Source organism: Triturus cristatus, chromosome 1_2 (genome assembly GCF_964204655.1).
Source record: "Triturus cristatus chromosome 1_2, aTriCri1.1, whole genome shotgun sequence".
Taxonomy (NCBI): domain Eukaryota; kingdom Metazoa; phylum Chordata; class Amphibia; order Caudata; family Salamandridae; genus Triturus; species Triturus cristatus.
This window is the reverse complement of record NC_140580.1, coordinates 1,041,800,419-1,041,872,507: the sequence shown is the minus strand read 5'-3', so window position 1 is coordinate 1,041,872,507 and position 72,089 is coordinate 1,041,800,419.

Genomic DNA, 72,089 nt, shown 5'->3' with positions numbered 1-72,089 from the left:
TTCAAATGTTTCCATGGCATGCAACCATTTCGCCAAGTCTCCTCAATAGCATGATGGACCGAAGCTGTGTTTGTCCATGTTGTAAAAGGGACAGGTTACTCTGTATGATGTCAATAGCTGATGATACAATGTTACTCAGAGAATAAATTCTAGTGGATAATGTAGTCAGCCCATTGTCAACCACTGCTAGAGCCTTTTCTAAATTTACTCTGTCAATTTCACGTATGTGTTCCACAACTTCCTGCTGTGAAACACCTCACAATTCGATGTATATTGCACACAAAAAGCATTTTTGATGTGGCTTTCTAGGACCTAACAAAAAATCATGTAAATTCAGTGTTCTCTCACCTCATCTAACGTGGAATGTTTTAGCCATTCAAGGTACAATTCTCCCACGCTAGATGTTGTTACTACTCCTGGGTGTTGTGTCTGGATGTAACGTGGGTAGGTCTATTTATTCTAATCCCCTTTGTGTTGTTGAAACAATGTACCATAAACCATTAGTATCTAAAGGCCACACTAGCCACATTTCTGGACTTGAATGTGAAGAATTATATGTGCTATTCTTTTGCATATTGCTGAATGTTTCCTCTGGGTAATTTTGTGAATTGCTGCCAATTCTCAAAATGTGCACATGTGGGAATGTTTGATGTGTTTATATCCTTTATCTTGTGAAGGCTGAGGCAGGATGTTTGCTGCACAGTTTTGTTTAGAGAAATACTTTGTCTTGGTATTAGACACTCTCTAAACAAAGCCTTATCACCCTGAACTTGCCAGTCTTTAGTTCCCCAAGCAGATTTTAACTCGATTATCCTTCCAAAAGTCATACCCTAGTATCGAAAACTGGGAAATGAAGGGGGCGGAATAGATTAGCTTTGTATCTGTTAGCATATATTTCCTCGTCCGGGAAGAGAGAAGTTTATAATAATAAGACTCTGGGTCTAAGGGGTTATTTCCTGAAAAATATGTAGACATCTTTGTGAATATTGTGGAGCTGCCCAATGGTGGGGTAGGGCAATGTTCCCATTGGGTGTAATTAAACACTGCATGTGGAGTACTTGCTCTATGCAAGAAATGTGAGGAAGAATGAGGTTTCAATACCTGAAATGAAATTTTGTACTTGTATAGCGCACTGCTGCCCCAGCGACGGGGCATCCTGGCGCTGTACTCATACCGCTGTGGAACCCTTCCTGGCTTTCCTTGTGAAATGTCCACTCCTGGGAACCCCCAAGGTGAAGCCAGGCATCCCCAGCGCTGTCGGGGCTGTTGTAGAGATTAAGCATGCTATTGCCCAGAGTTGCAGAGTGGGACCCATGATTAGAGTAGGCACGAGGCGAGCAATATCAGGTCCGAGGAAATTGAGCCCAAGACCCGCCGAGGCGGGAATTGAACCATGGTCCCAGGCCAGATCTCTGCATCAGGGTCTGCCGCTCTAACCATTGAGCCACACTTCTCCACAAATATCTCTGTTACCAGTTCAACATGCAGAGCGTTCTGGGAGATAGTGTCCATTCAGAAACAAAAATAATACTGTCACAAAACCAATCCAAAGGAAAAGCAATGAAATGGAAATCCAAATGTTAATCCAAGGTGGAACATAATATGTCTTTTTGAGCCAAATTCGAAATGGGTCTGGCGAACCTGAAGAATAATACTAAAAGTCAGCAAAATAGCCAGAGGCTGTCTGTGAAAAAACAGAAACCTCATGTGGTGGTGTATAACGAGTAGTTAACCCCAAAGGTGACTCATAATAAACAACCTTGTTTTTGGTACGTGGTGTTGAAACCTGTGAGCTTGCATACTGTGATTTTATGGTGTTGGTAGATGCTCGTAGTTGCCAAAGATCAGTACTTCTGTCTTGCCCGTGTTTAGCTGCAGGCAGTTGTTCTTCATCCAGTCAGCGATGTTTGTCATGCATCTGTTGAAGATGGTTCTGGTGGTGTTGGGGTTGTCGATGACAGAGAGGGAATGAGTTGGTTGTCGTCTGCGTAGGAATTTATTTTGAGACCGTGAGATTTGACAATGTTGGCCAGCGGGGTCATATATGCATTGATGAGTGTGGGCCTGCGGGTGAGCCCTGAGGGACACCACAGGTGATTACCTTAGGTTCAGAGGTGAAAGGTGGGAGGTGGATCCTCTGGGTTCTTCCGGTGAGGAAAGAGATGATCCATCTCAGGGCGTCCCCTTGGATGCCAATGTGGTGGAGTCTTTCGATCAGCATGTAGTGGGATACAGTGTGGAAGGCTGTGTGAGGTCAAGGAGGATTTAAGCTGCTGTTTCTCCTCGGTTGAGGAGGGTTTGGATGTCATCGATGCGTGCGATCAGGGTGGTTTCGGTGCTGTGATTGCTGCAGAAGCCAGATTGGGAGGCTGGTTCTGCTCCAGGCTTGTCATGAGTTGATTGTTGATGATCTTTCCAGTACTTTTGCTGGGAATGGGAGCAGGGAGATTGGCCAGTAGTTTTAAGTTTGCTGGGGTCTGCAGAGGGTTTTTTGAGTAGTGGTCTGACTTCGGCGTGTGTCTAGGTGTCAGGAAATGTTGCGGTGGTGACATGGGGACTGAGTAGGGTGGTGTGTTCCTGCCGATCTTTTAGTTTCTGAGGTTGAAGATGTGGTGCAGGCATGAGTCTGTGGCAGCTCACATGTGGATGAAATTGGTAGTGGAGGTGGTGCTCGGGGTGGAGAGGATGTTCCAGATGGTCAATGTGGGATTCATTTCAGTTATGGTGGCGATGTATCTGTCGAGGAAGTCGGTAGGTGTGGGTTGGGGTTCAAAGTTTCTGTATATGGTTGTGATCTTGTTGTGGAAGATGTGGGTGAGGTTGTTGCACAGCTCCTGTAAGGGTATGATGTTTTTTTCTCTGGAAGCAGGGTTGGAGAATTCCTTGACAATGTTAAAAAGTTACTTGGTGTTGTTGGTTTTCAATGTGTGCAGCAAGGGCTGTCTTCTTTGGTGCCCTCAACAGGGGGTGGTAGAGGTTGAGGGAGATCTTGAAGGCTGTCCTGTCAGAGGTGCCCTTGCTGGTGCTCCATCTCCTCTCCAACTTTTTGCTGGCCCGTGTTGCTGTTCTGAGTTCTTTGGTGTACCAGCTGGCCTTTTTGAAGGATTTTCTCTGGATGTTACTCTTGATGGGTATGATGCTGTCTCAGGGCCGGCTTTAGACATGGTGGTGCCTTGTGCAACAATGTTTGTTGGCGCCCCGTCCGAATGGTCACCTCCGCCATGGATTTCCTCACTACCACTATGTTGGACCTATGTCCCAGGGGTAGCTTGGCTCAGGTCAACAGGCTTACATCTCTACTTGGCCTCTCATGCTTGCATCCTGCCCAGCTCGCAATCTTGCGCAGCATCACAAAAAGGACACTACACTGATTGAATTTTACGGTTTACTAGAATCCTTCAACTTTCTTTTCTTTAACGGAGGTACTCAGTTTCCCAAGACAGAGTAAAACATTACATTTGCACTTAAAATGACAATACCATTCCAACGTTACATCTATAAAGCGATTACAGAAACACCCCCTGAGCTTCTCCTCCCGCCCCGAATCAGAAGATCTAGGTTAAATTCCTACAGGGAGTGCTCCGCACCACATCTATAATTTCTACAACTTCAATAGAGAATTTGGTCCTATCTCAACCTCCTCCTTTTAAGTGCTACGCTGGATATTCCCTGTTGCTTGCAATTAAGTGGTGACCTCTAACAGTCTACTTACTATCTAGCCAATAAATCATTACATTTCAACATTGTACATGAACTCAGGCGGTTACCAGTGTGGAGATCGCTTCTCTCAACCCTTATGATGGGTATCTGTATCTTCGCCTCCCCCCTCCCCTCTCAGTGGTCAGTCTCTTGTACAATCAAGTCAGTTTACCCACATTACCAGTCTCGAACCAGGGTCTCTCAGAGACTGTCACTAGGGTTCCTCAAGGCAACACCTGGCCGCAATTGCCCACTCTCTGGTGCCCTCCGGGGTTCTCTTTTCCCCCCACCGCCTCCTTCTTGTGCCCCTCTTACTTTGATCACGAGGGTCCGGTTACAGGGGAATCCGGACTCCCAGCGCCAGCCGAGGAAACCTTGTCATCGGGTGGAGGGCTGTTAATAGACACCCCCCGCTGAAGCGTTGCTCCCTAGGCTTTCCCTCCGGGAGGATCCCCTCCGTTGCTATCTGCCTTCCGTTACGCTCCTCACGGCTGCGGACTCGGCCAGCCAGCCGGGCTCCCCGGGTTGCTTGGGTTCCCAATGCCTGCTGCCTCAGTGCGACGTGTCTCCTGGGGGTGCGGCCACGCTACCGGCATCAGAGAGGGGCGGCGCTGCGGCCCCTCTCACGTGACATGAGTACGCTGGCCTCTTTGCCTTCCGCGTCCCTCTCTTTCCTCAGACGACCTTCCTCACCTGAGCAACGGCGCCGCTCGCTCACCCGCACCTCACAGGGAATCCCTCCACAAACTTCTGTCAGCAGCGAACCACCTCCAGAGGACGACAGGAGCCTCCCGCCTGATTTCTGAGTGAAGATGGTGAACTGTCCTGGTAGGGTCTCGGTGAGAGAATTAGGGGGGGGGCAAATTAAGGGTGCCAATAGTCCTTTTGTGCAGCTAGATTGGAGTTCAGAACCCTTCTATTTCCTGGGAGTGGGCATCGCCCCCTTCAGCTGGAGTTTCAGGGAGGGGGGGGTCGATCACCAGCTGATCCTGGGCCACTTCCAAGGAGTGTGGCCACCGGTAAATCTCCAGATAGCACTGTCCACCGGTTCTCCGACTGTGTCCAGGGCCCGGTCACAAGGTTAGGGGTGATGTCACCTGGTTTGGAAGTTTGTGCAGGTCCGCAAACCTGTCTGTTCCCTTTCAGGCACAACCACCTCCTCGCACAGGTGCCTTCCTCCTGATTGCCACGCAGTCCACTCTAACCTAAAATGGCTGCCCTCCTGCCACCTCTATTTATCACCTTGGGCCTGACTTGCCAGAAGGGCCCAGAAGGTTCCGGAACCTCTCATGGCAAGTCATGGCCCAGGTGTCAAAGTGACAGTTGGAGCCACCATTTTGCGCATCTCACCTTCCCCATCTATTCTCCTCAGAGGAGCACCTTGCGTCTTTCCCTCAAGTGATGAGGAAGAGGCGCCCAGAACCTCTACATCAGCACCTAAAAAAGTTTGGTAGACAGAAAAAATGAGAAGGTGAAAAGGGACAGAAAATAATAAAATGAGGAGGGAACTGCCAAAGGGCTGACAGGTCTAACACGCGTCCCCCCCAGCTGAAAGTGGGGAGAGCTACCCAACCCCTTGGGAGTCCTCTTCACTAAGGCGGAAATACCTGGAGAGACCGTCAGCATTGGCGTGGTCCACTCCTGGGCGATGTTCCATCCTAAAGTCCATCCCCTGTAGGGAAATGGACCACCTCAACAGCTTGGGATTCTCGCCCCTCATTTGCATCAGCCACCTGAGGGGCCGGTGGTCGGTCTGAACCAGGAAGTGCGAGCCAAACAGATATGGCCGCAGCTTCTTCAGAGCCCACACCACCGCAAAAGCTTCCCTCTCAATTGCACTCCACCTCTGTTCCCGGGGGAGTAGTCTCCTAGATAGGAAAACCACCGGTTGGTCTAGACCCTCATCATTAAGTTGCGACAGCACTGCTCCAATACCGTGCTCCGACGCGTCCGTCTGGACAATGAACTCCTTGGCAAAGTCAGGGGCCCTGAGAACAGGTGCCGCACACATGGCCTTTTTCAAGGTGTCAAAAGCTTGTTGACATCCCTCGGTCCAGATCACTTGTCGAGGGTGCTTTTTGGAAGTGAGCTCAGTCAAGGGGGCCACGATGGTTCCGTATCCCTTGACAAAGCGTCGGTAGTAACCAGTGAGGCCCAAGAAGGCCAGGACCTCCGTCTGTGTCTTGGGGGGCTCCCAGGCCATGATGGTTTCGATCTTGGCCTGGAGGGGTTGCACCTTACCCCGACCCACCAAGTGACCGAGGTACACTACCGACCCCTGCCCGATCTGGCACTTACTGGCTTTGATCGTCAGACCTGCCTGCTGCAAAGCCTGAAGAACAGCCTGAAGGTGACACAAATGGTCCTCCCAGCTGCGGCTGAAGACAGCGATGTCATCCAGGTACGCAACTGAAAAGGTTTCCATTCCAGAGAGGACCTGGTTCACCAATCGCTGGAACGTAGCAGGGGCGTTCTTGAGCCCGAAGGGCATCACACAGAACTGGTAGTGACCCTCGGGTGTGGAGAAGGTTGACCTTTCCTTGGCTCCATCCGTCAGGGAAATCTGCCAGTACCCGGAGGTGAGGTCAAAGGTACTGAGATATTGGGCAGCTCCCAACCGGTCAATGAGCTCATCCGCCCTCGGGATTGGATGAGCGTCTGTCTTTGTCACAGAATTCAGTCCCCTATAATCCACACAGAACCAGAGTTCTGGGGTAGTGCCCGGTGGGGCAGCTTTGGGTACCAGTACCACCGGACTGGACCAGGGACTACTCGAAGGCTCAATCACTCCTAGCTCTAGCATCTTGGTAACTTCCTCATGGATGCTAGCCTTCACCTTATCCGACAGTCGGTAGGACTTGGACTTCACAGGTGGGCTGTCCCCTGTGTCCACGTCATGGGTACACAGATGAGTCCTTCCCGGGATAAGGGAGAACAAGGAAGCAAACTGCTCCAGTACCTGGCGACAGTCCTTCCGTTGTTCAGGAGTTAGTGACGGTGAAAGGATCACTCCCTCCACCGATCCATCCTTCTCTTGGGACGCAAACAGATCAGGAAGAGGTTCACTTTCCTCTTCCTCTGACCCATCAGTCACCATCATTAACGTGACCTCGGGTCTCTCTTGGTGAGGCTTGAGGCGATTGACATGGAGCACCCGATGGGGCTGCCTGGGGGTCTTAAGATCTACCACGTAGGTAACCTTGCCCTTTTTCTCAACCACCTCAAAGGGACCTGACCAGCGATCCTGGAGGGCGCTAAGCTTTCCAGGTTCCATCACCCACACCTTATGGCCAGGCTCCAGCTCCACCGGGTGAGCGTTTCGGTCATACCATTCCTTCATGACCGTTTGGCTGGCTTCTAGGTTTTCAGAAGCTTGCTTCCACAACCTAGCCATTTGGCTACGAAAGGCCAGCATGTAGCTCACCACATCCGGGGGAAGTTTTCTGGGAGTCTTTTCCCATCCATCCTTCACCAGGCTGAGGGGTCCACGCACAGGGTGCCCGTACAACAACTCGAAGGGGCTGAAGCCCACTCCCTTCTGTGGTACCTCCCTGTACGAAAACAGCAAACAAGGTAGGAGGACGTCTCATTTCCTCCGCAGGCTCTCGGGCAGACTCTGGATCATGCCCTTTAAGGTTTTGTTAAACCTTTCCATCAGACCATTAGTCTGGGGGTGATAAGGAGTGGAGAACCGGTAGGTAACTCCACACTCTTTCCACATGGCCCGCATGTAGGCCGACATGAAGTTGGTACCTCTGTCCGACACCACTTCCTTGGGGAATCCCATCCGGGTAAAAATTCCCATAAGGGCCCGTGCCACCGCAGGTGCAGTAATGGTCCTCAGAGGGATAGCCTCTGGGTACCGTGTGGCATGATCCACCAGAACCAGGATAAACCTGTGACCGGCCGACGTTGGTGGATCCAATGGCCCACAATGTTGATGCCCACCCTTTCAAAGGGGGTACCAACGACAGGCAGTGGTTCCAGGGGAGCTTCAGCTTCACCCCTGTTTTCCCACTAGCTTGGCAGGTTACACACGTCCTACAAAAAGTATCGGACGCAATCCTCATCTGAGGCCAGTAAAAATGAGGGACAAGTCGAGCAAAGGTCTTGTCTTGTCCCAAGTGTCCTGCCAAGGGTATTTCGTGAGCCAGTCCTAATAGGAAGGCTCGGTAACGCTGGGGAACTACCAAGGCCCGGGATGAACCATGCACCGGAGCCTTGGGTTCGCTATACAGGAGTCCATCTTCCCAGTATATGTGGAAGTTCCCCGAATCGTTACCCGCTGCCTGGGCTTCGGCCTGCCGCCGTAAACCCTCAAGGGTAGGGCACTCCTTCTGGGCCCGACAAAACTCTTCCCTAGTAGGTCTTCCCTCCACCTGCCAGTCTGCAGGGGTAGGCAAGCCCTCCACGGGCGTTACATCCCCCTCCGTAGACTCCGGGACCACCTTAGTTGCCCCATCCACCTTTGGAGGGTCAGATGCCGGGGCAGGCTTTCCCCGTCCCCGTCTACCCTTTCCGGCAGCTGGTTGGGCCTTTGTCCCAGGCTCCAACCTCTGTGAATCCCCTCTTCGGATGGTCACGGACCGAGTGTGGGCACACGTCCACTCAGGGGTCCCCAACATTTCCATGTGGGCCCTGAACTCAACCTCCTTCCATGCCGAGTGTTCAAGGTCGATTCCCAACAGGCAGTCGACCGGCATGGCAGGGCTGATCGCAACTCGTAGAGGACCCGCCACCCCTCCCCACTCAAAGGGAACCTGGGCCACCGGATAGTGACCCTCTCGGTTGTCAGCCATCACAACCGGGTGGACTACATTGGGGACCACTTGCTCTGGGGACACCAGCTGACTCCTTACCATAGTCATGCTGGCTCCTGTGTCCCTCAGAGCCTCCACCCTCTGGGCATTGATGGTGACCCATTGCCTGTACTTAGTAGTATTCGAGGGCATCTGGGTCTTAGGAACCATCTCACAATCCCCTAAGGACACTAAGGTTAGCCCTGCCCACTCACCTCCCTTATCTAGGGGCAACTCCTCCCCGAGCACTACACTCGCCACCCCAGGGGTCTTTCCTCCAAATGGGAGGGTGTGGTCTCTTGGGACACTTGGCATCCCCCTTATAGTGCCTAACCTCACCACACTCCTAACATCGGACAACCCTAGGTTGCTGACCACGGTCAGGATAATGGCGTTTGTGGGGATCAACCTTAGGAGGGAATCCTACTCCCTTCCCTGGTGAACTCTTTTGGGGGCCTTTAGAGAACTCCCTCTTTTTGTCTCCCCCCTCTTTCTTCTGGGGGGCGCCCTGTCCAGCCCCTTGGAAATTCCCTCCAGTCCCTTTTGAGGATACCCGGGTACTCGCCCAGATATCCGCCTCCTCTGCAAGCTTCCTGGGATTAGTTAGCTTGCTGTCTACCAGGTGCTGACGCAGCTCTGGAAAACATTTCTCTAGGAGGTGCTCCTTTAAAATTAAATTGTACAGTCCCTCATAGTCCTTGACATCACTGCCCTGCACCCAGCCCTCTAAGGCCTTCCTGGCATAGTCCAAGAAGTCCACCCAATTCTGAGTGGACAACTTCTGACTGCCCCGAAACCTCTGCCTGAATTTTTCAGGGGTCAGTCCAAATTTCCTTACTAGGGCTACCTTCATGACGGGGTACCTGGTCTGGTCTGGCTGTTCTAGCGCTAACAAGGCATCCCTCCCCACCGGAGGCATATACCTATACAGGCCACCCCCCCACTGGGCTTCGGGGACCCCATGGGCTCTTAGAGAAACCTCATAGGCAGCCAGCCATTTTACAATGTCATCCCCTATACCATAGCTAGCAACTACATCTTTGGGCAGGTAGGGCCTGGACTCTCTCGGGACGTCTCTCGGTATGCTGCCACCATTAGGACTGCTGGGGGTTCCAAGTTGAAGGGCTTTGAGCTCTAACTCTTTTAAGTGAAGCTCATGGAGGAACCTCCTCTCCTCCCTCTCCTTTTCCAACCGGGCCAGATCCATTCTAAGCTGTCTCTCTTCCCTTCGATCAACTAGGTCAGCAGAGGACAGGCTCCCCCCTGAGGCGCTACTTCCCACTCTTGATGGGGCCCTGGACCCAACGTCCATATTACCGCTCCCAGGGGGAAGAAGGACTTCCGGTTCTTCTAGGAGATCTAGTCCTGGTTCTTCTACCCGTTTCCCGCTAGGGTGGGCCATAACCCAGGCTCTTAAGCTTGCCTGGAGCTCTGTCTTCTTTGCCCCCTGCTTAAAGAATACCCCCCGTTCCTGGCAGAACTCCTTCAATTGGGCCACTGTATACTCCTCCAGCCTACCCAATTCGAATTCCATCCTACCAGATGGGGCCCCAACACAGTTAACAAGAACTTTACTCAAGAAAGGGAATCCACAGGACAATTTTAAAAACCTCCAATTAGGAAAACAATCTGGAGAAAACTCCAGTCAAAACAATCCAGTGTAGGTGGTGATGCGCGCAAAACTGCCACTAAGCGGATGCAAGCACTGAATAAGAAATCCCACCGCTGAGCACCAATTTGTTGGACCTATGTCCCAGGGGTAGCTTGGCTCAGGTCAACAGGCTTACATCTCTACTTGGCCTCTCATGCTTGCATCCTGCCCAGCTCGCAATCTTGCGCAGCCTCACACAAAAAGGACACTACACTGATTGAATTTTACGGTTTACTAGAATCCTTCAACTTTCTTTTCTTTAACGGAGGTACTCAGTTTCCCAAGACAGAGTAAAACATTACATTTGCACTTAAAATGACAATACCATTCCATCGTTACATCTATAAAGCGATTACAGAAACACCCCCTGAGCTTCTCCTCCCGCCCCGAATCAGAAGATCTAGGTTAAATTCCTACAGGGAGTGCTCCGCACCACATCTATAATTTCTACAACTTCAATAAAGAATTTGGTCCTATCTCAACCTCCTACTTTTAAGTGCTACGCTGGATATTCCCTGTTGCTTGCAATTAAGTGGTGACCTCTAACAGTCTACTTACTATCTAGCCAATAAATCATTACATTTCAACATTGTACATGAACTCAGGCGGTTACCAGTGTGGAGATCGCTTCTCTCAACCCTTATGATGGGTATCTGTATCTTCGCCTCCCCCCTCCCCTCTCAGTGGTCAGTCTCTTGTACAATCAAGTCAGTCTACCCACATTACCAGTCTCGAACCAGGGTCTCTCAGAGACTGTCACTAGGGTTCCTCAAGGCAACACCTGGCCGCAATTGCCCACTCTCTGGTGCCCTCCGGGGTTCTCTTTTCCCCCCACCGCCTCCTTCTTGTGCCCCTCTTACTTTGATCACGAGGGTCCGGTTACAGGGGAATCCGGACTCCCAGCGCCAGCCGAGGAAACCTTGTCATCGGGTGGAGGGCCGTTAATAGACACCCCCCGTTGAAGCGTTGCTCCCTAGGCTTTCCCTCCGGGAGGATCCCCTCCGTTGCTATCTGCCTTCCGTTACGCTCCTCACGGCTGCGGACTCGGCCAGCCAGCCGGGCTCCCCGGGTTGCTTGGGTTCCCAATGCCTGCTGCCTCAGTGCGACGTGTCTCCTGGGGGTGCGGCCACGCTACCGGCATCAGAGAGGGGCGGCGCTGCGGCCCCTCTCACGTGACATGAGTACGCTGGCCTCTTTGCCTTCCGCGTCCCTCTCTTTCCTCAGACGACCTTCCTCACCTGAGCAACGGCGCCGCTCGCTCACCCGCACCTCACAGGGAATCCCTCCACAAACTTCTGTCAGCAGCGAACCACCTCCAGAGGACGACAGGAGCCTCCCGCCTGATTTCTGAGTGAAGATGGTGAACTGTCCTGGTAGGGTCTCGGTGAGAGAATTAGGGGGGGGGCAAATTAAGGGTGCCAATAGTCCTTTTGTGCAGCTAGATTGGAGTTCAGAACCCTTCTATTTCCTGGGAGTGGGCATCGCCCCCTTCAGCTGGAGTTTCAGGGAGGGGGGGGTCGATCACCAGCTGATCCTGGGCCACTTCCAAGGAGTGTGGCCACCGGTAAATCTCCAGATAGCACTGTCCACCGGTTCTCCGACTGTGTCCAGGGCCCGGTCACAAGGTTAGGGGTGATGTCACCTGGTTTGGAAGTTTGTGCAGGTCCGCAAACCTGTCTGTTCCCTTTCAGGCACAACCACCTCCTCGCACAGGTGCCTTCCTCCTGATTGCCACGCAGTCCACTCTAACCTAAAATGGCTGCCCTCCTGCCACCTCTATTTATCACCTTGGGCCTGACTTGCCAGAAGGGCCCAGAAGGTTCCGGAACCTCTCATGGCAAGTCATGGCCCAGGTGTCAAAGTGACAGTTGGAGCCACCATTTTGCGCATCTCACCTTCCCCATCTATTCTCCTCAGAGGAGCACCTTGCGTCTTTCCCTCAAGTGATGAGGAAGAGGCGCCCAGAACCTCTACATCAGCACCTAAAAAAGTTTGGTAGACAGAAAAAATGAGAAGGTGAAAAGGGACAGAAAATAATAAAATGAGGAGGGAACTGCCAAAGGGCTGACAGGTCTAACACACTATTTAGCAGTGCCCCTCTAGATCCCATAACCGCTGTCTCCCACATTAATTTAGTTTTATAGCACCATTCATACCAGTGTAAGCTGTCACAGCACTTTACATCACACAGACATTGTACAGAGACAATCATACGTGTGTAAATCAGTGTATAAGAAATGTTAAATAAGTCAGGGGACTACAAGGGGTAGGAGTCACATGTTATCCATACTGGTAGGCAGTATAGTTTAAGAGTCCTTGGTTTGGAAAAGTGCAAATTCTGAATTTAAAACACAATGCCATTGTTAGGGGTTCTATTTAATAATAAGAATTGATTTCTGCCCAAATGAATCCTTTTTTCAAGATTAGGATAATGAAAGGCTGGACAAAAAAACATATAGCTCTAATTTATCCCTAGCAGTTTGCATGCAGCTCTTTATTGACAGTTAATTGCTCAATGTTCTACATTAGGATTTTAACTTATAAACTGCAAGTAACAAAAGGATCTCTCTGAGCAGTAATGCACTGACCTATTTGTATTATATGCACTTTGTGAACTGCATGGTTCACGTTCTTTGTAGCATGCATATTAACCCTCTGTGTTACCTTAGAAAGATCCACAACCTCCACTAGACAAAGCTCTGGTCTCTTTCCAGGAAGAACATTACTCGCCGGAGATATCTTGACATTTTTAATTGATGCCTGAAAATTGCTGGAGGCCAGGAACGCAGCAGCAGGTGCATTTGAAATGATAATATACTTGCAAACATGACGCCCCCACCGCAAGTTAGCGCCTGGTGTGGTGGCACCGGTCGCACCGCCCTAGAGCCGGCCCTGTTCTGTCTGCACAATTGATGAGGCATTGACGTTTTTCAGTCCCTGTTCAAAGTTGGTGGTGGGACTAGGTTTGGAGATGTTGAGGGCGTACACCAGCTGTTCTCTGAGATTTTGATCGAACTCCAGTGGGGGGTGTTGATCCTCTTGGGGGTGGCGGTCTGGGGCTGGAAATGCTGAAGTGGACAATGGAGTGATCAGTCCATGTGAGTTCTGTAATATGGCTGTATTTGACGTTGCTGGAGGTGAAAATTAAGTCCAGCATGTGTCTTGCGGTGTGTGTGGGGTTGTGGATAATCTGGGTAAATCCGAGGCTTCTCATCCTGTCGGGAATGTGTGCAGTGTTTTCTTTATTGGGGTCGTCAATGTGGAAATTTTGTTTGCCGAGGAAGATGTAGTCCTTGGAGTCTAAGGCTAGGGGCGCAATGAAGTCTGCAATGGTGTTGCAGAAATTGGAGCACGGGCCTGGGGGTTGGTATGTGAGGGTACCTCTGATGGTTGTCTTGTCATTCGTGTGGAGCTTGAAGTTGAGATGTTCTATGGGGGTGGTGATATTGCCAGTGGTAATTGTACACTGTATGGTCTCTTTGTGGATGATTGCTGTTCCTCCTCCTGGCTTGTTGATGTGGTCCTGGTGAGTTATTCTATATCTGTCGGGGTTCATTGTGGCAATTTCTGGGTTGGATGTGGGATTGAGCCAGGTCTCAGTGAGGGAGGTGATGTCGGGTGTGAGGGTGGCGATGAAGTCCAGGTGCGGATGGATGCAGTCTGGCTTTCCTTTGGTGTGCCAGCAATGCGCCAGTGGCATGCCCACTGCCCACGTCTGCTATGTGGTTGCATTGCGGCTTGCAAGTAGGTCCTGGGGTGGGCGGGGTTTCTGTTGGCAGGAAGAAGGATGAGGGGGAAAACCTGGTCAGGAAAACCCCAGCAGGAAAACCGGGCAGCTGCGGTGTCCCTGGATCAGTTTGGAACGAGCAGGAACTGGAGACTACAGGCAAGTGGCAAGTTTAGTGTCCAGGTGCCTACCCACACACCATATGTGTGAGGTATTTTGGACCCATAATCTCTTCGTGCCAGAATTAGACCTTTCCGTTCAGCCAGCTGTCCAGTGCAATCACCTAGTGACTGTGTGAATGTCTTTAGAGCAGACTTCTTCAATAAGTAACTCGCGAGCAACTGGTAGCTCTCCAGCTACCTGGGCAGTCCAGTCTACAAAACTTGAAGCTTTTGCTTGGGTGAATTATTATATATGTACCACAATTGAGAGTGTATATTTAAGACATAAATGTGTTTATTTTCAGGACTCATAAGCCGATAGAAAGATGGCTGCATTTCCAAGCTATATCTAAAGCTGATATTTGAGTGATACATCATGTGGCATTGGAGATATTTTTACAAATGATATTACCTTGGTGCAAGGGGCACTGTAGCCATGGTAGTTAAGGATTACACATGTAGAAGCATTCTATATTGACAAAGCCTTTTTAACATTACTGCTGGCAACAATACATGATGCACTGAAGTGATCAATCCTTGTAATGTTGCATATAAAGGCCACTAATGTAATCTTGTCGGATGTGGTTACTATTACAGATGTAATATTAGTGGTTCTTGATGTGTTTCATTGAATATAAGTATCTATTGTTATTAAAAAAAAGGTTGGAGACCCCTGCTTTAGAGGTTGGAAGTTTCCATCCCTCATTTTACCCTTTACAGTTGCGCAAGAAGCCGAGAATTGGTGTTTTGTTCCGACTGCAGGCTGGGCTGGACCATCAGTGTAAACTATAAGTCCGAGTGATCTAGAGGTGCTATTTCACTGGGCACAGTGTTGTAAATTGAAACAACGATGTGATTAAGCATTTACTAAAGACATTAATTCCCCTTTTATAGATCGTGTTTTCTCTGTTATGTTGGCCGAAGCTTGGACTCCATTTTGTATTGTCATGCTTCCACGTGTTCCCCACGAGAAGAGTCCAACCTCTGTGTTAGTTGCTCTTGTAATCTGCCTAGTAACAGTCTATAAATAGCTCCTTTGTCCATTTGGCACATGCCCAGACTTGACCACATCTGTTATCAGTTAGCCTTGCTTGACCATGTTTTCGCGGGCTCAAGGAGTGTGTTAGCTCCGCCCACATATTGATTCAGTATCGAAAATGACCATAAATGGTAATGTTCTTCGGCCTCATGTTGTATCCACCCACTTATGAGCCCCTCTACTGTGTATAAAAGGGGACCATGTACGTAAGTTCTTTGTGCTACTCTATGCAATACTGAAGAGTGTTGTGTGGATTGTAGGACCACCCTTAAGGGTTAATAAATGCTGTCTTTGTACTTTGCAGTTTCCGTGCCAACTTCCTTATAGATTCCATTACAGGAGAGCGAACCCTTGTGTCCTGCGGGCCTAGCTGGGGCCTGTATTCATCAATTGGCGCCCGTCACGTGGGGCTCATCGGCGACTCGGATGCTCGAAGGACTGGTCGCGACGAAGGTGAGGAATTTGGCCGGGGACGTGATCACTGCCAGCGGCGTCTTAGCCCTGGCATCCCGAGGTTTCTTCCTTCCCTTCCGAGCTGACCGTCTGGGTGGCGCCGGTCCTCGACTGAGACCTCTTCTGTCGGTCTTGCCGTGAAAGCCGTTTGGGCGATTGTGGAGCTTGGCAGTTGGAATCTGGACTCTTGATTGGTAAGAACCGGTGTACGGTACTTGCTCTGAGTTTTTGAAGCCTGATCTGGCTATTTGAGTTTGATTTGTGATGACTAGTCATATTTTGTATTTGTCTTTGTGAATATATATGCGTTGCAACACATATAGGCAGGTAATGTGGAGAGATTTCTCCGGAGCTGTGTAACTTTGAACGGCGCAACGATTAAGTGCCATTTTTCTATAATATTGCATATTTTGCATTATTTCTGAGCATGCCTGCTTTCAGCGCACTCCGTAAGTGGTGTTGCTGTTTTGGGAACCGGTTGAACCTCGAGGAATCTGCTCCAGCTCCCCCAGAGGGGACTCCTAATAGGGATATGTATGTGAAGCATGGTCTTTCTTCCATAATGTACAGCACAGTATGGAGGAAATATACAAAAAAAGATCCTGAGTTGCGATGGCCTTTGTATGGATCGTTTGATATACGTAAGATTGAGTATGTGGAACAGTGTATGTGTAAGCGGCGTGCTCGTCAGGATATGTTTGAGTGTGTGCGGTTGTGGGTGAAGGAGGTGCGTGAGCGAGAGAAGCGTGAGAAAGCGCTGTTTGATAAAGAACAACGGAAGAATGATCATGTGCGAGCACAGGAAGCGAAGCGTCGGGAGGACAGAGAGCAGACGGACAGGCAAGAGAAGGAGCGTAGGCTACAAGTTTCGGGTCAATACGCTGTTCGGCAGCCACTTTATCCTGTCCTTAATAATCTTGATGATGATTTTTATTTACTAGATCGTTCTCCGCCCCCTTATGTCGGCGCATCTGCTCCAAGGCCGCAAGATTCTGTCCCGGGTCCGGGTAAGGTAGATACGCGGTCCATGTTATCAGCCGAACAAATGGCTGAGCTTCGGCAATTTTCCTTCCGTGCACTTAAAGGCAAGATATCCATAGAGGAATTATTTCATACTTGGGGGCCGTGGCAGGAGAGAGATAAATTGTATTTTCTGGGTCATTTCGCGGAGGAAGTGATTGATGCTTTCCGGAAACGTTCTGGTGTTTTTGAGCCCGACGAAGTGTCATCGGATGCTAAAGCATTGCGTAATGGTGTTTTCTCTTTTTCTAAGGCTCCAGATACGGCTCGGCGGCTGTTCGCCTTGCGGGACGAGGTGCTGGTCTTTAAAGAGAAAGCGCGCCAGCGAGCAGGGGAGGAGAAGCAGTCGGATTCGTGCACAACAGAGGGCCACTCATCCACCTCCCAGTCAGATAAGGATGACATAATGCATGTTAAACCAATGCGAGAGGCGGCGCCTTTGTATGTTCCTCCTAAAGGAGCGGGGACTAGCTCGGACATTACCTCCGCCGATGCTAAGGGATATTTTGTGTATAATTGGGCTTAAACTCCATGGCATAGGGCTGATGTTATGGCATTGAAGAATGCGCTGCCCGACCCCCGCAAGAATCCAGCGGCCTTCTATGAAGAAGTTGAGGGGGCCTTGAATTCTTGCGTTATGACTTTAGCAGATATAGATTTGTTCTTTGGGCTTATTCTACCACCAGACATGTGGCGATCTGTGCGAAAGGTAGATGATGTTGCCACTTTTAGGGCTCGATGGTCTGAACTGGAGGATGAGGATAGGGAGAGGAAGCCTGCGCAGAAACCGCCCGAGAATATTTTAGATCTCCCTGCTGCTATTGTGGCTAAGTTGAAGACAATTATCCCCCCTAAAAAGATTGACTGGAATATGTTGGCTGCATGTAAACAGAAAGTTGACGAGTCAGTTGCGGACTTCTTTACGCGCTTTGAGGAGACGTTTCATGATTTTAGTGGACAGTCGCTTACCGACGATACGGGACGCCACCTTTTTGCGGATAAATATGTAGCTAATCTGCTGCCGGCAGTTGCGGCCCGTCTAAAAGCGAGTGAAAGTTCTTGGTCCTCCGCTACACCGACGGCCCTCCTGACTATCGCCCAGTATTATGAGCGTCAGGAGCAAGAAGCAAAGGGCCAGGAGGAAAAGAAATCGAAAGATTTGAAAACAAAGGTGATGTTGGCACAAGTCTATGGCCCGCCTCGACGGGGTAGTAATAGAGGTAGGGGAGGATCTTATGGTCCTCCCTCGGGCCGGTCTGATTTGAATAGGAATCAATGTGCGTATTGTAAGCAATCGGGTCATTGGGCTAGGGACTGCCCGGTGTTGCATGCATCGCGCCAGGGGCATACCCACGGTGGCCCGCGAGGTAGAGGGGGTTTCTCGAACTTTCGAGGGAACTCTAACGAACAGGCTCGTTTTGACTCTGCTGGGCAGCACCGAGATAGATCAAATGTTTTCGATCGCCAGCATCAGTATCAAGCGTCAGGGATTGACCGGTCGGGGTACCATGACTCTCAGCATGCATAGGAATGCGTTGGATGGGGGTTAGAATCAGTTGAGGTGCCGGTCGATCAGAAGGGCCCTTATGTATCGGCTGAGGTTTTGGGCTCTACTGATCAGTTCCTAGTGGATACAGGAGCGACACGTAGTGCGCTATCTAAGCAATTGGTTCCGGGGGCTCCCCCATCCGGCTTAATGGTCACATCGGTAGGGTTTGACGGTACACTCTCCCGAAGCCCTCTTTCACAGCCCCTCATGTTTAAGGTTGATTCTTTTTCTGCACCCTGTCCGTTTCTGCTTGCCCCGTACACACCGGACAATATTATGGGTCTTGATATGTTAAAGCATTTTAGGGCTACTATCCGCTGCTCCCCTGCTGGTGTGCGGGTAATATTGAATGACAATTACCCCCGGTCTGAACGGATGTGTGCGATGTCAGAAGATGCGCTGTTATCTACCCTCCCTCGTGCTTTGTGGGCAACTTCGGATACTGATGTAGGACAAATGGTGATTCCACCGGTCCACATTAGCGTCCAGGAGGGGGCGGTGTTACCACGCCTCCCACAGTACCGTATTTCCCAGGAGGGTGAGGAGGCTCTCATACAGATAGTGCAGGATTTGATAACGGTTGGGGTAGTCGAGGAAGTACCCTACAACATTTGTAACAGTCCGATTCTTCCCATACTGAAAAAGGATACGGATGCCAGAGTTTATCGGTTTATAATTGATTTGAGAGAAGTGAACAAAATCGTGATACCTCAATACCCAGTGGTTTCCGATATCACGACGTTGCTTACCTTGGTCCCGCCTACGGCGACCATGTTCTCAGTGATTGATTTGAAGAATGCCTTCTTTTCCATTCCCATTCACCCTGATAGCCGATATCTTTTTGGGTTTACATTGAATAATAGATCTTATCGTTTCTGTAGGATTCCCCAGGGCTACACAGAAAGCCCTAGCATTTACAGTCAGGCTTTGAAACGACAATTGGATTCCTTTGCTCTGCTCGAGGGGGTCGCCCTCATTCAATATGTTGATGACATCTTGCTGGCGGCTGACACCCAAGAGTTGTGTGAAAAAAGTACGTTATCCTTACTTTCCTTTTTAGCGTCCCACAATCATAAGGTATCTAGGAAGAAATTGCAATTCTGTAGACCAAAGGTGACTTATTTGGGTCACCTTTTGTCTAAGGAGGGATGTGCACTCACATCGGATCGTATCCAAGTAATTTTGGATACACCGAGACCGTCCACACAGAAGGATGTGCGTGCATTTTTGGGCCTTGTTTCTTTTTGTAGACAGTGGATATTGGGGTTTTCGCACATAGCTAAGCCATTGTTAGCCCTCTTGACAAAGGACACACCTATCCCAATCCCTTGGTCAGATGAGTGTGATACTGCCTTTCAGCAACTACGACAGGCCCTTTGTTCAGCACCAGTGTTAGGGACCCCGGATTATGCAAAACCCTTTTCGTTGTATGTGCATGAGAAAGATGGATGTGCATTGTCAGTTTTAGTGCAGATGCACGGCGATAAGCAGCGCCCATGTGCATATTTTTCGGCTGTACTTGATCCTGTCGCCCGAGCATTACCAGGGTGTTTTCGCTCGGTTGCGGCGACAGCTGTGTCAATACGCCAAAGCGAGGGAATTGTGTTATCTCATAAGCTGTTGGTATTAGTCCCCCATGCTGTCGATGCCCTGCTCAATCAAACGAAGACGCAGCATTTGACCAGCGCCCGTTTAACGGGATATGAGTTGACGCTTTTGGCTCCTCATATTACGTTGAAAAGGTGCGTAACGTTAAACCCGGCAACATTGTTGCCATACCCCGAAACCCAGCCTGAGGCGCGGAAAGCGCATGATTGTATTCTCGTGACTGAGGAACAAACAAAGGGTCGTATTGATCTCCAGGATACGCCCTTTCCAGATGTAGATGGAGAACTGTGGGTGGATGGATCCTGTCTGAAGCTACCAGATGGTACGACTTCAGCAGCATATGCAATTACCACATTACAGACGATAGTGGAGACAGCACGAATACCACAGAAATCAGCTCAAGCAGCGGAACTGATAGCATTAACACGAGCATGTGAGCTCAGTACAGGACTATGTGTGAATGTTTATACAGATAGCCGCTATGCCTTCGGAGTAGCGCATGACTTCGGCCTGCTCTGGAAGGAGAGAGGGTTTTTAACGTCACATGGAGTACAGATAATGCATGGAGAGTTAGTTCATAATCTTTTAACTGCATTGACATACCCAAAGAAAATTGCCATCGTTAAGTGTAGCGCCCATAGGAAAGTGGTTGATAAAGTTGGAGAAGGGAATGCGTTAGCGGATCGAGTAGCACGGGAGACTGCGATGCAGCCCGGTACTACTGCCATGTATGTAGTGAAGTCACAGGTGGAGAGATGGCATGATGCGAAGGAGGAAGTGCGAGAAATGCAAAGGACCGCTTCTGACAAAGAGCGGGAACAATGGGCTAGCGAGGGAGAACTGGATGATGAGGGTTGCTGGAGAAATAAGCAGATGGATAGATGGAAATTACCCACGGCCTTTGTACAACCTATGGTTCAGATGGCACATGGGCTAGCACATGTTGGAGCTTCCGCAATTGTGAAATTGCTTACCCAAGTCTGGGAGCATCCAGAGATTGCTAGCACAGCAAAGAGGGTGGTGCAGACCTGTATGATCTGTCTGAGGTATAACCCTGGAAAAGGTACTCGAACTCCAGCAGGAGGATTTGTGACACCCACTGCACCCTTTGAGGTTCTGCAGATGGATTACATCCAGCTGGAGCGCTGTAATAATCTGAAGTATGTTCTAGTAGTGGTCTGCGCTTTCAGCAAATGGGTTGAAGCGTACCCTACGAAAGACAATACTGCGATGACTACTGCGAAGCTGCTGCTGAAAGAGTTCTTCCCTCGATATGGCGTCTGTAGACTTCTGTGGAGTGATAATGGCCCTCACTTTGTAGCGGATGTTATAAAGTATGTCTTGAAGGGCCTAGGCATCACTCAGAAGTTCCACGCCGTGTTTCACCCTCAGTCTGCAGGCCTAGTTGAGAAGTATAATGGTACACTGAAGCTTAAGATCGCCAAAATTCAAGCTTCGACGTCTTTGACTTGGCCAGACGCTCTGCCACTGGCGTTATTGTCAATTAGATCGGTACCGCACTCTCGAACTGGCCTTACACCATATGAGGTTGTCTTCGGACGCCCAATGAATATTTGGGGTCCGCCAAAACCTAAGGCTGTGCATGATGTACCTTGTGTGATGATGAGTGATTATCTGGCACAGTTAACGGATAACTTGGTTTCTATTCATCAACAGGTCCGGGAGGCGCTCCCTGATCGGTCTACCGGCGAAGGACATGGTCTCCGGCCTGGTGACCATGTCATGGTGAAAGTCTTCGACAGAACGAACAGTTTGGAGCCGAGATGGGTGGGCCCTGAGCAGGTCCTCCTCGCAACGAGGACGGCTGTGCGAGTCTCCAACAGAAAGAATTGGATTCACTCTCTGCACTGTAGGAAGGTGCCGCCCGGATTGGTGGAACCTGCCGTGCTGACCGATCAACGAGAAATTTTGGCTGCAGAGACAGGCCGTGCTGCGGAGCCAAACGCCACTGAGGAGCTCTTTCCGGACCACACGACTCCTGGAGGAAGGCGATATCATCTTCGACCAAGGAAGTGAGTTTTCCAGTACCGGGACATACTGTCAGAACGGCCCTTGGGTTAGTGAAACGGAGAGCCGATGAGGCAAGGGGGGGGGATCAGCCCTGCATTAGTGTAGCGACACCCGTCTTGGCCCGCTGGTGAAGAAATCAACCGCTGCCCAAGGGGAAGAGTTCTGACAGACTTTTAGTTTCAGGAAGATATTGGGTTTTATTTTTGCTTTGATATGGAGAAAAAGAAAATCCTTTGTGCATTAGGGTTCATGTTGACAGTAGCCATTGTTGGGATAACCACATGGTTCGTGGAGGATGTAACTCCCGCTCGGAAGATTCTTGTGTTGACAACTCCGGTGCCTGAGGAGCACTACTTTTATACATTACCGTATCAAGAGTTGAAGCATCGACAATCTTACTTGAATAACACTTTCATCCAGATGCTGCATCATACCCACGTTGCTACGAATGCTACGAACTGTTGGATATGTGGGATGATGCCAGCTCATCAGAAGAAAGGAGGAACGCCATTTATACCACTTCCTTTCTCTCATAATGGCTCTTGTAGAGCATGGTATACTTTGCTTTTTGCCACTCGGAAACCGACAGTGGGACGATTGCTCTTCAGACTCAATAAAGAATGTCATCAAGACAAAAATGGGTATCCACAAGCGAATGGGACAATTTGGGAGTGGGAAGAGTACCGACCAGACAATGAATCCATTCCCTACATCTTCACGAACACAAGAGGAGACACTGAGGGAAAGGACAAATTTGTGATTCAAGTAGCACAAGCTCAGGCGGACCTGTGTGTCCAGAGTGTGGGTTTCATCCCTGTTGGTGTTAGTGATTGCATTACTGTTCTGAATATTGATGGGTTGAACAATAGTACCTTCTTAGCCTCCCATAATACGTACTTTGTGTGTGGAAATAAAGGTTATTACCGTCTGCCGGCTGGGTGGTCTGGGGTATGCTATGTATCATTCCTATTACCTCCTGTATTCCTAGCACCCGCATCTTATCATAAGGATCTGAAATTATTGAATAATGTGACTGTAAATAGGTATAAACGTACTTTATCAATTGACGATGTAGATCAGACTGACACCAGTCTGCAGCAGTATATTGATTTTAACTTAGGACTGTTTTTTTTTTGTTGGAGCTGCCCTGAACAGTAGGAAGATCCGAAGATTAACAAGAGTGGTAGAAGCTGTGACAAATCAGACTGCTGCTGCTCTTGGGAATTTCACGGAGGAATTGCAAATTACTAGAATTGTTGCATTACAGAATCGTATGGTATTAGACGTTATGCTAGCTGACAGAGGAGGAGCATGTAAAATTATTGGAAGTAGCTGTTGTGTGTTTATCCCTGATCATACGCCATCAGTTTATAATGCCATCAATAAACTGCATAAAATCGCAGCTGAGATCCATACAGAAAACGGCACTTGGTCCTTTTCTGGATGGTTTTGGGCGTTAATTACTGCCTGGGAATGGAAGGTTCTAACTGGTCTCTGCATTATTGTAGTGGTTCTGTTTTCGTGCTGTATCTGCGTTCAATGTGGTCCCTTGCTCTGCTCATTATGTGTATCATTCTGTATCCCTGATAAGAAAGCTATTGCTGATGTTGCTCACCAAAAACGTTTAGCTAAGGAAGTTGAAGAAATGATGACAATTGACATACATGATGATTATCCTAACAAACCGGATGTCTTCAGTAAATGCTGAAAGGGTCTTCTGTTGTAAATTGAAACAACGATGTGATTAAGCATTTACTAAAGACATTAATTCCCCTTTTATAGATCGTGTTTTCTCTGTTATGTTGGCCGAAGCTTGGACTCCATTTTGTATTGTCATGCTTCCACGTGTTCCCCACGAGAAGAGTCCAACCTCTGTGTTAGTTGCTCTTGTAATCTGCCTAGTAACAGTCTATAAATAGCTCCTTTGTCCATTTGGCACATGCCCAGACTTGACCACATCTGTTATCAGTTAGCCTTGCTTGACCATGTTTTTGCGGGCTCAAGGAGTGTGTTAGCTCCGCCCACATATTGATTCAGTATCGAAAATGACCATAAATGGTGATGTTCTTCGGCCTCATGTTGTATCCACCCACTTATGAGCCCCTCTACTGTGTATAAAAGGGGACCATGTACGTAAGTTCTTTGTGCTACTCTATGCAATACTGAAGAGTGTTGTGTGGATTGTAGGACCACCCTTAAGGGTTAATAAATGCTGTCTTTGTACTTTGCAGTTTCCGTGCCAACTTCCTTATAGATTCCATTACAGGAGAGCGAACCCTTGTGTCCTGCGGGCCTAGCTGGGGCCTGTATTCATCAACAGGGTATTTTTGCTCATATTGAAGTAAGCTTTTATTTGTAGTGTAGAATCAAATATGAAGTGTACATCTGTTGCTGTTAGTGAGTTGGCCCATTTATCCATCTAGGGTGTAAGGCTTACGTGTTGGGAATGCTGGCCTTTGTAACAGACTCTAAGGATGAAATGGGAGCCACAGCAATTATGCGTTTCCCCTGAGCCAATGATCTTTTTTCCACTACAGCGGCCTGTACCACAGTCACAATTTTTCTGTGGGTGCAAAACGCTTTTCAGCATTGGAATATAAATGCAATTTATATGCAATTGGTACAGTGTCACCTCCATTGAATGTGACATGTGTATATCCAGTGGTACCCGCAATTACTCAAATTTCCACATTTTTTCTGTTGACATGTGTGTAAGTGTTTTTACAGCTAGAATGTCAGTTTGTTCTGAACACAATATTTTTGTGTGGTTTGGTGTCCAATGTGTGCTTGAGAAATCTAGATGGATCAGGTCATAAAATGGTTTTGCCCATTGTGGGTAATCTGGTATGTATGTTTGGAGTCTTTTTAATGTGTTTGGTGGTTGAAGAGCAGACACCTCTCTAGGAAGTGTGTCGCTAAGCTCTTGCCTTCATTTGACAACTTGTATCCCAAGAACAGGACACTGAGATAGGCAATATTAAAAAATGCTTAATTGAATTTGTTGCCAATTTGAGCAAATCTTAGAATTGTGTGATCTACTCTGCCAGATGCATTTTTAAATCATCATCTGTAAGATATATTTCTACCACATAGAACAATGCTACATTGTCAAAGCACTGTAACATCCTGTTACCTGAGCAGAGAACAGGCCTGGGCTGCTCATATACCCTTGTTGCAATCAACAGAATTTTTTTGTGACCCAAGGGTGGCAAATGTGGTCAAGTATCAGTGTTCAAGTACTATGTTTATGCAGAAAAAGGCATTCAAAATGTCTAATGTGGTTTTATATTTTTTCTGAACTATATTGCGCATTTGGTGCTGCAAATGTGTGAGTGACAGTTTAATTGTCTATAGTCTAAGACTAAGTGATATGAATGATCTAGTTTCACTACTGGAAACAAAGAATTATTAATTGGTGAGATGCAAGTTTCAATTAGACCTTGATATTCAAGTTCTGTCAGAATTTCTCTAACGTGTTGTTTGGCCTCATGTTTTATTGAGTATTTTGGTTGCACTTGTGGGCTGGACCTTATCGGTATACTATGGTAAGGGGATTCTTTATCCCAGCCCACATGATTACAGTATAACACTGGGGATTATGCAAGGGCCCACTCCTTGGTGTGCGTATGTTTAACTGACTCCGGAATAAGGTTGGAGAAAGCTGGCAGTATCACATTTTTCCCTTCTGAGACTTGTAAAACAAACTCAGGTGGCTAAACTTTCTCAGTGAATAGAATGTCATAACCAAATGATAAGTTCTCCCAGAAGAGAACATTAATAGTATGAGGCATTTCACCCTCCATCTGGAGGTGTAATTCATAAAACTTACTTGGAGTACTAAGTTCTGGTTCTGTGTTTCCACATGGACAAACTCACTAGTTGTCATCTCCACCAGACATTATTCAAGATTATCGCTAACTATTGTGACTTCTGCTACGGTGTCCAGCAGAGTTAGAGCCCACTACCCGTTCAGATCAGAGTCCTCAATATGAGTGGCATGTTTAAGTGAGATCCCAGCCACTTTCTTATTTTTAATTGAGGCTTTTGCTGTGAACGTTTTTCTTTCTTTTTCACTATGAAATCAGAAGAGCGTTGTGAATCTGTCTTCGGTTTCACAAACTCCTCCGATCAGTGCTGTGATCATCCTCCTCTCTCTGAGTGCTTTTCGGATGACTCCTGAAAGGAACAAGAAGGACGTGTATTAGTTTACTGATACTTGTCAGTCTGTTTAATTGTTTCACGGTTATGCAAAATATAGCGTTTTTCATTGGACTACTGCGGAGGAGATCCACCCCATAGTTTAGCTTTTTCTTTATTTTTCTTATCATGCCTGCATTTTTTAGAAGACTAAGGTGCCTGCTTCAAATTATTCTCTTCAGAATTGCTCTTTAGTTGTGGTTTATTAGGTCGGGCTCCCAAATTATCTTGACCTATGGATGTATAGGTGTCAGCATTAATGTTTGGTAGTTCTGGCCCTTGATATGCTAACTGAACCTCTGCGAGATGCTGGTGTACTGCGAAAGCTGCTGCTGCTCTTTTAATAATACATAAAATAATTGAGGAGACTGTGGCATAATTGACAGTAAGTTTCATCCCCAAAACCAGGACAGTCCCATATTCATTTTGAATCTGTTTTAGCACTTCAGGCAAAACACCTATGGATGGTGTACCTTGTGTTAGGGTACAGACTGCAGCAAATACTGTGCCCCAAGTTGCGCAGTCGTCTACCAGGGGAACCATTTTTAATGGTAGGCACATTGTGAGAATTCTTTGTTTATCTTGAGGTCCCATATGGGAAAATACTGCTTCAAGCTGATTGGCTTTTTGTGCAATCCAGAACGGAATTTCCTCATGTCTGGTGTAAACTTTTCCCATTATTGAATTAATAGTCACTGAGCTAATTGCTGGCATTGCTAAATGCGGTTGTGCAGCTTGAGCATTCTTCGCGGGGTTTACTGTCATTGTTCACATAATGTATTGTGTCATACATATGTATAACCTAACTTAACTTGTTTATAGTGTATGTAGCTGTGGTGCTGTAAGATTTGCTATGTCATGGTGAAGTGTGTAACCAGCTAAGACTGGCCATGATGCCCCCCATAACTGAGGATACCCAGTCTAACTTTGTCTCTTGTATTATGTAGGGTACCTTGGAACCAATTTTGGCGTTCATGGAATGCTAATGGTAATTCTAGTTCTTCACAAGATTTGCAGTTATTGGGAACTGCAGTTATGGTAAAATTATGAAAATGTCTTGATTGAGGGTTTGCTGCTCGAAATGTTACCAATGAATAGAATACCTCTGTTCTGTATGCTTCATGCGCCTCTACCATGAAGGTAACTTCCCTACCTGTAAGGGTGAGCCCATGTTGTTTAGCATCTGTGTAACTACATGTCTGCAGTTTACCGGTATGTTCACTGATGTTGCATTAGCCATTTTAATTTATGGAATTCAGAGAAGGCATCTATAGTGAAAAGTTCAAGCTTGAACAACCTAAAGGCAAAAATAGGGTTCCCTATTTAGCTTAGTAGGGTTTATCCCTAACACCAAGGACATCCTCTGGTTAATTGGTGAGTAGGGTCTTTCGGCACACATCACAAAACTACTCGGGAGACCCATTAAATAAGTACCCAAACTGGAACGTGGGTGGCACCATGTCGTACGGTGCCTGCTATTCAGTAGGACTGTGGATTTGGGCAACATAAATGTCAAAACTATATGAGATTGAGTCAGTGCATACCTTCAGGATATGTTGACCTAAGTCTTGGCTAGCTCATAGTGCACGATCTGAACCTCTAACTTGACAAGTTACTGGATGTATATGCAACCTCAGAACATGACAACCCTGAGTGCTCAAGGAAATCATGGAAACATATCTTACCCTTTTGTTAGTAGCTCAGGCATGCCCTGAGAGAGACACAAGTAATACTTAAATTGGCATTTACGTAAAATATATCTGCTGCAATTATTAATAGAATGGAGCAAAACAATGTCAGCAGCATTACAAGAACGGTGATAAGAATGAATAATTCAACCACTGTGCAATTGCATTGATTATATGGATGCATATAAAAGTGCTCCTACCTAGCGCTTCCTATTCTACTAAGCATAGGGTGTTCAAGTGTGCCTGAATACTTTAGAGTGGTCTAACTCCCCATTTACCTAAGGGTGTGTGTCATCTGGCAGCCAGCCTTGATGTAAAATGGGCCACCGTCCTTCTCAGAATGGTAATCCGATGCAGCTGGGCAACCTTGGCAATCCCATTGAAATGCTACTCTCCCTAAGCAAGGGTTAGGTGCAGCTTATATAATAAACTTGATCTCAATGCCAGAGTTCTGGTAGTTGTCATTGTTGATTCTATCCACCCAGGGCTGATGCCGACAGAAAACAACAAATGGCAACATTTTGCACAGTGGACTTAGTCCTTGTACAGAATGTACCAAGGCCTAGTAATATGCCTCCTAAGAGTTGTAAATGTAGGCAAACCATTTTCTAGGAACATTATCCCATATGGGTGCGCAAACAAATGTTTGTTAAAAGTAATCACTTAAAAGGATGTCAACTTTAAATGTGAACATGTAAAATGGAGGTGATTGTGCCCGGGGTCTATGCAGCATCACGTTAAGGTTTAGAACAACTGCTGCAGAGAACATTGTGTGTCCAGCAAGTTTAAGGGGATTATAGTAGCAGTAAGGTAAACCAAATGGTTAACACAGTTCTGTGAGAGTTCTGTGTTTTGTCCAGTCACAGTTTTCACTCATAAAGTAGCATACAGGGCTATTGTGCCTGCTGCAAAACACAATATGTAACTTTCAGATCACAGATTTGTATTTTATTTAGATAGGTAAATGGGCTACTGTTTTTAACACTGAAATCATTTTTTGTTGCTTCCAGTTCATAAGTTGCAATCCTTCTAATATATCACAAAGTTCTTTTCACTGACATCAAGGAGCTGCATGCAAACTGTAAGATATAGGTTTAGATCCTTATTGATTTTTTCTTCTCAATCTGCTGTTCTTTTAAGATTGCAAAGAAGGGTTCTTTTGGGAAGTAATAAAGTCTTGTTTGTACACACAGCCACAATGACTTTGTTACATTTTATATCCTGACATTGTGTTTTTCCCAACTATTCACTCTTAACATATGTCTACAAGTATGGACGATATGTGATTCCTATACCTTATAATCTTCATTGTTTTATGCAACATTTCCTGTACATTTATTTACAAACTTGTATGATTTATTGTGCTCTGTGTGTGATGTAAAGGGCTCCGACACCCTACACTAGGATGAGTAGCGCTATAGAATAATTAAATAAAAAAAATAGCAGGTGCCATTTTTATTAATATTTGTCTAACTACTCATACAGGCAGATACATCTTGCATTCTTACAGCGCAAGCATATCTCTTGCATATGGAGTTGAACAAAGATAAAAAACTACTTCCAATACTTTCTCTTAAGTATTTGTGCGGAGATAACAAGCTGTGCGTTTTTGTTTCCCTCTATTGCATTAGCATCTAGGTGTTAGGCTCCAGATGGCTCCAAGCAAGGCTGATACTTAAACAAAAGTAGGGCTGATGGCCATTGAAATCAGGCCTTTGTTTTGGGCCAAGATGGATATTAAAATAAGAAAGCCTCTCCACCCATCTCCTGCATGTTGCTGCTCTGAATAGATATGTAGACAATGTGCGGGATGATGAATTATGCTGCGGTGTTGGAAAAAGGCACCAAGGCAAATTCAACATATTTCACGTGGTTGGTCGGATCCCAGATCCGGACCATAATTTGCTGTTGGAAATGGGATCTGGTGTGATCCCACTACTTTACACCACTGGTTGCAAGAGAATTTTTCTCTGCGGACAAGAACCCTTACCTGTACCTCGTATAACTTTTGAATGCATGGTATGCTATGATGTACAATTTCCAATCAAAAAACCTCAAAGTACATTTCACATAATTGTCTATTTTATATAATGCTTCTGACATTTCGAGTCGTTTCAGGTAAAAAAAAATTCCACAAATTTGCACTCCCCTAACCTTGACTTTATGACCAACAATCAAGAATCCTTGGGTTCCTTGTCACTCTAACATAATAGCTCTAGCAATTCTGAGGCAGGCATCCATATCCAATGAAGCTGCGGATGCAGCCCTTTAAATGAAAAGGGACGGTCCAATACTAAGTAACTGCACTTCTTTAAGTTCAAAGGAAGAGTATCTACACTTCTCAGCACTGCTACAACACATTTAATGGGAGAGTACTAGCACTTTTCAGAAGCAAACAGGTACTCTGGACAGTGAGTACCAAAAGTTCGACATATTCATTTAAAGCACTCTGAGAGGACGGTGTCTGAACCCCTCCTTCTCTTGGGAGCCATGAATATTCCTATTTTTTAGTGATGCAGGCTCTATCCGGTACAAGATTGCACTGTAGCCATGAAAAATTGTCCAGCTTTTGGTATCACCAATTTTACGCTTATTTAGACGTGTGTGAACCTTGTCATCACCACCATTTATTTTGCTCATATTTGTTAACTTCATATACAATAATACTTTCCACAGTTTACAACCAATAATCGACCTAAAATAAATGTGGTGTCACTCCACTACCCCATTCTAACCACGTTTTTTGGGTTTTTGAAACAATGGCATGGGTGTAAAAGAGCATAGTTTTTCTGGCAGTCCATGGCTTCCTTTTGCCCCTGCTAAGGTTTTTTTTATTGAGACTATAAGTCATGCCTTTTTAGGGAATCATACCAATGCTACATGGTGCCTCTGGTGGTGGGCAAACGTATTTTCTACTCCTGTGAAATTAGACAGAGTTTGGGAAGAAGAGTGTAGTTACTCGACTTCGCCCTAGGTCAGTGAAGGCTTGCTCTGCCAACTTGATTGCCTTCAGCTGGATGTCCTACCCAGCATGGATAGTGCTTTGGGGGCAAATCATCAATATAAATATCTAAGCGCACTTAGCGCTAGGATAATTATCGCCGCGTAACGTGGAATTTTATCGCTGAGATAGCGTGCTAATAGCAACGCTTATCTCAAAAGCGATAAAATTACGAGCACTAACTCCCAAATGTGAGATTATTGCTGGAAATAGAGCGATAATCTCACAAAGTTTGGTGATAGCTTGTTGATAGGGCAGACTTAGCCATGATATCCACCTTACATAGGATATCATGGCTAAGTCAGTCTTGAAGCCGGCGTAAGGAAAGTAGCAATAACAGAGGGTATCCCTACTTTGCTTGTCGCTCTGCAGGTTAGCGTGCCCATTGATAATTGGAGAAATGTCGCTTAGCGACATTTCTCCAGTTATGTCAGGGCAGGAAAGCCCACTTTGCTTCTCATTAGAGATGCAAAGATGGGCGTTGGGGGAAAGGGCAATAATGCAAGGATTCACGCGATAGAGTGACTTTGCTGATTAGGCAATAAAATTATCGCCGCTTTTGGTCCGAAAACAGACGCAAAAGCAGCGATAATTTTATATCGCCTACTTGATGATATGCCCCTTAGTTCGTAGGGAACTATGTTTATCTGCTGTCACCTTAATTGCAATGAGAAACACAACAGTCACAGATCAGCAGTGTCATTCAGTCCTAACCCTCTTCCTGTAAACGCTGCCCTAAGGATACTGGCAAGGACGAAGGGAGATGGAGAAAGGCTCCCCTCAAATGAAAAAAATAAGCAGTGGCTAAGCTGCATGCATGACAGTGGGTATGTGTGTGGTCAGACAATGAGAAATAGCTGCAGCATATTTCACACATCCTGGTGAGATCTATACGTGACAAATGGAAATGTGAATGAGGATGTAATTTCTGAGAAAGTTCTCTGAACTTGTAGCCCATGATTGAAGCCTGACACCAAATAAACAAGGAGCTATAAAGTGTCGAGCTGACGTTATTGCTTGATGTGAAGGTGTTCTAACAGTTATTACAGTGGTACTGTGAAGACCACGCTGTGTTCAAAGAGTACATAGACTGGACAGACTGAATCCATTTAATGAAAAGGGCATTTAATAATGGGAATGTATCTCATCTGTAGCCTCTAATTTCATCATAATGAGAAGAAAATGCAACAGTAGTAATTTTGCATGAAACACAATCCCTTTATTTATTTATTTATTACATTTACATGTTTTATAAGCATTTGTTGGAACTCCACATTTGCAAGAAAATTGTCACCTGAGATGAAACATGAATAGGAGTCGTCCTTGTTTGCCAGGACATCAGTTATAGTGTCTCTGCTTGTGCTGTCCCTCTTTTGGCATTTGATACCCCTAGCACTACCATTGTCGCCCTTTGTCATATTTAGCAGCTTACACTGCACATGTGCAGTCTGGGCATATGAGGGCTTGAAGACAGCTACCCCATCGACTAATCATTGTTCAATGACCAATTTGCAGTATGATTCTGGTTGTGGCATTATGACTTCTGTACCTTAAAGGGAGAGGGTCACAATACAAGCCCAGTGAGAATGCAATTGTTGGGATGGAGGTCTGCTATCTCAAGTAGGCATCAGTTCCAGCATTTGCTACTTTTCACAATGAGTCACAAGCTGATTTACACTTAATGTGGATGATAGCAGTTTGCGATGGCTGCTGGCTAAGCCTGGGTGGAGTTTGCTGAGTTCCGTTACGTGGAACTCTGTGAAGTGCAATAAAATCTCTGCCGCGCTACGTGGAGCTCCGCAAGTGGTGGAGTGAGTTAGAAAAAATGCAGTTTGTGGTAATTTTCAGTGCCGGGTGTTTGTTCATGCTTTGAAATTATCACAAGCGGCACCATGTACAGCTCATGCGGGCGCAAGCGTTCGCTGCTTCCTTTCTGCCGCTCGAGTAGATTTTCGATTAGAGCTGCAGCTTTCTCAAAGCGAGCGGACGGTTTCTCAGCGCGAGTGGTCGCGAGCATACGTGGCCACTCTCAGTGAGAAATCCGACCACCCACGCTGAGAAATCTCACCGGGAGGTTGATTTCCCTCGCTCGCCAAATTGACGTTGACGAGCGTGAATGAGGAAAAATCGCTCTACATAACGCGGAGTGCGGACAACTCTGCAAACTCCGCGAGCGGAGTGGAGGTCACCGCTCAGACTTAGTGCTGGCAGGAGAACAGTGGGGTTGCAGGAGACTTGGGTCTTCCCCCAGAGCCCACAACCATGTCAATGCTGTGGGGTGCTCTGGTTTATGTAAAAATCTAAAACATATGTTGTCGGGTCCTGCGTTACCCATGGGCCACTTGCAGGGAGCCAGTGGAGATGCAGGGGCCCTGAGGTTTCTCTCGCTGCCCCCAACTAAAAATAAAGATGGGCACGGGGACACTCAAAAATAAAACTAAAAAAAGAATAATAAATGAGCTGCAGGAGCTGCTCATTTATTATTTGCAGCTCTTGCATGGTGTGGGCTTTTAAATGAGCAGGGGCTCCACCAATCATGTTTTTCATGTTGTGAGAGGCTGCAGAGAGTGCACCAGCTCCCCAGCAACAATAAAAAAATTAAGCCTCCTGGATAATCCAATTCATGACCCTACGAAAGCATACCATAGTTTTTTAAAAGCACTCTTAGCTTGAGCTCTATGCTCTTCATCTAAAGTGAAGAGTTTGTTGTTGTTTTTATGGCTGCATTTTGTGGGCAGAAAAATGTTAAAAAGAGACTCAAGAACTTTTTTATAAGAAAATCATATTAATATCTTTATGATAATTACTTTCATTAAACATTGCACTGTGTGAATTAGTGAAATATACATTTGATTATAATTATAGGTTATCTTTGACAAAGATAACAGGTTTGCTTTATATATGTTGATATGCTGACCCCCTTCAAAAGGCCCACTTTTTATATTTTGGTATTTTGACCTTTGACAAAGTCCATAGTTTGGCCTTACTTAAAATAATACACTTTATATTGTAACATCACATAGCAAACCTTGCGCACCTGCGGTTGTTTGGATGCTAGGTCTGTGCCTAACCCCTCACTGAAGGCTGTGCGCGGAGGAGAATTGGGCTTTTGCCATACACTGTTTATGATCTAACATATTACACCAATCGTAACATGTTCTATGACTTCATTTATAGCAACACTACAATATCAGGAATGACATAATAGATGACAATACTGCATGGCAGAGGCATGCGGTCTAGTGTATGTATGTATATATATATTCAGTGAAAAAACCATAGGTTTCACACATGTTATAGTTAGCTGGACATTTTACTGATAAAAAACCAATGAAATTCCCCCGTTATAGTTAGTGCAGGCAACTATAACTCACGCGACCGCAATCCTCTGCTGATGACATATGTGTCTTTATGAAAAAAAAATATTTGTAATATATGTATAGCTAAAATTTAATGGAAGAAGACATGGGCAAATAGGTGTCTAAATACAGTATTAGCATCAGCAGAGGATTGCGGTCGCGTGAGTTATAGTTGCCTGCACTAACTATAATGGGGGAATTTCATTGGTTTTTTATCAGTAAAATGTCCAGCTAACTATAACATGTGTGACACCTATGGTTTTTTCACTGAATTTGCAAGGTTTTTTAAATGCTAATTCCTAACTATAACGTGTGTGAAACCTATGGTTTTTTCAGTGAATTTGTACGGTTTTTTAAATGCTAAGTTACTTTACGCCATTCGTGGCGTGCGCGCCCACTTAACGCAGTTCGTTCCGTGCGTGCATGGTGAGCTTCGCGCACCGCGCGCCCACTTTACGCAGTTAGTGCCGTGCACGCACGTTACGCGCCCACGTTACACTGGATGGGCCATGTAGGTCGTTATAGTTAGGACCCCTTTTCCATTGGAAAACCTCAACATTCTATTTTGAATAACTTTGGCGCCGGTCGACGAATCCTCGCGAATTTTTCAAAATAGGTGGGGCGCTACGCTCCGCTCCTACCCTGAAAGTCTCGGGGGGATTCGTCAAGCGGGGGCTGAGATAAAAGGGGGGTCCCAAAACACGTTTTTCCCATGCATTTTTCCATAGGACCTTTAGACACAGCTACAGCCCGAACGGCTGAACAGAATTACTAGAAATTTGGTAGAGAGGTAGTCCTCAGGTCATGGAAGTGCCTTTTGTAGGTTTGGTGTAAATCTGTTCAGTAGATTCTGAGAAAATAGCCTTTAAATCAATATATATATATCTAAGCGCGCTCCGTGCGCGCTGGGTGCGCGCACCTCGCCGTGCGCGAGCGCAATTCTGATTGGTTGTTAGATCTTAGTAAACATTCGAATCGGTGGAAATCAGGAAGCGGCGGCCGCCATTTTGTCTATCGCATAAAGAGGGGGTGATAAACAAAGGGGGAGAACTTGAAAAGGGGGCAGAGTGGGTAGAAATAGACCCAGTAGGCATTGTAAGTGGGTCAAAGTAGGACCTTGTAGGGCAAAAAAAAAGATTAATATTTTGTTAAAAAATATCGCCGAGTGCGCGCACCCAGCGCGCACCCGGAAAAAAACTTAATAAAACAAATTAAAAAAAAAACGCATTTAAGTGTTTAGATATAAGGTGGCTCTAAAAAGAGCCCTTGTGTTTATTGTTTGTTTTTTGGTACCTACAAGTAAGTACCGATGCAGAGTCTGAGGTTCAAGAGAAAGACTCTGTTGCCTTCATCAGTGAAGTGCACACCATCTCCTCTATAAATGTCTTGCATGTTGTAACGCAAGTTGTTGTGGTAAATGGAACCCATACCATAGTCTCTGAGGAAAGCAGAAATAGATTTGTTGACGTGCTTCCTTGCTTTGTCAATCTGCGGACAAAATTGGTTGGACCAGTTCCACTTTTGCCTTTGGCATATGTTAGAATATACAAAGGCAGTTTGTGGAAAAAGCGACATCAATTGCACAAAGGTGTCCTTAATAAGCATTTCCAGACCTACCCCAGTTAAAGTGCCTAGATCATTACCACCACAGTGCACAATAATAAGGTTAGGCTGTGGGAGATGTTGAAAGGTTTTCACCAAAGGCATTAATTGGTGCCACTTTAACCCTCTCTGACCAATCCATTTGATGTCTACATTTGGCAAAGCAAGGTCTCTCACCATACCTCTTTTCTCTGCAAATTTTTCACTCCAGAAGACATAGCTGTGTCCTACAATCCACACTGTGAACATCTTCAAAGGAGATCTGGATGCACTCAGGAGGTGTAATTCAGTAGAATGGTAAAAAGAAATGAAAGACAGTTTGGAAATGGAGGCATACATATTTTTTTATAAAAAAAAAGAACTGATTGGCTGTTTCATACCATTCTACACTAAAAACTAGGCTGTATGTGTAAAATAATAGAAGCATGTTTTGTATTGGTACAGAAAAATGTGTTACCAAAGAACAGTATTTTGGATTTGCTGTTAGGTTTGAAAAGTCAAGCACTCTTGCTCTGTGGAATTGAAACATTGTGTGGCGAACTTCTGACCTAACTCCACACAGCAGTGTTCCATGAGCTGTTGCTATGGTAGCAGGCAGAAGTCAAGTTGGGGGAAGGGTACTAGGCAGAAGTCAAGTAGGGAGAAGGGTACTTTTGGAAAAGGGTTGGTTTTCAACCAATAGAAATGTGTGATTACATTTGAAAAAAAGGGGGAAGCAGTGAGATTTGAAATTAACATGTATATGTGTGGAAAAAGAGAGGGAAAGTTTGCCATTATCTGGTTCTGCTGAGAGGAGAGAGGTGTAGAGAACAGAGATCCTGGCTCTGATAATCTGCTGTTTGAGTGCCACATTTCTATCACAACTAACTAATTTTAAAGGTGAGGTTAGAGTTTGAGAGGAGATGTATATGGTAAATTAAGAAATGAATAATAGAAATGTAATTCTTTTTGTTGAAGTTGTGTTTATTATTTTCTGTTTTGGGAGAAATTTAAATGTGAGGAACATGTAAAATAATATGGACTATGTTTTCACGATAAATTAAGGTGTATTGGTCTGGACATGGGCTTTTTAAAAAATCTGAAAAGTGGATTCATAATGTGTCAGTCTGTAAAAGTGATTATTACTTGTCAAAAAAAAAGAGCAGTAAGTGTGCTTTGAAATTGGCAAAGAAATTTCGTTTTGTGACTAATGTGAAAACATGACTCTGTGTGCAAATAGGAATTACAGGCAGAGATTTATTGCGTTTTGCTCTGGCGATTTCACAGTTGCATTAGTAGGAAAAAGGGGGAGCGATTTTTTGGTGCAGAAGCAGACTCTTAGCACACACCCAGCTAATTTCCATGTATAATCATGCACAGTATTCACAAGCGAGTGGGGTTTGAGGTTTCAGTCTGTAATGCAAATACATTCAGCATCACTAAGGCTGGTTGCCCTTGCTGGAGTATAGGCAGTCACCCAGCATACACATGGTGGTGGTCTGAAAAAGCAGTCTGGACATGGGCTTTTTAAAAAATCTGAAAAGTGGATTCATAATGTGTCAGTCTGTAAAAGTGATTATTACTTGTCAAAAAAAAAGAGCAGTAAGTGTGCTTTGAAATTGGCAAAGAAATTTCGTTTTGTGACTAATGTGAAAACATGACTCTGTGTGCAAATAGGAATTACAGGCAGAGATTTATTGCGTTTTGCTCTGGGGATTTCACAGTTGCATTAGTAGGAAAAAGGGGGAGCGATTTTTCGGTGCAGAAGCAGACTCTTAGCACACACCCAGCTAATTTCCATGTATAATCATGCACAGTATTCACAAGCGAGTGGGGTTTGAGGTTTCAGTCTGTAATGCAAATACATTCAGCATCACTAAGGCTGGTTGCCCTTGCTGGAGTGTGGGCAGTCACCCAGCATACACATGGTGGTGGTCTGAAAAAGCAGTCTGGACATGGGCTTTTTAAAAAATCTGAAAAGTGGATTCATAATGTGTCAGTCTGTAAAAGTGATTATTACTTGTCAAAAAAAAAGAGCAGTAAGTGTGCTTTGAAATTGGCAAAGAAATTTCGTTGTGTGACTAATGTGAAAACATGACTCTGTGTGCAAATAGGAATTACAGGCAGAGATTTATTGCGTTTTGCTCTGGTGATTTCACAGTTGCATTAGTAGGAAAAAGGGGGAGCGATTTTTTGGTGCAGAAGCAGACTCTTAGCACACACCCAGCTAATTTCCATGTATAATCATGCACAGTATTCACAAGTGAGTGGGGTTTGAGGTTTCAGTCTGTAATGCAAATACATTCAGCATCACTAAGGCTGGTTGCCCTTGCTGGAGTGTAGGCAGTCACCCAGCATACACATGGTGGTGGTCTGAAAAAGCAGTCTGGACATGGGCTTTTTAAAAAATCTGAAGTGTGGATTCATAATGTGTCAGTCTGTAAAAGTGATTATTACTTGTCAAAAAAAAAGAGCAGTAAGTGTGCTTTGAAATTGGCAAAGAAATTTCGTTTTGTGACTAATGTGAAAACATGACTCTGTGTGCAAATAGGAATTACAGGCAGAGATTTATTGCATTTTGCTCTGGTGATTTCACAGTTGCATTAGTAGGAAAAAGGGGGAGCGATTTTTTGGTGCAGAAGCAGACTCTTAGCACACACCCAGCTAATTTCCATGTATAATCATGCACAGTATTCACAAGCGAGTGGGGTTTGAGGTTTCAGTCTGTAATGCAAATACATTCAGCATCACTAAGGCTGGTTGCCCTTGCTGGAGTGTAGGCAGTCACCCAGCATACACATGGTGGTGGTCTGAAAAAGCAGTCTGGACATGGGCTTTTTAAAAAATCTGAAGTGTGGATTCATAATGTGTCAGTCTGTAAAAGTGATTATTACTTGTCAAAAAAAAAGAGCAGTAAGTGTGCTTTGAAATTGGCAAAGAAATTTCGTTTTGTGACTAATGTGAAAACATGACTCTGTGTGCAAATAGGAATTACAGGCAGAGATTTATTGCGTTTTGCTCTGGTGATTTCACAGTTGCATTAGTAGGAAAAAGGGGGAGCGATTTTTTGGTGCAGAAGCAGACTCTTAGCACACACCCAGCTAATTTCCATGTATAATCATGCACAGTATTCACAAGCGAGTGGGGTTTGAGGTTTCAGTCTGTAATGCAAATACATTCAGCATCACTAAGGCTGGTTGCCCTTGCTGGAGTGTAGGCAGTCACCCAGCATACACATGGTGGTGGTCTGAAAAAGCAGTCTGGACATGGGCTTTTTAAAAAATCTGAAGTGTGGATTCATAATGTGTCAGTCTGTAAAAGTGATTATTACTTGTCAAAAAAAAAGAGCAGTAAGTGTGCTTTGAAATTGGCAAAGAAATTTCGTTTTGTGACTAATGTGAAAACATGACTCTGTGTGCAAATAGGAATTACAGGCAGAGATTTATTGCGTTTTGCTCTGGTGATTTCACAGTTGCATTAGTAGGAAAAAGGGGGAGCGATTTTTTGGTGCAGAAGCAGACTCTTAGCACACACCCAGCTAATTTCCATGTATAATCATGCACAGTATTCACAAGCGAGTGGGGTTTGAGGTTTCAGTCTGTAATGCAAATACATTCAGCATCACTAAGGCTGGTTGCCCTTGCTGGAGTGTAGGCAGTCACCCAGCATACACATGGTGGTGGTCTGAAAAAGCAGTCTGGACATGGGCTTTTTAAAAAATCTGAAAAGTGGATTCATAATGTGTCAGTCTGTAAAAGTGATTATTACTTGTCAAAAAAAAGAGCAGTAAGTGTGCTTTGAAATTGGCAAAGAAATTTCGTTGTGTGACTAATGTGAAAAGAAATGTAGTAATATATTTAAATAAAATAAAGGATTTTTTTTTTAGTTTTTTTCAGGTATTGCTGAAGAGCAGTGAACAAAATTTAAGATGCCTACAAAATCCAGAGTTAAAAAAACCCAGAAAACAAACGTATATTTGAAGACAACAGGAGGACCAAAGTTAGTAGAAGATGCTCATGTTGGGAAAAAGAAAAAATCTTCTGGTAAGCAGAAAAAACTATTTCTTAAAAATATATTCAAAACAAGGAAAAATTTAAAAAATGTCTGTACTGGAAAGAATGTTAAGAAACAAAAAGGACAGGAAAAAATTGAGAATTTAGTTAATGCAAATATACCTTCTGCAACTGAAAAGATTTACATAAACAGAAAAACAGCGTTTAAAGAGATATGTAGAAAAATGTTTCAGAGAAGAGTTATGTCCAATTTGATAAAGGATGTGAAGAAATATAAGCAAAAGAGTAAGTTTTATAAAAGAAAAAAAGAAATTGAAGTCATTGCAGCAAAGGCATTAGAATTAAAAAGGAAACTATTCATTTTAATTTTGAATAGGATGCGTACATTAGACAAAATGGTTAATGTACTGAAATCACATAGCAAAAGGAAAAGAGTAGTGAACAGAACAAACTTTTGTAAAGTGTTTTTAGGAAAGTGGATACATAGTTCAAGTAGTGAACCTTTTTTTAATGAAGAGAGCTATTTTCAAAGTAATAGTTTGCTGCATGCAGTTGACACCAGAGGTCGTGGTTACGAAGTGACAAATGGTTGCATAATGGAGAAGGAGATAATGGTTCCAAGAGATGAGGTACAAGTGATGGCGGATGAGGCTATGGGGAGACGTCCTAAAGCCCCAGTGTACACTTGGAATTGTAGTAGTATTTGCACTGTGCGTCAGGAATCTATTGACAAATTTCGTGAGTTTCTAAGAGAATATAGTAAAAAAAGTATAAAACAGAAGATTAAGGTGCTTCAAAGTCTGGATCCATGCAGAGTGAGAGAGAATACTGGTTTGCAGGGTCATTCTCTGGCTTGTCTATCTAGAAAAGTGTGTAATAGTGTTTTCCATCATTTTAGGATGCTGGCTGTTCATCATACTGAAATGAGAAAGTTTGTGAGACGGTTGTATTTTGCAAAAAGTCCAGCAATAAAGTTAAATGAATTGAATAGGGCTCTGTTCCGAGGAACGGTATCAGATGTAGAGAAGGTTGTTGATGAAATTCAGTTTTGTTACTTTGGTCCTGAACAAAACAGTGCAGAGAAGGACACAGTAAATGAGGAAGAAGTGGAAGAGAATGTAGAACCCTCTGTAAGTAACACATTTAATGATCACATAACAAAATTTGTAATAATCTCTAATGAAAGACCAAATTTTACTTGTATTTGTTGCCGCAGAACTCATTATAGAAAACAAACTAGGAATGTTGATCTCTACAGAAAGAGTGAAACTGAAGATAATTATAAGTGGAAGGATTTTGCAACATATATATTTCTTGAAAATTGTTTTGATTTGGGTGAAGATCAGCGTATTTGTAAATACTGTTACAACAAGTTAGAGGAAAATAGAATGCCGACCAGAGCTGTACATAATAATTTAGAATTGGATGCTATTCCTGCTGAACTTTCTGAATTAAATACATATGAGTCTATACTCATTCAATGTGTTCATCCGTTCCAGACCATAGTACGTATGGAGCCCAAAACTGGTAAATTACCTCCTTCAGATTTACTGAGAGGTTTAAAAGGTAGAGTGGTGTATTTGCCCTTGGATTTGAAAAAAAATATGGAAACTATTGATGCGGATACTTTGGAAACTGAACCATTAATTATTCTGGTTAATGGTGTACCTACAAAGAATAAGAAGATTTGGCAGGAGCTGGTAGATGTGCGGAAAGTACAAAAAGCAAATTTGTATTTGAAAAGGAATAACAAATGGTATGAATCAATTTATATAGAAGAAGAAGAACAAGAAGATTTACAAGAAGACACAGAAACACCAACTGGACAAATTGAAAAAGTGGACAAGTCAAAGGAAGAAGAAATATATGAACATTTTAGCATACATCCTCTCCATTCAAAAGAAGTTATGGGAGACAATATTGATCTGTTTCAGATGAAGAAAGCAAAAGGAACTCCCGTGAGTGTATGGGAGGAGAGCTTGGAAGCTCGATGTTTTCCCCAGCTGTTTCCTAAAGGAAAAGGAGGACGATACGATGAACGTCCGGAACAGATTCCAGCTTCTGAGTATCGGACTACAAGACTATATGCTGAAGATCCCAGATTTCGACAAAGTATTCCTTATTTGTTCCATCTTTTATTTGAAAGCGACTTGTCTGCACTGTCTTATGCAGTAAATCACATTTTAAAAAGTGGAGTACATTTACAAAATGTGTCTGCTAAGGATTTTATGGAGAAAGTGCAGCACCGAGATGATCATTTGGAAACACAACTGATCAATCTGATGGCTTGTCAGCGTGGGACAAATGAATATTGGTACCGACGCCATGGTGAATTAAAATGCATGTTACGGAATTTAGGAACACCAACATGGTTCCTTACCCTAAGCTGTGCCGAGTACGCTTGGGATGATTTACTGGATTTTCTACGAGAGGCAAATTCAAACATTAAAAACATCGAATACAAGACAGCAGGAGAACTGTGCTCATTGGATCCAGTTAATGTTTGCAGATATTTCAATCATAGATTTGAGGCTATGATGTCCTTCATCTGCAATAAAAAAAATCCACCTCTTGGAGAAGTTGTAGATTTCTTTTGGAGAAAAGAGTACCAGGCAAGAGGTGCTCCTCATATTCATATGCTGTTGTGGATCAAGGATGCACCAAAGTTTGGAACAGATGCTGATGAAGCAGTGTTATCTTACATTGAAGAATATGCAACATGTGCTATACCAAAAAGCACAGAAGAGAAAAAGTTAAAGGAGCAAGTTTTACGTTTCCAAAGTCATCGATGTGGAAAGTACTGTCGACGGAAATACAAGAGCAAAGATAAATACTACACTAAATGTCAATTTGGATTTCCTAGACCTGTTCTTTCAAATGGAAGAGTAAACAGTTTTATGTCAGCTGTGAGACATACTATCACAAGAAAATCACCTAAGAATACCTACAACCTAAAAAGAAAAGAAGAATCAAAAAATATAAATGACTACAACCCAGTCATTTTATCCATGTGGAACGCTAACATGGATATACAGTATGTAGCTGACAATTCCATTGCTGTTGCTCGATATGTAACGTCTTACATTACCAAATCAGAAAAAACAGAATTGAAGGAAATGTGGGAAGAGATTTCTCACGAGAAGACTGTCAGTAAGAAGCTGTACAGTTTCAGTTTGAAGATGTTATCGCATCGAGAAATTGGATCCTACGAATGTTCAGATAGGGTATCTTCTGCAAGTCTCTACTCGAAATCAAGAAGAATAATTTGGGCAAGTTTAGGCCTTGCAGCAATGAGAAATCGGGTACTGAAATCTGTTGGAGAAATTGAATATTTAGCCGAGAATGACCCACAAAGTACAGATATTTTGAAATCAAACATGTTGGACACATATTATCCAAAAAGAAGTCAACATCTGGAGAACATGTGTCTCTATGAAGTGCTGCAGAACTACATTTATTCACGGAAAGCCGCAGAAGACATCAACAATGGAAAATATAAAGTGATTGGTGAGGAAGGATGTTTGGTGAAGCAAACAAAAGGAAGTTTGATAAATCACAGGAAGCTGAGTTGCGACACTACTGACAAAAAGGAATTTTACTACTTGGCTCTTTTACAGCTGTTTAAACCATGGCGTTCAGAGGACGAACTACTGGGAGAATTTCAAAGCTATGAAGATTCTTTTAATGCTTGCAAAGACAGCATACAATGCAGTACATTCACAACTTATCTGCAAATGTTAAATGAAGAAATTGAACAGGAAACTACAATTGCAGCAGAAGTAGCTAGAGACAGTTCTCAAGACAGCCAAAGTTCAGGAACACTCAGTCAAGATCCTCTAGGACAACCAATCGTTGAAAATGAAGCATCAATAGCCATGAATGAAGTGGAAACAGCTATGAATCAAGCTCAAGAAGAATTTATAGACTTACAACATTTGGAAAGACAACTGAATGAAGAGCAGCAACAAATTTATGAAGAGATCAGAAGCAAAATTGATCACGGATTTCAACATGAAAAAAAAGAGTGCTCATGCACATCATTTCATCCAATCAGGATGTATGTAAGCGGACAAGCTGGAACTGGGAAAAGTTTCCTTATAAAAGTCATCAGAAGCTACCTACAGCAAAAAACGGATTCTACTTTGTCTTGTGTGGTTACTGCTCCAACTGGGTTAGCAGCATATAACATAAAAGGAATCACTTTACATCGTTTGCTAATGTTACCAGTGGAGCATGAGAACAAAATACAATACAACAAGCTAACTGGAGAAGCATCCTTGGAAGTTTCAAGAGTATTGAAGAAGATGAAAGTTCTCATTATTGATGAGGTGAGCATGGTATCAAACTTAATGCTTGCCTTTGTGCATTTAAGAATGCAGCAAATTTTGAAGACAGACTATGACATGTTATTTGGTGGAAAACACGTCATAGTTTTTGGAGATCTTTTGCAACTTACTCCAGTTAAAGAACAACCAGTGTTTAATACTGTCACACATGAAGACACGAAGAAGTCATTGGGAAGCATCGGTAATACAAATATTTGGTCCTTCTTTGAGTACAAGGAACTTACTACTAATATGAGGCAAGCAAACGATGAAGAATATGGAAGTATTCTGAAAGATATCAGAATTGGACTACTCACTGAAGCTGGCACAAAAGCATTACAGAGTCGGCTGCTACATAATTTATTTCCAAAGGAAGAAATAGTCGCTGAGAAGATATACAAGAACATTGCAGAAAACAAAAGTGTCATCTGCCTAATGCCAACTCTACGTGAATGCTCAATATTCAATGAGGAGCTTTTGAAATTGGAAAAGGAGGAGATCAGGAAATTGGAAGCAGTTGACAAAATTGAGGATGGAAGAATTACTGTCACAGTAACAGGCACACTGAAAAATAAATTGAATTCACTAGAGAAGAACATTTCCAAAACAGCTGGATTAGAAAAAAATCTATATGTTTGCATGAACTGTAGAGTATTTTTAAGGAGAAATTTGGATGTTGAAAAAGGTTTAGTTAATGGAGCTATGGGAAGAGTTGTGGGTTTTATTAATTATCAGAAAAAAGATGGAATTGAATGTTTAAAAATAAAATTTGATCAGATAGAAGAAGTTAAAGATATTTGTCGTTGTTCAGTTCGTTTCATGCTTGTGAAAGACTTATATGTACGTAGAAAGCAGTTTCCATTTTCTCTAGCATATGCTGTAACTATTCACAAGTCTCAAGGATTGACTGTAGATTGTGCATTTGTGAACATTGGTTCAACTGTGTTCAAAGAAGGTATGGCTTATGTAGCTTTGTCACGAGTGAAAACATTATCTGGTTTATTCATGATAGACTTTGATGACTCAAAAGTTAGTGCTGATGCAAATTGTGTAAAGGAGTATAATAGATTAAGAAGAACCTATGCTCCTCATTTAGGTCAGTATCCTGTGTTGGAGAAACATGTAGTTTCTCGTAAAAGGAGAAATGAGAATATCTGTAATGAAGATGTAGAGAGGAGGAAAAAAAAGAGGAGTGATGTAATTGCAAGCAAAAAGAAAAAGGAAAATGAAGAACAGGTTGTAGGATGTCATTTTGAAAATAGCTCTGGTGTCAACTGCTACGCTAATGTAGTGCTGAATGTTGCATTTTATCTTGAAAGTTTGCAAGAGCAGATAATAGTAAATCAGGGAAAAAGATTCTGTTCTGAGCTGAGTCTCCTTTTTCATAAGCTGAGTAATGATAAAAGTCAAATAGAAAGTGCTACTGAAATTAGAAAACTTTTAGATGTATGTTCAGGACGAACACAGTTTTCTCAAAATGAACAGCAAGATGCACATGAATTTTTGATGTATTTTCTTCAAGTACTGGAAGAAGAAGAAGTTGCAATTGATATTTTATTTGGTCTCTCTTATAAATGGGAACATACTTGTGAAAACTGTTATAATATATGTGGCTCTAATGTTGATAATGAAAGGTCTATTTATTTGACATTACCAGAGAGTAAAACAGTCACTTTTGCTAAATTAGTTAAAGATGCTAATCATAGCATGCAATGCGGTGAGTGTCAATCTGACATGTTTTCAACATTAATTTTAAAGGAATACGGACAGTATGTAATTTTAATGATGCAACGATGTAGAGCTGATGGTTCAAAATTGGATACTTTAATAAAGAAGTTTACAGGACAGCAATTATCAATTTCAGGAAAAACTTTTGTAACTGTTGCAATAATTTTCCATGAAGGACCTACTGTTACTTCTGGACATTACACAGTTTATCTTAAATGTGAGAAAGGCTGGACACTGTGTAATGATTCCCAATTGGTTTTTAAGCAACGTTTGCCTTTTGATTTAGCAAATTCCTATCTAATCTTCCTGAAACCTAAATTTTAGAGAGACTTGGCAAAATCTGGACAAAACAATTTTACCATTTTATTGGATTACCATTGGAATTTTCAAAAAAAAGATTTTTTAAATTATCATTTGGCCTAATGGAAAGATAACCAATTGTAATGTGGACTTTTATAATTTTTTATGAAACTTTCAAAAACCAAAAATTTAGATAAAATTGGTAACATCTGCACAATTCAAATTTTGGAATGTTATTGGAGTGCCATTGGAAATTTTTTTCAAAAAAGAATTTTAAAATTACTATTTGGCCATGCGGAAAAGTAACCAATTCTATTGTGGACCTATTAAATTATTAATAAATCTTTCGGGAACCAAAATGTTACAGAGAATCGGTGAGATCTGTACAAATTTAACTTTAGAATTTTATTGGATTACCATTGGGAATTTAATCAAAAAAGAATTTTAAAATTACTATTTGGCCTAAAGGAAATGGAATCAGATGTATTGTGGAGTTATTTGAGATATAATATTGTGATTATACTTCTGAAACAAAAATATCAGACGGTATTTTAAAGAAATAAGTATTGTTTTTAGATGATATTTTTTTAGAATATTATGCATTTCTATAATGTTAAGTTTAAGTGAGAAGAGATTCTGGGCTTTTTTAATACAATCTTTGAGATTGTTATTTTTTTTTTGCCCGCTGTTAAATGATGAATGCAATTGCTTTCACAATTTATAGTGAAATGCAATATATTCTGAAAACAGCAAAAAAAGGCAAAAAATGTTTTTGATAAATATGTAAATATGTGTACTGTATTATAAAATGTTTTAAAAAATATTAATACTTTTTTTTTTTCAGATTGATATAGAAAATTTACGAAAACTAGACCCATTTTTAAAGCAATTTTTTAGAAAAATAAATGAAAAAATATTTTTTTGAGTGGGTATGGTAAGTCACCAATATCATGGTTCCTTTTTTTCTACTTCTCTACAATCACATTTTCAATTTTTAATTGTAGTCTCTCCAAAAAAATAAAAAAAATAAAAAAACCTTGGGTGCGCGCAGGGTGCGCGCACCTCCAAAAAATTTCAAAAAAAATTTCTAAAAAAAAAATTTGTTTGGTTAAGTTTATAAGTGGCTCTTAAAAGAGCCCTTGAGTTAATGGAGGGAAACAGGAAGAGAAAAATGCAAAAAAAGAAAAAACATCTATGGCCTAGTGCACGGATGCGCATCAAATTTTCTCTGAAGGAGATCAAGACTGGTCTCCCCCACAGAAATAAGAGAACCGCAATCAGTGCACCGTGTAGACAACCTCGCCAAACAAGGTGGACCAACAAGAGGTATAGAAACAGGTGAAGGCACCATCGCAGCTGAAGTGCTCCCCTGAGCTGCCGAAGATGTGCTCGGCTGAGCTGCTGCTGATGTCGTCGGCAGAGCAGGTGGAGGGTTTTCTCCAGAAGCTCGACGATAAGTTACTGGATGCATTTTGTAAACATGTCTCAACATAGTGTGAATGCTAAAAGAATATTTCATGTTAGGATTCCCATGAGATAAGACTTTTTTACAAAGTACACATGTAACTTTCGGTGCATTTACCTTCTCACCATCTGGAAAAGAGAAAAACTGCCATATAAAGCTGTCTTTCTGCTTCCTGTTCCTCTGCCTCTCAAGAGTGTCCTGGTCACTGTCTGAAGTAGGTTGCTGTTCAGCCATTGTCTCTCAACAACAGAATAGCTCCTTCTCCAAAGGAATCAGAACTAATAATGAGGGGAGTAGGTGTGGTTTGGGAAGAATCTGGAACAGAAAGTACTTCAAACCAATCAAAAGTAATGATTCTTGATCACATGACTTGCCATGAGGGGATTGGGTGTGGTATTGAAACAATTAGAAACTGAAAGTAATGATAACCAATAAGAAATATTGTTTTATTATGTATAAACCCAAGGTGCGCGCACTGCGCAAGCTCCGAGCGCGCACCCCGTGATGACGTATGCACGAACGCGTAAACGCGCAGGTGCATACGTCATATGCGCGTACCTAGCGCGCATATGTTGAACACGCGTATACGCGACTGTTATAGCGCATAATTTTAGCGTATGCGGAAGTAAACCGCGTCGAGCGCGTAGGACGCATGCGTACGTACGTACGCATACGTACTGGGTGCGCGCTCCCAGCGCGCACCATGAAGTATATTTGCGCACGTAAATAACGTACGCCGGAATTCATAAAAAACTTACGAAATAGTACTAGGAGCGCGCTCAGAGCGCGCACCCCAAGAATTTATAAAAAAAAAAAAAAAGTGGACATAAAATAATTTTAAATTTTTTTTAAAAAAAAATATATCCTAATTGAATTTTTAAAAAAAATAATTTATAAAAAAAAGATAATATATAAATGAATATATAGTAATTTTATTTTAATAAAAAAAAATATCTTTAATTAAAAATACATAACTTAGCATATAAAAAACCATACAAATTCACTGAAAAAACCAAAGGTTTCAAAAACGTTATAGTTAGGGATTAGCATTTAAAAAACCTTGCAAATTCACTGAAAAAACCATAGGTTTCACACACGTTATAGTTAGGAATTAGCATTTAAAAAACCTTGCAAATTCAATGAAAAAACCAAAGGTTTCACACATGTTATAGTTAGCTGGACATTTCACTCGTAAAAAACCAATGAAATTCCCCCGTTATAGTTAGTTCAGCTAACTATAACTCGCGCGCCCGCAATGCACTGCTGATGACGTCACATATTACATCACTCATGACATGGTCAGTGACATCACTCATGACATCACTGATGACATCTCAAATGACATCACTGATGACATCACTGATGACATCATCCTTGTGATAGAGTGACAGACCACCTCTTCCCCTAATATAACCTTTGATACAAACACTTAAAAAAAGAGAAATTTTAATTTTAAAAACAATGGACATACCAATACCGGTTACAACAACCTCTTCAGTAATTCTAAGATCCACATACACATCCACTCATTCACCAACAGCCCTATACAGTCACTCATACATGTACTCACTCATCATATGTACTCATACACCTATACACCCTGTTACACAATGCCACTCATCCATAGAGTTACTCACACACATAGTCACTCATGCAAATAAAGAATCAAACATCCATTTACTTGCATATACAGTTATACACACACCACCACACTTACTTCTACGGAAACTTACACATACTTAGTCTTTTAAACAATCACTTATAGAAACACATACTTATTCATACAGGAACTCTTTCAATCTCTCACTCTCACATATACTCACTTATATACACCAATAGTCACATATACTAGTTTAAAACATATGTAGTTACTCATAGAGACACTATTGAGACAGTCATTCACTCACTAACACACCCATGCACACACTCATGCACCCATAGAGTCCTGCACACATGCTGTCTTCAACACATACAAAGACTGAGTCATTCATTCATGCACCTATGCACTACGTAATACCCCCCACGAACCATGCAGACACTCAGACTGATACTCAAAAACCAACTAATAACCTATATAGACACCCATGTAGCTACTCACCAACCCATGCAGCCACTTATACACAAAGTGAGAGACTGATACAGATATTTACATATTTAAACATTACTCACTAAGCCATGAATTCACTATGATACACTTAATCAGTCAGTTACACAATCAATTTTTCAAAAACAAATCATCCATTTAGACACTTATATACCCATTTATTCTTCCATCGACCTTGAGATATACATATATAAAACATATTTAATTTTCAGAAAAACACACATTCACTGGATGATGTCATCAGTGATGTCATTTGAGATGTCATCAGTGATGTCATGAGTGATGTCACTGACCATGTCATGAGTGATGTAATATGTGACGTCATCAGCAGTGCATTGCGGGCGCGCGAGTTATAGTTAGCTGAACTAACTATAACGGGGGAATTTCATTGGTTTTTTACGAGTGAAATGTCCAGCTAACTATAACATGTGTGAAACCTTTGGTTTTTTCATTGAATTTGCAAGGTTTTTTAAATGCTAATTCCTAACTATAACGTGTGTGAAACCTATGGTTTTTTCAGTGAATATATATATATATAGAGTCCAAATCACCACTCAAAGTGAAAGAAGGGTCCGACACCGCCAGGATACATTCGGGAGGATTTATTTCAGGGTAAGTTCACAGCGCAAACTAGGTAACAATACGGCAGACGCGTTTCAGCGATTCAGCTTTCCTCAGTGCCTGTTACAATAGGAGAGCATCGCACCTGGTGGCCATTTAGGTGTTCACTTGACCACTCCCATTAGAGTCTTAATCGAGGCTCCTCCTTTGCCTTAAAGAAATATTACAATTCGCACAGTTGAAACAGGCTGCTGCATGCTGGTATTTGCAGTCCATATGCGGATCCCCCTTAAGTAAGTGGGAAATCCGAAACACCAGGTGGCGTCCCATCAATGTGGCCTCCGGACTACACCCAACCGCAGCTTTCTGTTTAATAAAATGTCCTCACTGAGACCCCTCGATGCTCCCTGCAGTCAATGCTGCTCCTCTCTCCCCACGCAGTGATGTCTTCACACTGTGGTGCTTTGATCTGCTTGGGGGGGCGCCGCGTTGTGCATTCCAAAACACAAGTCAGGTGCTTCCGGACCGAGAGGGCGTGTCGGAAAAGCCAGTGCCTGCAATACTGGCGTAACACAGAGTCCAAATCACACATATGTACATATATATATATATATATATATGTAAATATGTGTATATATATATATATATATTTATATATCCAATTACTCTCCAAATGTGCGTTCGCGCACAAAAACAGGAACGGACAACTTGTATTGCCGGTGCCCAAAAATATAGTTTATTCAATGATTAAGATAAGTGCACTCCTCATGACGCGTTTCGGGCCTCCTGACCCTTGCTCACATGATCACGTTATGCTCATTGTCATCAATTTAAAGAACTACACCACCCATCACCTGACAAGATTCGTGGCATTACAATCGAAACAAACAAAGTACTCAATTCTGTAGTTCCCTTTGTTGGGAATGATACCTCATCATCATAAGACAAAAGTAATAACAAATCATTCTCTCATAGTACATATGCGACAATAATATATGAAATAAAACACATATGTTGTAATTAATTCTAAAATTGCAATTCTATATCATGTGCCTTAAAATTACATTGATAGTTGTACTAAATAGAGCTGTGATTGTATAGAGAAGATTGTATAGAGGCGGTCGCTCCCTCCACGTTGCTCTGCCGCTCGCCTGCCTACTGCCTTACCTGCTGCCTGACCGCTGCCACTGCAGATTACCGCTCACCTCTTTTTCGCCGCTGCCCTCCGCTTCTTCCTAAAGTCCGCCTTCCGCTTTCCGCCCGCAGCCTGCCGCCTCTGCCCCCGCTCCTCACTTGCTCACCGGCCCCGCTGCCCCGGTCACTTCCCTGCTTTCCCGCCGCTGCCCCGTAGCCCCGCCTCCCCTCCTCGCACATTGGTCCTCCCGCCTCCCGGCTGACCCTCCCTCCCGGCTCCTACTTAAGGGGTCCCTGTCGGGCTACTCACTGTGACCCCCTGTGCCCCCACAGGCGGTCGCTCCCTCCACGTTGCTCTGCTGCTCGCCTGCCTACTGCCTTACCTGCTGCCTGACCGCTGCCGCTGCAGAATACCGCTCACCTCTTTTTCGCCGCTGCCCTCCGCTTCTTCCTAAAGTCCGCCTTCCGCCTTCTGGCCGCAGCCTGCCGCCTCTGCCCCCGCTCCTCACTTGCTCACCGGCCCCGCTGCCCTGGTCACTTCCCTGCTTTCCCGCCGCTGCCCCGTAGCCCCGCCTCCCCTCCTCGCCCATTGGTCCTCCCGCCTCCCACCTCCCGGCTGACCCTCCCTCCCGGCTCCTACTTATGACGCCCCCTGAGCGACCGCACAGCGGACGCACGCAGCGGGCGCACCCTATGTGCGCCGAAGGTGCGCCAAAGGTAAGCTCGTCTTCGCCCGTCCGTGCCTGGACCGCGCCCAGCGCCAGACCCCCTGGCCCCCGCGTCCGCCAGCCCCCCCGCAGGACCTACGATGCCGCCACACTCATCACACTCAACACCGCCCGAGCCCCCGGGTGCTACCGAGCATCCCTGCGACGCACCCATGGACCCTTCGCCTGCCGATCCTGCAACTTCTCCTGCCTCCGACCCGGCACCGCACCCATCAGGGAGGACAACAGCAACCACCTCAAGTGCATCCTGCTCAACACCCGCTCCATCCATAGACACGCCGTGGAACTCTGGAACCTCCTCAACACCGCATCTCCAGACATCGCCTTCCTCACGAAAACCTGGATGAACGCCTCCTCAGCCCCCGACATCGCCATAGCCATCCCGGACGGCTACAAGATCATCAGGAAGGATCGCATCACCCAGACCGGAGGGGGCATCGCCATCGTTCACAAAAGCACCATCCGCATCTCGATTGACTCCATCGACACATTCAACGCCGCCGAATACCTGCACTTCCAGATTCACACCGACCCCAAGACTACCCTCAGAGGCACCCTCATCTACAGACCCCCTGGACCGCGCACACAGTTCTGCGAAGACATCACGGACTTCATCAGCTCTCACGCCCTCCCCTCCACCGACTACATCCTCCTCGGGGACCTCAACTTCCACCTGGAGAACAACAACGACCGCAACACCACTGCCTTGCTGGACAACCTCGCCAACCTCGGACTCCAGCAACTGGTCAACACCCCCACCCACTACGCCGGCCACACGCTCGACCCCCTCTTCTCATCCAGCAAGCACGTCACCTTCAGCCACTCCACCGGACTTCACTGGACTGACCACAGCTGCGTCCACTTCAGCTTCAAAAAGAACACGATCCACCACCACCCGAAGCAGGTTCCCCACAGAAACTGGAGCAAGATCACCGTCGACCAGCTCACCACCTCCCTCAGCCAGAACCCACCAGTCAGGACAACGGACCCTAACACAGCTGCCCTCGACCTCACGCAGTGGCTGACCACCTGTGCCGATGACCTCGCCCCAATGAAGAACCCTATCACCAGACCCAGAAGCAAGAAGGCCCCCTGGTTCACCGACGAACTCAAGGACTCCAAGAAGGCCTGCCGCACCCTCGAGTAGGCCTGGCTCCTCGACAAAACCACCGTCAACATGACCGCCCTCAAACTCGCCACCCGCAGACACCACCAGCTCATCCGCACCACCAAGAAGAAATCTCTGAAGGAACGACTGGACAAGAACGCCCATGACAGCAAGGAGCTCTTCAACATCGTCAGCACCGGCAACAACGACATCACTCCCTCGCAGGACCTCTGCGACTCCCTCACCTCTTACTTCCACCGCAAGATCGCCGACATCCACAACAGCTTCGGCGTTCCACCCCCACACCCATCGGTCGAACCTACACACCCCGCCGCCACCCTCCAGACATGGACCGAGCTGACCTCCGAAGACACGACACGCATGATGAACACCATCCACTCCGGATCTCTGACCGACCCGTGCCCCCACCATGTCTTCAACAAGGCCGCCTCTACCATCGCACCCCACCTCCGAGACATCATCAACACCTCCTTCGACACAGCCACCTTCCCGGAGAGCTGGAAGCATGCCGAGCTCAGCGCACTGCTGAAGAAACCAACAGCGGACCCGACCGACCTCAAGAACTTCCACCCCATCTCGCTCCTTCCCTTCCCTGCCAAGGTCATCGAGAAGATCGTCAACAAGCAACTGGCCGCCTTCCTCGAGACGAACGGATCCCTCGACCCATCGCAGTCCGGATTCAGAGCCAACCACAGCACTGAGACCACCCTCATCGCAGCCACCGGCGACATCTGAGCCCTGCTCGACAACGGCGAAACAGCAGCACTCATCCTCCTAGACCTCTCCGCAGCATTTGACACTGTCTGCCACCGCACCCTAGTCCAACGCCTCAACGACACCGGCATCCAAGGGAAGGCCCTGGAATAGATCATCTCCTACCTCTCCGGCAGAACACAGAGAGTACGCCTCCCTCCGTTCCGCTCTGAGGCCACCGAAGTCATCTGCGGCGTCCCACAAGGATCATCGCTCAGCCCCACTCTCTTCAACATCTACATGAAACCCCTCGCTGCCATCGCACGCCTACACAACCTCAACATCATCTCCTCCGCCGATGACACCCAGCTGATTCTCTCCCTCACCAGAGACCCCGACACCGCCAAAGCCAGCCTACACGAAGGGATGAAAGACGTCGCCGAATGGATGAACATCAGCCGCCTGAAGTTGAACACGGACAAGACAGAAGTCCTCATCCTGGGACCGTCGCCCTCCGCATGGGACGACTCCTGGTGGCCCCCGGCACTAGGCACCGCACCCAAACTAACGGACCACGCACTCAACTTGGGCGTCATCCTGGACTCCTCCCTATCGATGACCAGACAAGTCAAGGCCATCTCCTCAGCTTGCTTCCGCAACCTTCGAATGCTCCGCAAGATCTTCCGATGGATCCCGACAGAGACCAGGAAGACGGTCACCCAGGCCCTCGTCACCAGCAGACTAGATTACGGAAACACCCTCTACGCCGGTACAACAGCCAAGCTCCAGAAAAGACTTCAACGTATCCAGAACGCCTCCGCCCGACTCATCCTGGACGTCCCCCGACGCAGCCACATCTCGAGCCACCTAAGAGACCTGCACTGGCTCCCTGTCAACAAGAGGATCACGTTCAGACTCCTCACCCACGCACACAAATCCCTCCACGACCTGGGCCCAAGATACCTCAACGACCGACTGACCTTCTACACGCCCACCCGCCAGCTACGATCCGCGAACCTCGCCCTCGCCGTCGTCCCTCGCATCCAGAGAACCACCGCCAGAGGAAGATCCTTCTCCTACCTGGCGGCGAAGACATGGAACTCCCTGCCCGTCCACCTGCGACTGACCCGGGACCACCTCGCCTTCAGGAGACAGCTCAAGACCTGGCTGTTCGAGCAGTAGCAGCCCCCCTCCCCCAAGCGCCTTCAGACCCTTCCGGGTGAGTAGTGCGTGATATAAATTTCATGATTGATTGATTGATTGTATAGAAAAAATAATAATACAGCTTATTACATTTCATTCCTATGGTAAACTGTGTTGACTAGATTAATTTAGAGTTCAAGGTGTCAAGCCTAGAATGACTAGTCCAAAAAACTGAGGTTTTGTTGCCGAGGCAACTTATGATAATTAGTACTAATACCTGATGTCACACTTGGTGTCCATTGTCATTGGCTACCAAAATAGGTGCAATGAAATCATTAGTAAATTTACTGTTTAAAGAATACAAATGCTACCGGTTTCGACATTGTTACTGTTGCACACATAAATGTTTACCAATATAGCTAATTATATATATATTATTTATAGATATACATATTTGCTAGACCGCATATATATATGTGTGTGTGTGTATATGTGTGGGTATGTATGTGTGCATGTGTGTGTGTGGGTGTATATATATGTGTATATATATATATATATTAATAATTACAATGTTTACACATCAATTGCAGCATTTGCATTGCCATACTTTAAATGCCCAATTAGGGATTTCATGTCTCTATTAAGGTTATAAACGGGGCATATGATTCATGTTTGCACTATTTGCACTTAAATAAGTGAAATTTAAAGCATATACCATGGCTTAGATATACATGTTTGTATATATATATATTCTATTTACATATGTATTTATACATTTATAATATATACAATATTTATTTATTTATGTATTTTCTAAAATAGGAACTGTATTATCTTAACATTGTATTTTATGCATTCCAGCATCAATGGTATGTGTTTTGCGTCATACCGGGAACTTTTTGTTGGCTGTTTTCTTCATTGTTTGAAAAACAGACTCGTGATAGCCGGATAACAACTCAGCAGTATTTTTTCTATGTTGCTTAATGTAAATGTAAATGTAGTTGAGCTTATATAGCGCACAGCTACCCGCAGTGGGTGTCCCGGCGCTTGCTTAGGGAACCCGTCCTGGTATTCCCCTGTGAGATAGCAGGGTATCCACAAGGTGAAAGTCAGGCATCCCGCCGCGAGGGGCCGTTGTGGAGATTAAGCAAGCTATTGCCCAGAGTCGCAGAGTGTGAACCCGTGAGTCGAGGAGGCACCAGGGCGAGAATTATCGAGTCCGTGGAATTTTTAGCCCAAGACCCGCCGAGGCGGGGAATTGAACCCTGGTCCAGGACCGATCTCAGCTTCCGGGTCTGCCGCCTCTAACCCCTGAGCCACACTTCTCCACATGATCTTGGCACTTGAACACTGTTTTGCATTTAAAAATGGCGACTTACGTGTTTCAAATGACTTGTGAGCAAGGGTACTTGGTGCCCGAAACGCGTCAGGTTCGAGGTTCTCAAATAAACTACCATCTGGCCTCACATCGCTGGGTTCGTGTCTCTGTTCGCCAGCTGCTTGGAAGTGCAGAGAGTCAGGATTTGTGTGTGTATATATATATATATATATATATATATATATATATATATATATATATATATATTACCTACTGGCGGTCGCCAGTAGGTAGTTATAGTTAGGACCTATTTTCCGGAGGAAATCCGCAACATTCTATTCCCAATAAGTCTGGCGCCGGTTGATGATTCTTCGCGAAATTTTCCAAACTTTTGGCCAGCTCCGGTCCGCTGCTATCCTGAAAGTTTCGTGGTGATTCGTCAAGCGGGGGCTGAGGAAAAAGCGGGGTCCCAAAACACGTTTTCCACTTGCAATTTCCCATAGGACCTGTTGACGCAGCTACAGCCCGAACTGCTGAACGGAATTACACCATATGGATTTTTCTGATCAGTTATGTCCCCTATCTTGGACCCCAACGGTTTCATGTATGAATCACAAGTACATGTATGTTCCCTCCAGTTCCAGTTATGAAGACGCAAACTCATGTGCGTCCACCGTCAACATGTCCTCTTTCAGATCCGCCATGAATAGGCTGGATATTCCATTCCTAAGTATGAAAGGCCACCGGCTTTATATGGTTCACTTATGCCATTTTACAGTCCAGGCAAGTAGGCCCTGATTCTGTCATCAAGCTTTTCTTGCTTTCTGCCTCTGAAGCTCCAGTCTGAGCCTGCATCTGTGACCATGAACTTTGTCTCATTCCCTGCGCGGCTCACGATGCCTGACATCAGCCTGTTGCCTGCCAAGAAACTGTATTTCACCTTCGAAATTATCTGCTCCGCTCCCTGCCCAATGCATTCCTGTCTAGTAGTTTAAGTAAACATTCTTCCAGCTACCGAGCAAAGGCCCGGCTTCTCTGTCTTTATGCAAGTAATTCATAGCCTTATTATTATGGAAGACTTCTGCCCTCGCATCTAGTGTAGACACTTAGACGCTTGTACACGCACTAACAGTCAGTATAGGCAGTATAGAATAAGATTCTACTCTAAGAGACCTCTCTTTTGGATAACATAGTTCTTTAAACATAGGATGTTAGATATGATTTGGGATTAGGTTGACTTGACCCTCCAGACTTCTGTCGCCACATGTAGAGCTAAATGTCAAGTCCCCTTCACCCCCTAGTTGCACGTCAATCACACATCATGCTGCTGCGCGCGAATTTCTGCCAAGTATTTCTGCTGACATTGCGAAATTCTTTCATGGAACCACCCTATTATGACATCACACCTGATGACGTTCTTTAGTCACACCCAGTTACGCCTATTTTTGCTACGTATGTATCTTTTATCTACACTATCAATTGTTACGCCTCTTGCATTTGCTTCACTGTAATGCCTATTGTATAAAAGTGATTAATTATCAATAATGTATGTACTTCACTTCCTGAACCTCCGTGGTGATGGAACTTGGAGTCACCGATTCGAATCGTCCATTGGAATAAAGCCCATTCCGAACCTCTAATACCACGGATTCTGCCTCTTATTTATTGAGCTATTTTTATTATATTTCTGTATCAAATTAAGTCCCGGTAATTAAATTATTTACCACATGAATGGCGCCCGAACAGGGACACTTTCTCATCTCACGCGCCGGCGGTGCGTTGCAGGCCCGGTCTCCTGCCACAGCTGGACGGACAACAACGCGTACCAGCAGGATTTCCTGTATCTCCCTCCGGTCAAGCGGGGGCGACTGAGGCTGCGATCAACACCCAGACGAGGCGGTGAGAAGTGCGAAGTATCCCAACCAGAGCCTAGCTGAGAGAGCAAGATCCGAGGTATACAGAGGCCCACCAAGTCCCGAAGTGTCCGAAGTTTTCGAGTCGAGTCCAGTCCGGTCCAGTTCAGTTCAGTTCCGTTCCGAGGCCTTCCGTTCCGAGCTACCCGGTGAGTACCATTACTGGGGAGGCGTTCTGACGTGCACATAGGTTGTGCCGGTCAGGACGGGTTTGGGTACACAAATCCGGTCTGCACTGTTTTAGCAGTGTATCTGTACTGTTTAGCAGTATATCTAGTATATCAAGTATATAAATTCAGAATAATTCAGTTAATGCCGAGTATTATGTTTAGTGATTAAGTTTCCTTAGAATCGTCATCATCATTGTTGCTCATTTAAATGTTAAATGTTAAATGTGTTAATACGTCCTGCATATTGTGGTATGAATGACTGTTCATTATTGTGTTTATTGTATTAAGTTTGTTCAAAATCCAGTATCAGATCAGTTCTCATTAAGTTTGTTCAAAATCCAGTATCAGATCAGTTCTCAATATGCCGCTCTTTTCGAAATTAAGACAGATCACAACTAGAAAAGGGGTACTCGAAGAAGCTGTTCCTATTCCTCCTAAGGACACTCCAGGGTACTTCATGTATCATAAACACGGCTTAGACGCTATATTATTTCTTGATTTATGGGTAGACTACACCAAGGAATTACCAGAAAGTCAGAGGTGGCCCGCAGCGGGGACCTGGGATGCAGAGTGCATCATGAAAGTAGAGGAAGAGTTATGGAAAAGGAAAGCTAGACAGTCACAGAAAGACGCCGTTGAGTTATGGCGCAAAGAATCTCATAGACGTACAGAAAAAGCACTCCGACAGGAAGAGAAAAATAAAGAGAATTCAAATAAAGTCCGAGAAAATCTATTAATTGAAGAAGGTACACAAGTGAAATCAGAACAAGTAGACAGACAAAGAAATGCCCTTATGAAGGGTATGTATCCCCTTCTGGCCGAGGGATTACCTAAGGCTACTCCGGGGATACCAAAAGACTTGCCACCCCCATTATTTCCAATAAAAGTACATCCTAAGGGGCATCCTAGAACCGCAGAAGATGTTTTTCTTTCCTCACACTTAGATGACGCAGCTCCCGAATATGCTAATCCCGCCCCACATAGACCGCCTGCCAGGGAGGTTCAGCGCCAAGATCCAGTATCTGTATCTCTACAGCAACAAATCCAGACACAAGTTCCGGCAAGCACACCTGTTTCCACATCTGTTCCTACAGCTACTTCTATAGCTGTGTCCACACCTATAGTTGCTGTATCGCGTTCAACGAATCCTTTCACGCCCGATACCCCAGACGGGGCTACTGGAGGTGCTACCAACATTTTTTCTACGCCACCCAGAATAAATAAACTTACTTTTCAAGAGTCAGCACATCCACGTACCCCCAAACTCATAAATTCCCGCACGCTTAAGGAACTTCTTGTAGATTGTAGATATGACCCTGTGCCCGGCAAAGAGGACGAAATGATCATGGCATCATTACGTATCAGACGAGCTGCGGTGTATTTAGGGAAGCTACCAGGAATGACTATGCATCTAGATAATATATATCATTTTGTCCAAACAGGGCGAGATTCTGAATGTATTAACAGAGCTATGGAATACCAGAAAGTGGAAATACAGGGGGAACTGTTACGTTTCCTCATAAATTGTGTGATCAGAAATCAAGACCGACCGGGGGTAGACCCGGAAACAATGGAAACTCTTACCAGATGGAGCCAGAATATATCAGAAGGGAGACATGATAGGCAAAAATGTATAATAGCCATGTGCAGAAAGATCCGTAAAGAAATAGAACGCCTACACGAAGAGAGATTAGCGGTAGACCAGTTTGAACAAAACGAGGAGGAGGAAGGATCAGGACTGTCCACAGGACAGTCAGAAACCATAGCCTATGTAGGTAGAGGAAGATCTTGTAATAGTACTAGATGTTTTACTGACCCGATACGTATGATATGTCCAGATAATAACAGGAATTTCCAAACACCTATAATAAATATAAGGTCCCCGAGCATTCGTTCCAAGCCGCTGACAAATTACTGCGAGAACGAAGGGGTTATCATTTACTCGATTCTATGGATGAACAAGAATTAGCCAGGTCAGCCGTTCATTGGGTTGACAGTCCCGGAAAATATGGTGATGATACAGTAGCACACACATTTTTGAACCTCACCCCAGATGAACAGCGTTTAGCTGGGATTTATATGATTCAACAACTTCTTATACTATATAAAAGCCAACATTCAGATCCTGGTCCCTTACCTGATATATTGACTGAATTACTCACGAATAGATGGAGAGGTTCAGGTACTAAGCTAATTAAAGAAATACTAGAATCAAGAAAGCAGTACATTCTTTTTGTATGCCCAGAACATGTCTCACTGCCCATCAAGAAAAGACCGATGTATTACATGGACAGACAGAATCCCTTACGAGAAGTACACCCAATAAAGGGCGAGGACAATCAGTTTAAACGTGTATTTGTATATACGCCCATATCGAAAATAGAATTGTTAGAAATGAAGAAAGTGGTACCCAGTCATGACAAAGACCCAGCGGGTTTCCACCGAGAAATTAAAGACATGTTACTCATGGGAGAGTATACCTATCCCGACATTATGACAATATTAAAGGTATTAATGCCTGCTGGCATTTATGAAAAACTCAAGGAAAAAGAGTGGGAGGTGGGAGACCAAAAGATAGACTGGACAGCATTAGAAAATGAAGAAAAGGCCCGAGGTCCAGGTTCGGGGCTTGGGGACAAAACTAAAGCACTACCAGGTTTACTAGTACAGGTACTGCCGCGTTTATTAACTACGAAAAAGGAAGACTGGGGTGCAATCTCAGCTTGTAAACAAAAGCAAGATGAAGACACTAGTGATTTCTATGCCCGATTTGAAAAATGTTTTGGTATAAATAGTGGCATAAAAGCAAGTAGCGAATCATACCCACATCTGTTTGTGACAAAATTAGTTGAAAATTCCTTGCCCCAAGTGAAGAATAGAGTATTAAAATTCGAGAGTACCTGGCAAGGTAATACCCCATCACAAATGTTACAAATGTTACAGTACCATTACAATAGAATTAGAGAGGAACAAGAACATGAACAAAGACGCATGAAAGACACGAAAATGAAAATGCTAGTCTCTCAGACAGTTCCAGCTGAAGGACATAAAAAGGGTACGACACATTCCGGTGAGTCAGCAGGACCTGTAAAAGGGACATGCAACTATTGTAAACAGCCAGGACATTACATACACGATTGCCCAGTCCTGAAGCGTAATATCGCCACAGGTAAAACACAGGAAAGACCACGGCCACCTAGACAGGATCAGAATGAACAAGGAGCCCCGCAGCATGCACAGTCCATGCCAGCTCCACAACAGTCTATACAGTTTGTGCCAGCTGCACCAGCGCTGCCGGTTGCTGCCACACAAACCACGACACGACAGCTGTACCAGACCGCACAGTATGACTATCCTGATTATCAACGATATGCATGAACCAGCCTAGAGAGGGAAGTTGACTTACCCCTTATCGAGGTCCCTGTAGACCAAGAAGGACCTTATGTACATAGTGAATTATTAGGCCAAGATAGAAAATTTTTACTTGATACAGGGGCAAGTCGAACAACAATAAAACACAGTGAAGTTCCAGGGGCACCCCTCTCAGGCTCACAGAATATTTCCCTTGGTTTTTCAGGAAAACCTATTGTTAATGAAGTATCACAGCCTCTTCCACTTACGATAGGACCCTTGACCAGAACTACAGATTTATTGCTTACTAAATCATGTCCAGAAAACTTGTTAGGTATAAAAACACTGAAAGCTCTAGGAGCTATAATATGTTGTTCTCCGGAAGGAGTAAGATTGTTTTTACGTGATTTCAAAGGTCACTATGTGTCTCGAGACATGGATCCCCGACTGCAGACTTTACCTACACATTTATGGGCACAAGGCCCTACTGATGTTGGTTGCATGAATATTACACCATATCGAGTTACACTAAGGGCAGGAGTGGTATTACCACGAATGCGACAATACAAGTTACCACCAGATGCTGTAGTGGCTTTACTACAAATCATTGACGAGCTCATTGCCCAAGGAGTGGTTGTGGAAACAGACTCCAATGTATGTAATTCCCCGATAATTCCGATTCTTAAACGAACAGATCCAAAGGCCCCGCCAGTATATCGATTGGTTATTGATCTGCGCGAATTGAACAAATGCATTGTGCCACAATTCCCTGTGGTCCCAGATATCTCGTCATTACTCACAGCTATTGATTCTGAAGCAACATTCTTTACTGTAATTGATCTCAAGAATGCCTTTTTCAGCGTCCCTATAGATCCGGAAAGCCAATACTTGTTCGGATTTAGTTTAAATGGACGTAGCTTTAAATTCACACGCGCACCTCAAGGATTTACAGAAAGCCCCAGCATCTATAGCCAAGCACTGAAACGAGAACTCGACAGTATCCACATGCCAGTAAACACTGCCCTGCTTCAATATGTCGATGATCTGCTGATCACCGCTAGAAGCGAACCTGAATGTGAGAAAGCATCACTGACAGTTTTACAATTTCTAGCCGAAAAAGGGCACAAGGTGTCCCCTTCTAAGCTGCAATTCTGTGTCCAGCGAGTTGTTTATCTTGGACACTCGCTGTCCAAGGAGGGAAGGCAGCTTACACCCGACCGCATTCAGTTAATAGCTAACATGCCAATACCCAAGACACAAAAGGAGGTGCGGGCTTTTATAGGCCTCACTTCATATTGTAGGCAGTGGATCCCTCAGTATGCATTTCTAGCAAAACCACTCATTCAATTGACAACACAGGAGGCAGCCACATCGACTGTTCTCCCTTGGACTCAGGAACATGCACAAGCTTTTGAAAGCCTAAAGAAAGCCTTATGCCAAGCACCGGTTTTAGCAACACCATGTTACAATAAACAGTTTACACTCTTTGTTACCGAACGCGAAGGTACTGCCTTGTCAGTACTCACACAGGAACAGGCAGGATCCCACAAACCATGTGCTTATTTTTCTAGTACATTAGATCCCGTAGCTCAGGCTTTGCCTGCATGCCTGAAATCAGTGGCAGCAACAGCTTTAGCAATCAGACAAAGCGATGCCATAGTGTTAGGACATCCATTGACAGTTCAAGTACCACATGCAGTAGAGGTTCTCGTTAATCGAACTCAAACACAACATTTGACTATAGCGCGACTTACAGGGTATGAATTAACATTGTTTCAGCCACATATAGAAATCAGACGTTGTAACACATTGAATCCTGCCACACTTTTACCCGTAATCGGAACAGACCCACTAGCTCATGATTGTATTGATGTTATTACAATCACAACGAAACCCAGACAAGACTTGACAGATGTCCCATTGTCAGACCCAGACCTAACGTTGTATGTAGATGGTTCATGTATGAGAACAAGTACAGGAGAGTTAGTGGCCGCTTACGCAGTCACAACAGACACTGAAATCATTGAAACAAATTGCATAAATACCTTGTCCGCTCAAGCAGCAGAGCTCGTCGCTCTGACACAAGCCTGTATTCAAGCCACAAATAAAAGAGTCAACATATACACTGATTCACGTTATGCATTCGGAGTTGTACATGACTTCGGCGTGCTGTGGCGAGAGAGAGGTTATTTAACTTCTCACGGTGCCCACATTCAGCACGGACCCCTCATTCATGCCTTATTAGATGCAATACATCTACCCACTGCAATATCAATTATGAAATGTAAAGCTCATACGAAAGTTACTGATATCATTTCTCAAGGCAATGATCTAGCTGACAGAACAGCTAAACAGACTGCTCAAACTCAAACATCCGACATGACAAAGACAAAAGTCCCGACGCCAACACATTGTATGACGGTTAAGGATCCCACTCTTGATGTAATTGACATACAGACACATGCTACTCCAGACGAAATAAAGAAATGGACTGAATTAGGAGGGATCCAAACGGATCAAGGATGGATGACGAAGGAAAAATCTGTGTGGTTCCTTCGTGATTCAATGGTCCAAGTCATTATTAACACTGTACATAGTCCAGCGCATCTAGGAGAAAAAGCTATGCTAGACAGCATTCAACACATTTGGTTCAACAAACATTTACGAGCAGCAGCCAAACAAAAAGTTCGTACCTGTATGATCTGTTGTCAGTTCAACCCAGGAAAAAGCATTCCCGTAGAACAGGGTGGATTTCAGCCTCCTGATCACCCTTTTGAAGTCCTCCAGATGGATTATATCCAGATGGAACGATGTCGAGGATTCAAATATGTTCTCGTAGTTGTCTGTGCTCTTTCCCGTTGGACAGAGGCATACCCGGTTTCAGATTACACTGCCCCGACTACTGCCAAACAGTTAGTTCGAGAATTCTTCCCACGATACGGTTTACCACGTGTTGTCTACTCAGATAACGGCCAGCCGTTCTCATCCGAACTAATGAAACACGTTTCACTTTTGTTAGGTTATCAGTGGAAGTTTCACTGTGTCCGACACCCCGAGGCAGCAGGTCTCGTGGAAAGACATAATCAGACCCTGAAAATTAGATTGTCCAAAATATGCAGAGAGAAAGGTGTCGACTGGGTAGTAGCGTTACCAGTTGCACTCTTTTACATGAGAATGGTAGCACACTCTCGAACAGGGCTATCCCCTTATGAGGTGATCTTCGGTAGACCACCAAATATGTGGGGGACGCCTATACCACGTAAAATAACTGATATTGACTGTAATATGCTGACAGATTACTTGGCTTCCTTGATGTCTGCACTACAATCTTGTCGTTCACAGGTAGCTGCAGCTTTTCCTGACAACACTGAGGTGAAACCCCATGACGTAGTTCCGGGGGACCTGGTCTTAGTGAGGAACTTTGATCGGAAGTCTCAGCTGGATCCTAGGTGGAGGTCGCCTCAGCTCGTATTGCTTACCACAAGGACAGCCGTGAAGATCGAAGGCAGGAAAGGCTGGGTACATTCAAGTCATATCAAGAAATTTCATGGACTACCATCGGATGTAAATACCACACCTCGTGTGTCTTCACCCATTGACTCAAAACTTCCTTTGGTTGAAATGAATAGTCACGAACAATATAAACTAAAACTCAGGTCTAACCAGTCAGGCAATTTGATTGTTTAAGTCCTCTCCAAGGTGAAGCGGTTGAATTTGTCTCTGACATGTATCCCTTAGACCTGAATAGAGAAAACACCCGAAAAATGCTGAAACGACATGCGTACTGTAAATCACTGCATAGTCATTGCACAGTGACGTTATTAATTTTGTTTTTCTTAAGTCTTTTAATAATTACTGCAAGTATATTGTTGCACATATATTATCCTATTTCTAGACATGTTTATAATGTTACTGCTGAACATTCTTTTAGTGAATTACCTCCGCATGAGTTGTCTTATAGATTTGCGCTGCGCAATAATACGTTTATTAGTATGTTACATCATTCCCATCAGGTTAGCAATGCTACAAATTGTTGGATATGTGGCCGACTCCCTCCCTATCAGAATTATAAAGGAATTCTACCTCTTTTTCCATACCCGTTCACACACAACGGCTCCTGTGGAGCATGGTTTAGTTTAATTAATTCCCTAGATTCAAATTCTGCAGTTTATCAAGACAACTGGGTATGGGGAAATTTAAACTTAGTTTTACTTAAAGTCTGCTACCCTAACAAGGAGGGACTTCCCAAGAGAACAGGAACTGATCTAGAAAATGAAGTTTATGGATTAGGTAATTTTACGCCTAATCTTATGATCCTAAATATCGAATCCGAAGCTACTCCAATTTTGCCCGCCATGTCAGTATTTCCAGTAAAAGGTGAATTATGTGTAAGAAAGAATGGTTCCATACATATGGGCCATAGTAGATGCACCACTGTAATAGAATTCAGTGATCAAGGCAAGTCGACATTTAGAGCTTCCCGCCATTCCTATTTTATATGTGGTCAGACGGCATATGTACGTTTGCCTCTAGATTGGGATGGTACCTGCTACATTGGATTCCTTTTGCCACCTGTTTTCCTAGCTCCTCCCGATTATCACAGAAATACTCATTTAGTACACAATAGAGAAAGGAGAGATCTCCCAATAGTCGATTACACTGAAACAGCATGGGAAAAATACACAGATTTCAATAAAGGTCTCTTTCCCTATATAGGTACCGTTACTAATAGTAAGTTGATACGTAGATTAACTAGAACCCTTGAAGCAGTAGTGAACGAAACTATTTCCGCCTTAGGCAATTTAACAGAAGAACAGTCTGCTATGCGGATTGTTGTGCTTCAAAATCGTCTTGTCCTTGACGTCATCCTGGCCGATAGGGGCGGAGCTTGTAGGGTCTTCGGATCAAGTTGTTGCATTTTCATACCAGAAAATTCGCCATCTGTATATAAAGCCATAACTCGCCTTCATAAGATTGTAAGCCAGATACACCAGAATCCAGGCACCTGGACTTGGTCCGGTTGGTTTTGGAGTGTATTATCTACCTTTGGATGGAAGGTCCTATCCTTCCTAGGTATTGGCTTTCTCATACTATTCAGTTGCTGTCTATGCCTACAATGTGGACCAGCGATTTGTGGTCTGTGTGCCACATCGTGTATTCCATCACCAAGATTTCATTCGTCCCAGAAGAAAAAAGAAGAACAAATGATGCTATATGAACAGATCAATGGATTGGTGAAGATTGATATCTCTTGACGGGCAAGTAGGGGACAAGGAGGGAATGTGGAAATATGGATTTTTCTGATCAGTTATGTCCCCTATCTTGGACCCCAACGGTTTCATGTATGAATCACAAGTACATGTATGTTCCCTCCAGTTCCAGTTATGAAGACGCAAACTCATGTGCGTCCACCGTCAACATGTCCTCTTTCAGATCCGCCATGAATAGGCTGGATATTCCATTCCTAAGTATGAAAGGCCACCGGCTTTATATGGTTCACTTATGCCATTTTACAGTCCAGGCAAGTAGGCCCTGATTCTGTCATCAAGCTTTTCTTGCTTTCTGCCTCTGAAGCTCCAGTCTGAGCCTGCATCTGTGACCATGAACTTTGTCTCATTCCCTGCGCGGCTCACGATGCCTGACATCAGCCTGTTGCCTGCCAAGAAACTGTATTTCACCTTCGAAATTATCTGCTCCGCTCCCTGCCCAATGCATTCCTGTCTAGTAGTTTAAGTAAACATTCTTCCAGCTACCGAGCAAAGGCCCGGCTTCTCTGTCTTTATGCAAGTAATTCATAGCCTTATTATTATGGAAGACTTCTGCCCTCGCATCTAGTGTAGACACTTAGACGCTTGTACACGCACTAACAGTCAGTATAGGCAGTATAGAATAAGATTCTACTCTAAGAGACCTCTCTTTTGGATAACATAGTTCTTTAAACATAGGATGTTAGATATGATTTGGGATTAGGTTGACTTGATCCTCCAGACTTCTGTCGCCACATGTAGAGCTAAATGTCAAGTCCCCTTCACCCCCTAGTTGCACGTCAATCACACGTCATGCTGCTGCGCGCGCATTTCTGCCAAGTATTTCTGCTGACATTGCGAAATTCTTTCATGGAACCACCCTATTATGACATCACACCTGATGACGTTCTTTAGTCACACCCAGTTACGCCTATTTTTGCTACGTATGTATCTTTTATCTACACTATCAATTGTTATGCCTCTTGCATTTGCTTCACTGTAATGCCTATTGTATAAAAGTGATTAATTATCAATAATGTATGTACTTCACTTCCTGAACCTCCGTGGTGATGGAACTTGGAGTCACCGATTCGAATCGTCCATTGGAATAAAGCCCATTCTGAACCTCTAATACCACGGATTCTGCCTCTTATTTATTGAGCTATTTTTATTATATTTCTGTATCAAATTAAGTCCCGGTAATTAAATTATTTACCACAGAAAGGTGGACCTTGGTACAGAGTCGTACCTTTTGCTTAAATGGTGTAAATCTGTTCAGTAGTTCCTGAGAAAATCAAAAGTAAAAACACATATATATCTGGGCGGAGCCTAACCACACATCTCATCGTGAGATCTGATTGGCTGTCAGCACTTCATCCAAGAAGTGTTGGCAGCCATCTTGGCACCAATATACATGATAGCACCTCATAAAAAAGCATTGCAGTTAATAGAAGGTTTTAAGACTTTAGTTACATTATAAATCATTTGTTGATGGTACCATACTCATTTTAGGAATTGTGGTATGTTCTAAGGTGATTTTACCATGTGAAAAAGCCTTCTGCTGGGATATCATGAATCATGTTTGAGAGAAATCTATTTTCACATGCTTTTCCCACAGAAGTTTGGATGGTGATCTATAAGCTAAACTGAGAGCCTATTTTCTGTAAATTCACATTATCTTTCTTAGTCATGTGAGAATGAAATCTGACATTCTCAGTAAAACATGTACATCCAACAAGGGCAGAGACTGTCAGTTGATTCCTTTGTGTTCTACTGCAGCTTCCCAGAGTGTTCCTAAGAACAACTAGAGCGCTAACACTCCTACTTATGATAAACGTATGGCACACCTGAAGCCATCTTGATTGGAATAAAGTGGTAACTCTTAAAACATTTAATTTAAAAAGGAACAAAATGAGGGGGTTCATTTTGCCATAGAATGTATGATTAGTGCTGCAGAAAGAAAAATTAGGGCACATTTTGAGTGACTTCTCAAATCCTCTTCTATTTCATTAAAGAATTCTGACATGCAGACTGAAACATGCACTTTCAATACCAGCAGTAGACTTCCCTGGTGAGCAGTAGCTTTACTACAGTGATCTAATGAGCAACTAGAGTGCTAACATTCTGAATTTATGGCAAAAGTGTGACACATCTGAATGCCTTCTTCATTGAATCAAAGTAAAAAACTGACAGTATGCCTACTGAGGAGACTGCAGTAAATGAGGAAATTAGGAAACTTCATAACAAGTCTCCCAAGATGGCCACCAGAGACAAAAGAGCCCAAATGTAGCACAAATATCACCGAGATGTAGCCCAAGTATAGCCCAATGACAGAAATCCCAGAGTGTTTTAAAGAACAACTAGAGCGCTAACAGTCTTACTTATGACAAAAGTATGGCACACTTGAAGCCAACTTGATTGGAATAAAGTGGTAAAACTTAAAACATTTAATTTGCAAAGGAACAAAATGAGGGGGTTCATTTTGCCATAGAAATTATGATTAGTGCTGCAGAAAGAAAGATTAGGGCACATTTTCACTTCTCAAATCCACTTCTATTTCATTGAAAAGTTCTGACATGCAGACTGAAACATGCACTTTGAATATCAGCAGCAGACTTCCCTGGTGAGCAGTAGCTTTACTCTAGTGATCTAATGAGCAACTAGAGTGCTACCATTCAGAATTTATGGAAAATGTGTGACACATCTGAATGCCTTCTTGATGGAATCAAAGTAAACAAGCATTGAAAATGCAATAGGTCTCGCCCTCGTTTAAGTTAAAGCAATTCTGTTTGTAATTAGGTGGCTTTTTAGCTTTGCTTGTATTAGAGTTTTTCAAACTTTCATGTACATACCATGCATATGTATGCATATATGTATATGTATATGTTTGCATGCATTTATATTTATATAGATATGCAGATTATATTTATATGTTTATATGTGTTTATATATGTATATATATATAGACATACATATATATAAATGCATATGCATATATATGCATATATATATGTGCATATGTGTGCATGTACAGAGAGGTAGAGAGGTAGAGGTGTATAGGTAGAGGTGTAGAGGTAGAGAGGTAGAGAGGTAGAGAGTAGAAAGAGGTAGAGAGTAGAGAGTGAGTAATAGAGAGTAGAGTGAGTAGGAGAGAGTAGTAGAGAAAGTATCAGAGAGGGAGTAGTAGAGAGTAGTAGAGTGAGTAGAAGAGAGTGAGTAGTAGAGAGTGAGTATTAGAGAGTGAGTAGTAGAGAGTAGTAGAGAGTGAGTAGTAGAGTGAGTAGTAGAGAGTAGTAGAGAGTAGTAGAGAGTGAGTAGTAGAGAGTGAGTAGCAGAGAGAGAGTAGTAGAGAGTAGTAGAGAGTGAGTAGCAGAGTGAGTAGTAGAGAGTAGTAGAGAGAGAGTAGTAGAGAGTGAGTAGTAGAGAGTGAATAGTAGAGAGTAGTAGACAGAGAGTAGTAGAGAGTGAGTAGTAGAGAGTAGTAGAGAGTGAGTAGTAGAGAGTGAGTAGTAGAGAGAGTAGTAGAGAGTAGTAGAGTAGTAGAGAGTGAGTAGTAGAGAGTGAGTAGTAGAGTTTAGTGGAGTAGTAGAGAGTGAGTAGTAGAGTAGTAGAGAGTGACTAGTAGAGTGAGTAGTAGAGTGAGTACTAGAGAGTAGTAGAGAGCGAGTAGCAGAGAGCAAGTAGTAGAGAGTGTGTAGTAGAGAGTGAGTAGTAGAGAGTAGTAGAGAGTGAGTAGTAGAGAGTGCGTAGTAGAGAGAGTAGTAGAGAGTGAGAAGTAGAGAGAGTAGTAGAGTAGTAGAGAGTAGTAGAGAGTGAGTAGTAGAGAGTGAGTAGCAGAGAGAGAGTAGTGGAGAGTGAGTAGCAGAGTGAGTAGTAGAGAGTAGTAGAGAGAGAGTAGTAGAGAGTGAGTAGTAGAGAGTGAATAGTAGAGAGTAGTAGACAGAGAGTAGTAGAGAGTGAGTAGTAGAGAGTAGTTGAGAGTGAGTAGTAGAGAGTGAGTAGTAGAGAGAGAGAGTAGTAGAGAGTAGTAGAGTAGTAGAGAGTGAGTAGTAGAGAGTGAGTAGTAGAGTTTAGTGGAGTAGTAGAGAGTGAGTAGTAGAGTAGTAGAGAGTGACTAGTAGAGTGAGTAGTAGAGTGAGTACTAGAGAGTAGTAGAGAGCGAGTAGCAGAGAGCAAGTAGTAGAGAGTGTGTAGTAGAGAGTGAGTAGTAGAGAGTAGTAGAGAGTGAGTAGTAGAGAGTGAGTAGTAGAGAGAGTAGTAGAGAGTGAGAAGTAGAGAGAGTAGTAGAGTAGTAGAGAGTGAGTAGTAGAGTGAGTAGTAGAGAGTAGTTGAGAGCGAGTAGTAGAGAATGAGTAATGGAGAGTGAGCAGTAGAGAGTAGTAGAGAGTGAGTAGTAGAGAGTGAGTAGTACAGAGTGAGTAGTAGAGAGTAGTAGAGAGTGAGTAGTAGAGAGTAGTAGAGTGAGTAGTAGAGAGTGAGTAGTAGAGAGAGAATAGTAGAGAGTGAGGAGTAGAGTAATAGAGAGTGAGTGGAGAGAGTAGGAGAGAGTAGTAGAGTGAGTAGTAGAGAATAGTAGAGAGTGAGTAGTAGAGTAGTAGAGAGTGAGTAGTAGAGAGTGAGTAGCAGAGAGAGTAGTAGAGAGTAGTAGAGAGTGAGTAGTAGAGAGACAGTAGTAAAGAGTGAGTAGTAGAGTAGTAGAGAGTGAGTGGTAGAGAGTTAGTGAGAGTAGTAGAGTGAGTAGTAGAGAATAGTAGAGAGTGAGTAGTAGAGCAAGTAGTAGAGAGTGAGTAGTAGAGAGTGAGTAGCAGAGAGAGTAGTAGAGAGTAGTAGAGAGTGAGTAGTAGAGAGTAGTAGAGTGAGTAGTAGAGAGTGAGTAGTAGAGAGTGAGTAAAAGAGAGTGAGTAGTAGAGAGTAGTAGAGAGTGAGTAGTAGAGAGTGAGTAGCAGAGAGAGTAGTAGAGAGTAGTAGAGAGTGAGTAGTAGAGTGAGTAGTAGAGAGTAGTAGAGAGTGAGTAGTAGAGAGTGAGTAGCAGAGAGAGAGTAGTAGAGAGTAGTAGAGAGTGAGTAGCAGAGTGAGTAGTAGAGAGTAGTGGAGAGAGAGTAGTAGAGAGTGAGTAGTAGAGAGTAGTAGAGAGTGAGTAGTAGAGAGTAGTAGACAGAGAGTAGTAGAGAGTGAGTAGTAGAGAGTAGTAGAGAGTGAGTAGTA